The sequence below is a fragment of the Notothenia rossii genome (genome assembly GCF_949606895.1).
Source record: "Notothenia rossii genome assembly, chromosome: 1".
Lineage (NCBI taxonomy): Eukaryota > Metazoa > Chordata > Actinopteri > Perciformes > Nototheniidae > Notothenia > Notothenia rossii.
The window spans coordinates 91,805,643-91,876,708 of NC_136912.1; the positions used below are offsets into that span (position 1 = coordinate 91,805,643).

General features: G+C 41.0%; 5 protein-coding genes across 6 annotated transcripts in view; 4 read left to right on the plus strand and 1 right to left on the minus strand.

Moving 5' to 3' along the window:
- Positions 1-3,368: 3,368 nt before the first annotated feature.
- On the plus strand, positions 3,369-30,719 carry LOC307039284 (ceramide synthase 2-like). Its single transcript, XM_079681173.1, has 11 exons — positions 3,369-3,438; positions 4,745-4,921; positions 9,363-9,480; positions 13,523-13,641; positions 18,006-18,063; positions 18,251-18,301; positions 22,456-22,548; positions 23,807-23,935; positions 27,030-27,136; positions 28,566-28,722; positions 29,700-30,719. The coding sequence occupies exons 2-11, from the start codon at positions 4,746-4,748 to the stop codon at positions 29,889-29,891; spliced, it is 1,200 nt and encodes a 399-aa protein (XP_079537299.1). The 5' UTR covers positions 3,369-3,438; position 4,745; the 3' UTR covers positions 29,892-30,719.
- A 5,706-nt stretch (positions 30,720-36,425) lies between these two features.
- LOC307035494 (kelch-like protein 23) lies at positions 36,426-40,849 on the minus strand. Of its 2 annotated transcripts, XR_013807121.1 has the most exons (4): positions 39,807-40,849; positions 38,768-39,176; positions 36,995-37,776; positions 36,426-36,957 (listed from the first exon to the last, which is right to left on the minus strand). XR_013807121.1 is itself a non-coding variant. In XM_079674868.1 (3 exons), exons 1-3 carry the CDS (start codon positions 40,783-40,785, stop codon positions 37,473-37,475), a joined length of 1,692 nt encoding a protein of 563 aa, XP_079530994.1. In that variant the 5' UTR covers positions 40,786-40,849; the 3' UTR covers positions 36,426-37,472. The 2 variants fall into 2 exon arrangements, 1 of the variants encoding a protein (XP_079530994.1); XM_079674868.1 differs by having other exon boundaries at positions 36,426-37,776.
- A 716-nt stretch (positions 40,850-41,565) lies between these two features.
- lsm7 (LSM7 homolog, U6 small nuclear RNA and mRNA degradation associated) lies at positions 41,566-43,386 on the plus strand. Its single transcript, XM_079674885.1, has 4 exons — positions 41,566-41,646; positions 41,872-41,962; positions 42,634-42,705; positions 42,896-43,386. Exons 1-4 carry the CDS (start codon positions 41,641-41,643, stop codon positions 43,036-43,038), a joined length of 312 nt encoding a protein of 103 aa, XP_079531011.1. The 5' UTR covers positions 41,566-41,640; the 3' UTR covers positions 43,039-43,386.
- Positions 43,387-44,499: 1,113 nt separating this feature from the next.
- Positions 44,500-59,223, plus strand: LOC307039315 (protein NLRC3-like). The gene is made up of 12 exons (XM_079681230.1): positions 44,500-45,073; positions 45,498-45,635; positions 46,007-46,114; positions 46,486-46,593; positions 51,170-51,405; positions 51,594-53,409; positions 54,199-54,369; positions 55,981-56,148; positions 56,542-56,715; positions 57,109-58,276; positions 58,444-58,471; positions 58,571-59,223. The coding sequence occupies exons 2-10, from the start codon at positions 45,508-45,510 to the stop codon at positions 57,314-57,316; spliced, it is 3,117 nt and encodes a 1,038-aa protein (XP_079537356.1). The 5' UTR covers positions 44,500-45,073; positions 45,498-45,507; the 3' UTR covers positions 57,317-58,276; positions 58,444-58,471; positions 58,571-59,223.
- Positions 59,224-63,059: 3,836 nt separating this feature from the next.
- The window catches only part of tmprss9 (transmembrane serine protease 9), a 24,275-nt gene continuing 16,268 nt past the window's right edge, over positions 63,060-71,066 (plus strand). Inside the window, exons 1-5 of the mRNA XM_079684965.1 lie at positions 63,060-63,418; positions 64,190-64,469; positions 66,123-66,313; positions 68,985-69,112; positions 69,195-69,262. Coding sequence (XP_079541091.1) covers positions 66,205-66,313; positions 68,985-69,112; positions 69,195-69,262 — 305 coding nt within the window. The 5' untranslated portion in view covers positions 63,060-63,418; positions 64,190-64,469; positions 66,123-66,204. The remainder of the gene's footprint in view (positions 63,419-64,189; positions 64,470-66,122; positions 66,314-68,984; positions 69,113-69,194; positions 69,263-71,066) is intronic.

Genomic DNA, 71,066 nt, shown 5'->3' on the forward strand with positions numbered 1-71,066 from the left:
TATCCACAAAGTGTCCACAAAGTGTCCACAAAATATCCACAAGGTGTCCACAAAGTGTCCACACAGTGTCCACAAAGTGTCCACAAAGTGTCCACAAAGTGTCCACACAAGTGGCAAAGCAACTATAAACAGGTGATTGTTACATCACGTCTTCTTCTCTCCATGGTGGCTGCTTCATCTGTCACATTACTTACATCTGAACACATGTTTCAAACTAAAAGAAACTCTTAGGACAGAGAAAGTTACAAGAGCACAAGTAGCCAGGCATTGTGACCAAATGTATAGCATTGTAAACCCATGAGCATTAAGGAGTGATTTACTGTATAGGGTTGACCGGCAGAGCACACGGAAATTTAAATCTAGCGTCCACAAAGTGATTTCATATCCATTTTTATTTGTTCTATAAGGATTTTACACATTGTTTTAATGTATCTTTGGGGAACCATCGTACTTCTTTTTTGGCTACGTTTTGTTTCCACGTCATATATGTGTGCAGCATGCATCTAAAATATCCACTTAGGGACCATAAAGAATCTTAACTTACATCTATGGCTACAGTAAATACCTGCATAAAATCTCCTTCAGGCTTTGCCCTACACGCTCTATATAAAGTGCATAAAGGAACATATTTGGAATAACACCTCCTACTCAAGGTGTGTATTACCGAAAACAAGTAAAAGATTATGTGACACAGGGAAATATGTCTTTATTATTACATACACCCTCTGATGATGGTGTGAACTCTGCGTGGCACCAGCAGGTCAGGACTACAGAGGTAACTTCATCTCTCAGTGAGAATTCTGGCACATTTCCAAAGTATTATATCACAAACATGGATGCTGATCACATGAATGTCGATGTACATACAGGTTGAAATCACATCATTATCCATGTCCAAAGTACATTTTATTGTAAGATAATGAAAAGAGGAGTGTGTAAATCTACTTAAACAACAGTGGGTGGGAATTGTCTTTTCTCTGTAAGCACTGTTAAAGTATGATTGGTATGAAGAGTGACGTCATGTGAGCACGGCTTTGAAATCTTATCAGCTTTCTTAACGTGACCGTGGATTGATGAATGACATTTGGAGATGGTTTGTTTTTCCTGAATCCAGACAGTACAGCAAAATTCCTCGAATGTTTAATATTTGTGGATGGAAACTAAGGTAATGCTATTTTCAAAAACCCAAAAAGACACCGGAGACCACTTTGGATATTGTTACTATGCAATGAAAAGTACTTGAAGTGGTTACCTGTTATAAATACCTTGGTATCTGGCTTGATGATTGTCTCTCTTTTAAACTTCAGGTCAATAATCTGCTTAGAAAGCTGAGGGTGAAGCTAGGTTTCTTTTTCAGAAACAAGTCCTGTTTCTCGCTTGAGGCCAGGAAAAGTCTATGTGACCTTTGTACCTGTGCTGGACTATGGTGATCTGACCTACATGAATGCACCTGCCTATTGCCTGATCAAGTTAGATGCCGTCTATCATAGTGCGCTGAGATTTGTTACTAACTGTAAAGCACTAACTCATCACTGTACCCTGTATGCCAGAGTACGTCTGCCTTCACTCACTGTTAGGAGACTCAGTCATTGGTACATGTTCATTTATAAAGCCATGCTGGGTAAACTACCACCTCACATCTGCTCACTGATATCACAGAGAGTGACAAGTAGCTATAGCCTAAGATCCCAGGATGTGTTTTTATTACATGTACCAAGTGCTAGGACTGTTTTAGGCACTAAAGCTTTTATGTGTGCAGCTCCTCTAGCTTGGAACACTCTGCAAAACATATCGAAAATGAGCATTTTGGTTCCCCTGCATCATTTTAAAGCACAGCTTGAGGAATTGATTTGATACCCCTGGTACCTGTCTTTGTGAATACGTTTGTAACTTGTACCCCTGTCATTATGTTGTATTTGTCCTTTTTGTTTTCTGTTACATGTGTAACCAATGTGCGGCAGGTCTCAATGGGATTTATATCTTAATAAATAAAGGCTACAAACAAATAGCAGTTACGATAATAACTGGAAATGAAAAACATGGTAAAAAGTTCATAGTTTTGACAAATACTCAGAGTAATATCCTCATTCTCTGGTAAGTGTATGATGTGCATACCGGTAAAATAAAAAGCTGTCCAACCGAATATTTAATTTCACACGTTATGAACTTTTCTCTATTTCTGCTAAACCTGTTATGATTGAGTGATCTCCAATTCTCTTGTTACCTTCCTTCCTTTCCTTACTTCCTTTCCACTATAATAAAGAACTGCTTTGAAAAATGGAGTCGTTTAATTATTTGTCAAAAGGTTGATATAAAAGCATTCAAGCAAACAATAGCAGCAAAAAGAGATCATATTTAAGTTGAATATAAAGAGCATAAAATAAGAAGATTAAGATGATTTTGGAATAATAATATATAAATAAAATGAATTCAGTTAAAACATTTAGAAAAATACCTAAGTCAAAAAGTTAAAAGGTAGTATTGATAACAATCGTAAAAATATTATTAATAATAACTTAAATAATAATACTGATCATAATAATAATAAACTTCTACTACTAGAAAAAAATAATGTATTCAAGAGACTAAAGGTAGTATAAATAAATAAAGAAAAATGTGTGTTAATATCACATTGGATTTTGAACAATAATATTTAAATCAAATAAAAAACCTTTGTTTAAAGCTTTTTGGTTTTTGTAGAAAAACTGAGATAATTCCACATTTGTAATATTACCAAGGTTCAAGGTTCTTTATTTTGTCTTACGAACATAGCTACAGTGTAGTTATGCCGATGAAAATCTTGTGTCACAGGCTTCTCCAACAGAGCAACGCAAAACACAGATAAACAGAAAAATATAGTGCAAGCAAATAGTAATACAAAAAGAAAAATAGTTTTAAAAAAGTGAAATAGTGCAATAAGGGTCTATATGCAAGTTATTGAAATAGGATATGTAAATAGATAAATTATTTGTAAGTATAGCAGCCAGAGGAATATTAGGGATGTTGATTCAACAGTTCAGGTGTTATGCCAGTGGGATGAAACTGTCCCTGAGTCTGGTGGTTTTAGTCCGGATGCTGCGGTACCGCCTCCCAGACGGCAGCAGACAGAACAGTTTGTGGCTGGGGTGATGGTGGGGGTCTTTTATAATCCGGAGAGATTTCTTCCTGAGGCGCTGGAGTAAAGGTCACCCCTCTAGTGTCAGAGCTCTGCAGCATGCTGTAACACCACCATGATCCCTGACCCTGACTGCACATCATGTTTTGTCTGCTAATGAAATTATTAGCATACCATGCTTATCTCAATCTCATGCAGGGTGACAGGGAGCTGACTGTGGTGACAGGTTGCGTCAAACTGGCTCCTCCTCCTCTTCCTCCTCCTTCTCCTCTCCCGCTTCTGCTGCTGCTGTGCCTCACTCTCCATCACAGACTCGTGGACAGGTAAGCGCAATGGAGCATTTATTTACTGTTTTGGAGTAAAACAAACAGGTTTACAAATGTTTCTGACATATCTAAAATGCGGATTTGTCTCTTTAACTTGAGGCTGTTCTGCTCGGATGTGAGAGGCTTCCTGCTGCAAGACTTCATGGATTATTATAACTCATAGGCGTGTTTTAGTGTATAACCTGGTGTGTCCTGTAGAGAAGGATTTCTGCAGGTGTTTCTCTGTTTGACTCGATTGTGTGGTTTGTGCATCATGGAAGCTATCATGTTGTACAATCGATCTGCTGGTGTGTTGGTGTCTGTCTGAGTGTTTATGCATTTGTTTCTGTGTATGTGCCAGCGTGTGCACCCGAGCATTTAAGTGTGTGTGTGTGTGTGTGTGTGTGTGTGTGTGTGTGTGTGTGTGTGTGTGTGTGTGTGTGTGTGTGTGTGTGTGTGTGTGTGTGTGTGTGTGTGTGTGTGTGTGTGTGTGTGTGTGTGTTTGAGAGTACTTAAAGTCATTCATGCATTAAGGCTGCAATGTTCAGGTGTTGTGAACTCGACTGTTGTGCAGCCTAGTATGCTGCAATGGGATTCCTTGTTGTTAACTCTAACCCTTCCCGGCCAAACTAATGAATATACATGGCGGTTTAAAGATAAGACAAAATTAGTCGATTAGTTGATTGGCAGCAACTTTTTCGATTTTTCGGTAAAAATCCCAAATATATTCTGCATTAACTTCTTAAATTTTGGGCTGCCCTCAAATCAAGCGAATTCTTAGTTGACTATTCCAGATCTGCAAGAAATTCTCAATATTGTGTATAACTGAGATATGCTCATGGGTTCTTATAAATAAATAATTAGCATTAGCATTTCAAAAAATGGCTTAACCACTAAATCTTGGACGATTATGTGCAACGGTTATTCGACATATCGACCAAGAATGGCAGTCCCACTGATAAGGATTGGAAAAGGGATTAGCTGCTTTTCTTAGACATATATTACTGTAAAGTGCTAATATTTAGGGTGTTTACTGTCTGTCAGATACGAGGAAATAGAAGATAATCTTTTGAGCTTTTGAAATTTTAAATCTATCCCTCACTATTGTATAATAGTCAACAATCAATTAATCAATTAAGAGCAAGACATTGGGAAAACTGCAGATTAACGAGTTGATTTAAATCAACGTAAACAAGAGGCTTTTTTGTTCGCAGTGCTTTTTAAGATCTTAAGGGTCCTGGCTGCTGTTTGGCTTTAATATTTATGAGGCATCAATGTTTAAACAGATCCAGTTCTGCTCACGTGAAACTCCTCCTCTCCTCAGGATGGAGGCCTTTTTTAACGAGTGGCTGTGGAAGGAGGAGTACTGGCTTCCTCCTGGCATGAGCTGGCAGGACACTGAGATGAAGGAGGAGGAGGGACGCTTTCCTCGGCCCAGGGATCTGCTCTTCAGTTTGCCCCTGGCCGTCGCCTTCATCGCCCTCAGATATGTCTTCGAGAGGTGAGACAAAGCTGGGCCGTGAAACTCACAGACACAAGATATACCTTTTCTTTGTTGTCATTATCTTTGACATCTGATGTGCTTAACTCGCAGTACGTTTTCAATGTTTACGGTGGATATGTGTGGGGATGTTAAACGCACGTCATGTCATGTTTTGGCCACTAGGGGTCTCTTAATCCGACATTAAAGGTCACCTATTATGCAAAATCCTCTTCTTCATGTCTCTTCTACATCAACATGTGTCCCCTCTTCTCCATGTCTCCTCTACATCAACTAGTGTCCCCTCTTCTTCATGTCTCTTCTACATCAACATGTGTCCCCTCTTCTCCATGTCTCCTCTACATCAACTAGTGTCCCCTCTTCTTCATGTCTCTTCTACATCAACATGTGTCCCCTCTTCTTCATGTCTCTTCTACATCAACATGTGTCCCCTCTGTGTAAAGAGACTCTGAAAGTTTCAGGAACAAAGATTCTCTCTCTTTTTGATCCATTTCTATAAAAACCTGTCTGAAAATGAGCTGATCAGATTTTGGCCACTTTATGATGTCACAACGATGTTTTGTCTTGTGTAACCATTAGCCAATCAGCAACCAAGGTACTCCCCCCCCCCCCCCCTTATCACCTGAATCTCCTCCTAGAGCACCATTGTGTTCTTTTTACACAATGGTGTCTAAAGTAACAGACAGAGAATCAGCACTTTTGAAACCGGGCTGAAACAGAGGGGATTATGGGTAATGCTGCAATGATCTCTTTGGTGTTTGGAGCCAAACACTTCAGAGACATGTTTGTATATATCTGAGACCTGTAATATATTGATGAGAAACATTATAATAGGGGTCCTTTAACAGAAGGTGGAGTTTGGTCAGCTTCTTCTGGATAGGATTCCTTCATTGGTTATTATTTGGAAAGTTTTTAAGTAGTTCAACTCAAATGACACTAAGAATAACAGTTTCATTTTCTAAAAGTGAGTGAAACTGCACAAAGAGATGCTCTAGAAAGGCTGTTCAGGAGTTTTTTCCTATTATTTAAAGTGGATAAAAAGTATATTTATGAAGCATACCCAAAGGGGATAGGCCATTACAGGACATAAAACCAAACAAACAGATTTCTCTAGTTTTAATAGTGCTGGAAACATTTACACAACATTTTATTGCAGAAATGTTATATATTATGTGTTTAAATGATGAATAATTAATCAAACGAGTAGAAGAAACAGTTAAGCCTGATGGGAAGTCCTCTGAGTCTGTCCCCTTGGTGAAAGCACATGTTTAAACACATTGTGTGTGTCTTATTTCACCCTGGCATTGGATCCTGCTGGTTTTCTGCCTGCTAAGCTGCCTTTGTAGCTCAGCAGAAAGGCTCCTTTACCCTTTATTAGGGCGCCAGTAGATATATCAGACCTGCAGTGGGAGGCAGGCGTCATGAGTGGACAGTTTTATCTGCTGACTGTGTGAAAGTCCTTCCTCCTCCCACAGGGCGTGCTAAATAACATGTGATATATGCGTTAAAGGAAGAGAAAGGGAAAGAACTGTGATGCTGGTGGTGCTTTAGTTGACGTAGATCTAAAGTGGTTCTCAACTGGTGGGTCGCAACCCAAAAGTGGGTCGCGGACCCATTTCGAGTGAGTTGCAGATGTGTGAGTGAAGAAAAAGTCAAACTTTTATTTTGAATGCCCGATTTTCTAATGCTGTGAATCAATACATTGATTCATGTCTCTTCTGGACATTGTAAGTACAGTCATTGGTTGTCATAAATGTTTTAGTATCTTTCTGTATTGTATTGTTTGTATTTTTTGTTGCATGGTGTGAAACAGAGAGCAAGCAGCCGTATTTTTTAACCAGAAGTGAGGCGTGTGGCTGTTAAATGTAATGTAAAGTAAATGCTAGACAGCAAAGGAAACCTGCCTGTACACTTAACTAGTTCTGCCGGTAGTTGAACAAGAACTGAACGATGGAGACACATGATAAATGATCAGTTAGATAACATTAGCACGCTTCCTCTTATCAACCTCTGTATCATCTGGCCTAAAGTTCATTTAACTGCATGAACTTGCTTTGGCCTGAGCGGTGTAAGAGTACCAAAAGTATACCGTAAAGCCTCATTTGTCCCATGCTCAGGCAAACACTGCACACACCCTCACGCAACGTTAGCTATCGAGCAATGTGGATAAATAACTTGCCCAAGGGCTGGGGATAGAAACCACTCGCAACTGGTGGATTGTACTTCCTGAAGACCAGACACCCATGGACTACAAGAACGTTGAGAACCTGCAGATATAGAGTTATGGTGTTTTGAATGTTTTGAATCTATTACATAAAGTGAGGTGTGTGTGTGTGTGTGTGTGTGTGTGTGTGTGTGTGTGTGTGTGTGTGTGTGTGTGTGTGTGTGTGTGTGTGTGTGTGTGTGTGTGTGTGTGTGTGTGTGTGTGTGTGTGTGTGTGTGTGTGTGTGTGTGTGTAAAAAATGTTCACCTCTGTGTAGAGCTTTTCCTTCCCTCTGATCTCCCCTTGCCCACTTCATGATGAGTATCTCTGAGATACAGCTACCCACATGTGATTATGCATTTGTGTAACTAAACTCAGAAAGACACACACACACACACACACACACACACACACACACACACACACACACACACACACACACACACACACACAGTCCCTCAACACAGCAAACAGCTGCGTCCTGGTTTTTTTTGTATCAGGAGCCTTTACACTCACATTGTTCCCGATCTCTTCCTCTCTCTCACACACACACACACACACACACACACACACACACACACACACACACACACACACACACACACACACAAACACACACACACACACACACACACACACATGCAGATCAAGTGTCTCTTGATGCCGTATCAGCTCATGACAAAGGCCTTACAGTCATAATGAGCCTCTTTTCACTCTGTCCTGAACTCACGTTTGGCAGCTGTTCGTGACATGCTTAGCCTGTGCTGAATGATATTTGTTCTTTTCATTAGATGTGTGTATTGCAGTTTTCAAATGGAGTTACGAAGGTCTTATTTGTTTAGAAGTTTTCACCCCAAAAAAACTATTCGAATACAATTTATTTGATTGTTTTCTTAGTCAATTAGATCAGATATACTTTATTCATCCAACATAGTTTTTTTCACGGTTACACACATTACACATATTTACTACAACAACAGGAACATGTAAACATAGGATACTACATTACAAAGTGTGATAGTAGCTTCAGTTTTTCAATTAAAATTAAAATCCAGTGAGGATGTGAGTGAATTAAATTAAAATCATTAGAATATAACTAAAACAAATGCGCACAATCTAACAAATATAGATTAAAGCAGAATATTTCAAACATTTTGTGGATTATGAAATGTTTTAATCCCAGTTTTCTGTTTCCTGTTTTATTTTGAGACGTTTTCTCCCCCTGTCATGTCTGTTCCTACTTCCTGTTATTGTCCAAACCTGTTTTGATTGTGTTGTTAGAGTCACCTGTTCCTCATTAGTCCTGCAACCACCTGCACTTCACCTCCTTATTAGTCCAGCCTCTATTCAAGTCCTTTTCTTGGGAAGTCATGATGGCTAGACTCCGAATAAATCACACGGCTTTGAACAGTACGCTGTATATCATGGGGAAAAGGGACAGTAACAAGTGTGGGAACTGTGCAGTAAAAGAAGATGTAGAACATATCTTGTTACATTGTGACATCTATAAAGCGGAAAGAGAACAATTAAAGGCTAAAGTCTTAGAGGCAGAGAGGGAGTGGAGTGTGGTTGGTGTTTTGGGAACAAAAGGAGAGGGAGTAAAAGCTACCAGAAAGGCACTGTTTAAATTCTTGAGTGAAACTAGGGTAGGAAAAAGAATTTAACATTAGGTCAGGAAAGAACATAGATTTGTTTTGTTTTGTTTTATTTATTTAATGGTTTTATTGATTTATTTTATTTAGATTTTGATTAGAACATAGGTTAATCAGTTGGAATGATGTGATGATGCATACTCATGTACAGTAGGTGGCGGTATGCACCTTTTAAGTTGTTTGCAATCCACCAAAAGCAAGAGAAGAAGAAGAAGAAGTCCTTTTCTTTTTGTTCAGTCCTGTTTGGATAGTTTTAGGCCCCAACAGACAGAGAATCAGCACTTTTGAAACAGGGCTGAAACAGAGGGGATTGTGGGTAATGCTACAATGATCTGTTTGGTGTTTGAAGCCAAAGCCTTCAGAGACATGTTCTGTATATATCTGAGACCTGTAATATATTGATGAAAAACAGTATAATAGGGGACCTTTAAATCATATCCAATAGTATAGTGCTAATAATATAAGTGACGCCTTTTCTTCACAAGGCGCTTTGCAGAAATACACAATTATAATTAACTCCAGTTAGTTGTACTGTAAAGATTGACGGTTTTTTCTGAAGAAACATGTTTTCTCTCCTCTCCTTCAGGTGCTTCGCAGACCCGTTGAGGAAACTCTTCGGTGTGGAGGAACGGGTTCGGATTCGAGTCGTTCCCATCCCGAAGCTGGAAACCTTTTACACACAGAACACCCGGTTACCTTCACAAGTTAGTATTGATGTTCTGGTTTCACTGTATTTTGGAGTGAAAATCCTAGTCAGTAGGGGCTTGGACTGTGAGCCGTAGGGTCGTCGGTTCAAGTCCCCGACCAGACCTAAATATGGAGTGTGGACTGCCACTTGGAGAGGTCCCAGTTCACCTCCTGCCCTGCCGTGGTGCCCTTGAGCAAAGCACCGGACACCCCCATTCCCCCCTCACTCCCATTGCTCACCGGGCGCTGTACAATAGCTGCCCACTGCTCCTAGTACTAGACTCCTGGTACTAGGATGGGTTAAAGGAGAGAACACATGCCACTGTGTGTGCTCTGCTTGTGAGACCATTAAAGAGGGTTTCATCCCTCCCATTCTATTCTATTCTTTGTTTTGCTCTTAGTTGTCAAACAGGCTGTCCTAGCTTAAAAATAACTAATCCCGAATTTTATCTAAAGTTTATTCCAAAAAAAACTTGCATAACACATTTACTCATATCTCCTCTTTTGTGTCTTTCAATTTGCAAAGTAACCTCTTTAATCGTGCATTTGGCACCGAATCACCTCAAACATAGTCCTAAATGATGGAATAAAGTCATAGCATTTTATGATCTTTTAATCCTTTTTTAACCAAATGTATTTACTACACACTGACAGACAACAATGGTTATATTTTAACTTCTTGTCCAAAATGATGTCCCCTGCTGTATGTCTCTGTCGAGAGGATGCATCTCGCTATGAGCCTCACTGTCATTATGCGTCATACTTGTCAACCCTCCCGATTTTCGCGGGAGACTCCCGATTTCATTGCCCTCTCCCGGTTTCCTCCCGGGGTTATATTTCTCCCGCATTTCTCCCGATTTCTGACAAAATCAGATTTACACACGACTGTTTCCACTCGGACTTTAATACAGCTACACCATTGTTTGGTTTCCATGGTAACACGTCTCTTTAGTAGCGCGCGCAATTCAAAGTCTGAGAGGGTGAGGCAGATATTCACAGAAAACAGAACAAGAATCGACAACTGCTCTACTCTCTGCTCACTCCTTTCCTGTAAAATACAGGTCCAGCCCACACATATGCTCCATCAAGGACGGTGCTACAGGCTGCACTTACAACTACAATAAGCATGTTAATGTTAATCTAACAGCTTCAGCGATCCACTAGCATCCCCCCCCCCCCCCCCCCAATTTTGCATTTTGAAATGCTCCCGATTTCTGAGGTCTAAAGGTTGGCAAGTATGTTATGCGTGTGTTTGCTTCTCTACTCGAGGGAATGAATAGCCAGTTGTGGGCTAACGCTGAATGAGGTTCAGTTAACAAAAGAACAGAGATGTACCTCATGCTGAGGGAAGGTAAAATGATTAGTCATGATGCAGTGTGAGAAAATGTGACTTCCTTGTAACGCCTCCATTATCAGTGTGCTGTATGTCCTCACCTCTTATCACTATCCCTCTTTGTTGTTAGGCATCAAAAAACACAACACCATTTCCTAACTGTAGGATTGCAATCGTTCCATTATGCAGAAAAAGTGTCCTTTGGATAATGTGTCTTGATTGATTTGGAAGGGCCATGATGTGTCATACCAGATGGAAAAGCCTCGCCCTGTTCTGTGCTCTTTGTCATGTGTGTTTGCCATGACTTATTTGCACACGGTCTATTTCCCTGCGGTGTGGTCTAGCACCTGTCTGATGTTGTTTTGACATGTAAATACGAGGACATAGGGAATGCAGACAAAGTACATAGTACACTTATTTTGACAGTAAGATGAAGGCGGCTGTGGCTCAGTGGATAGAGTGGTGGACTTTGAATCAGGGGACAGCAAGTTCGAGTCCCACTGTATGTCGTTGTGTCCCTGGGCAAGACACTTCACCCCAAATTGCTCCTGTGGGGATTTCCCACAGTACTGTATGTATGTAAGTCGCTTTGGATAAACGCATCTAACAAATGTCATGTAATGTAATTTGCAAAACACAGTCAAGGGATAATGTTTCACTGAAGAGGCAACCTGAAAAGTGAAGCCAAAGTGGAAGTGCTTTAAACGTGCATTCTCTCTAACATCCAGCAGGGGGCGACAAAAAGAAGTCTGATTTTTATAGAAGTCTATATGAGACAATCCCTTGGGTTCTCACTTGATTTATTACCTCAGGAAACATTTTTCTGATGAGGTTTTGGTCTCAATCTCTAGTTTTGAGTCTTTTCAAAACAGCATGATGTTCATTCTGCAAAGTATGCTTCTTAATTTAGAGTAAAATAGGCGATTAGGCAGCATGTGCTTAATGGTGGGGCAACTTTATGATTTACAGGTCGCTAACACATGTTGTTCTTTGTGTCTTTATTTTTCAGTGTTTAGTTGTATTTGTGTAAATTCTGATTGTAGAAAAAGCAGATGCCAAAAACCAAGATGGTGGAGACCAAAATACAAAATAGCAGGATTCAAAACCATTATCCTTAACTGACATAATGGTTAAAGTGGAGCTAAATATATGGTCTATGGTTGCACATGCATTAAAGTTGGTTTCAATTAACGTCCTTTGATACAACACAGCTGCACTACAACCCTGAGCTGCAGAAAGAGATAGCAGGGTGTAATCTTGTTAAAGGCTTGTGAGTGTAGAAGTTATGATTGGATTCATCCCATGTATCACTGTGGGATCCCTCCTTTTTGACAGGTACAATATGCAGATGTATGATATCCATCTTCCTGTAATAAAATAGTAACACGGCTGTCAGCGTGGAGCTCAGGCTGGTCATATTTCACATGTGAAATATATCATACGAGAAAAGAGAACAGCAGTCAGCATTTAAAATGTCTGCCGTTGTGCAACATTAAAGTCTAACAGTGTATATGTGCATCCAAACTGTGTAAGTATCAGAGATGGCAAAAGTACACACATCCTTTACTCAAGTAGAAGTACAGATACGCGTGTTTAAAAATACTCTGGTAAACTTAGAAGTACTGACTAAACTTCTTTACTCAACTCAAAGTAAAGGCTTTGAAATGTACTTCAGTAAAAAGTACCCATAACTAGCAGCTGTTTTAAAGAGTACCTGACTTCCCTTTATATTAATAGAACAATAATGTCATTGTTAGATAATGAATGTTTCCATGCTGAACAACGGCAACATGACAACGTTTTCATTGGTCCCTCTTCTTTAGAGAAGACCAGGAAATGATGGATACACGGATCGTGTTCAAATCAATAGGCACGCAATGACTCTAAATAATAATGATCACGCCACCAAACACACATTCAAACTAAAGGAACCAGCCTGTTTGGGAAATGTGAGAAGTAGAAAGTACAGGTATTTGTGTTCAACATGTAAGAAGTAGAAAGTACAGGTATTTGTGTTCAACATGTAAGAAGTAGAAAGTACAGGTATTTGTGTTCAACATGTAAGAAGTAGAAAGTACAGGTATTTGTGTTCAACATGTAAGAAGTAGAAAGTACAGGTATTTGTGTTCAATATGTAAGAAGTAGAAAGTACAGGTATTTGTGTTCAACATGTAAGAAGTAGAAAGTACAGGTATTTGTGTTCAACATGTAAGAAGTAGAAAGTACAGGTATTTGTGTTCAACATGTAAGAAGTAGAAAGTACAGGTATTTGTGTTCAACATGTGAGAAGTAGAAAGTACAGGTATTTGTGTTCAACATGTAAGAAGTAGAAAGTACAGGTATTAGTGTTCAACATGTGAGAAGTAGAAAGTACAGGTATTTGTATTCAACATGTAAGAAGTAGAAAGTACAGGTATTTGTGTTCAACATGTAAGAAGTAGAAAGTACAGGTATTTGTGTTCAACATGTAAGAAGTAGAAAGTACAGGTATTTGTGTTCAACATGTAAGAAGTAGAAAGTACAGGTATTTGTGTTCAACATGTAAGAAGTAGAAAGTACAGGTATTTGTGTTCAACATGTAAGAAGTAAAAAGTCGTCAGAAAACTAAGTAGTAGAGTAAAGTACTGATACCAGACAAATGTACTTAAGTACAGTAACAAAGTATTTGTACTCCACTACTTCCCACCTCTGGTAAGTGTGTATGTGTGTGTCCTGTCTGTGTGCAGAGTGACGTGTTGAGCCTGGGGAAGCAGAGTGGTCTCTCTCAGAGGAAGATCCAGACCTGGTTCAGACACCGGAGGAACCAGGACCGACCCAGCAGGACCAAGAAGTTCTGGGAGGCCACGTAAGTTTGTTTTTTCCTTAAACACACATATGTGCAAGATATGTAGACAGTCTCATATTCTGAATGACTTATTTCAAATATAATGACCTCTACCGTTACAGAAAAAATGACTGCCATGTTTCAAGTCTGAGCTGAAGATTTATGTTTTTCCAAATGAGAATTACATCTGTAAAAATTCAGCGTTTGATTGAAACTTTCATATTCATGTATATATACCAGAGGTGGGAGTACAGATCACAACAAAGTCTCAAGTTGTAGCCCTCTAGTCCCTGCTAAAGTCGAAAAAGGTACATAATTCAAGTCATTCGAAATTCTGAACATGTGCCCCAATTTGAAAATGCCTCAAAGTTAAAACCGTCACTTTATTAAATCCGTATTGATTTGATTTTCCATGGAAACTGCCCCTTTGGATTTTCTATGTCCTCATAGGTTTCCATGTTTGCACGCATGTCACTTCAAATCATCCAAACATGTTTAGAAAACAAAACGTGTCTTTCTCAATATGAAATATAGAAAATCATATGTTACATTATCTTTTCAATTCAGCCGTCCCATGTCTTAATGAAGCCTCTAGGAGTGAGTAATCATTATTAGTCAAGTAGGTCCAAATATTTATATATTTGAAAAAAGCTTAAAAAAGCAGCAAATGCCTCTGTAACATTTCTACAACTTGTCCCTGATTTTAAGGTCACCTATTGTTCAAAACCCACTTCTTCACGTCTCTTCTACATCAACATGTGTCCCCTCTTCTCCATGTCTCTTCTACATCAACATGTGTCCCCTCTTCTTCATGTCTCTTCTACATCCACATGTGTCCCCTCTTCTCCATGTCTCTTCTTCATCAACATGTGTCCCCTCTTCTTCATGTCTCTTCTACATCAACATGTTTCCCCTCTTATTCATGTCTCTTCTACATCAGCATGTGTCCCCTCTTCTCCATGTCTCTTCTACATCAACATGTGTCCCCTCTTCTTCATGTCTCTTCTACATCAACATGTGTCCCCTCTTATTCATGTCTCTTCTACATCAACATGTGTCCCCTCTTCTCCATGTCTCTTCTACATCAACATGTGTCCCCTCTTATTCATGTCTCTTCTACATCAACATGTGTCCCCTCTTCTTCATGTCTCTTCTACATCCACATGTGTCCCCTCTTCTTCATGTCTCTTCTACATCCACATGTGTCCCCTCTTCTCCATGTCTCTTCTTCATCAACATGTGTCCCCTCTTCTTCATGTCTCTTCTACATCAACATGTTTCCCCTCTTATTCATGTCTCTTCTACATCAGCATGTGTCCCCTCTTCTCCATGTCTCTTCTACATCAACATGTGTCCCCTCTTCTTCATGTCTCTTCTACATCAACATGTGTCCCCTCTTATTCATGTCTCTTCTACATCAACATGTGTCCCCTCTTCTCCATGTCTCTTCTACATCAACATGTGTCCCCTCTTATTCATGTCTCTTCTACATCAACATGTGTCCCCTCTTCTTCATGTCTCTTCTACATCAACATGTGTCCCCTCTTCTTCATGTCTCTTCTACATCAACATGTGTCCCCTCTTCTTCGTGTCTCTTCTACATCAACATGTGTCCCCTCTTCTTCGTGTCTCTTCTACATCAACATGTGTCCCCTCTTCTTCGTGTCTCTTCTACATCAACATGTGTCCCCTCTTCTCCATGTCTCTTCTACATCAACATGTGTCCCCTCTTCTTCATGTCTCTTCTACATCAACATGTGTCCCCTCTTCTTCATGTCTCTTCTACATCAACATGTGTCCCCTCTTCTTCATGTCTCTTCTACATCAACATGTGTCCCCTCTTCTTCATGTCTCTTCTACATCAACATGTGTCCCCTCTTCTCCATGTCTCTTCTACATCAACATGTGTCCCCTCTTATTCATGTCTCTTCTACATCAACATGTGTCCCCTCTTCTTCATGTCTCTTCTACATCAACATGTGTCCCCTCTTCTTCATGTCTCTTCTACATCAACATGTGTCCCCTCTTCTTCATGTCTCTTCTACATCAACATGTGTCCCCTCTTCTTCATGTCTCTTCTACATCAACATGTGTCCCCTCTTCTTCAATGCTCTTCTACATCAACATGTGTCCCCTCTTCTCCATGTCTCTTCTACATCAACATGTGTCCCCTCTTCTTCATGTCTCTTCTACATCAACATGTGTCCCCTCTTCTTCATGTCTCCTCTACATCAACATGTGTCCCCTCTTCTTCAATGCTCTTCTACATCAACATGTGTCCCCTCTTCTTCATGTCTCTTCTACATCAACATGTGTCCCCTCTTCTTCATGTCTCTTCTACATCAACATGTGTCTCCTCTTCTTCATGTCTCTTCTACATCAACATGTGTCTCCTCTTCTTCATGTCTCTTCCAAATAAACATGTGTCCCCACTTCTTCATGTCTCTTCTACATCAACATGTGTCCCCTCTTCTTCATGTCTTTTCTACATCAACATGTGTCCCCACTTCTTCATGTCTCTTCTACATCCACATGTGTCCCCTCTTCTTCATGTCTCTTCTACATCAACATGTGTCCCCTCTTCTTCATGTCTTTTCTACATCAACATGTGTCCCCACTTCTTCATGTCTCTTCTACATCCACATGTGTCCCCTCTTCTTCATGTCTCTTCTACATCAACATGTGTTCCCTCTTCTTCATGTCTCTTCTACATCAACATGTGTCCCCACTTCTTCATGTCTCTTCTACATCCACATGTGTCCCCTCTTCTTCATGTCTTTTCTACATCAACATGTGTCCCCACTTCTTCATGTCTCTTCTACATCCACATGTGTCCCCTCTTCTTCATGTCTCTTCTACATCAACATGTGTTCCCTCTTCTTCATGTCTCTTCTACATCAACATGTGTCCCCACTTCTTCATGTCTCTTCTACATCAACATGTGTCCCCACTTCTTCATGTCTCTTCTACATCAACATGTGTCCCCTCTTCTTCATGTCTCTTCTACATCAACATGTGTCCCCTCTTCTTCATGTCTCTTCTACATCAACATGTGTCCCCTCTTCTTCATGTCTCTTCTACATCAACATGTGTCCCCTCTTCTTCATGTCTCTTCTACATCAACATGTGTTCCCTCTTCTTCATGTCTCTTCTACATCAACATGTGTCCCCTCTTCTTCATGTCTCTTCTACATCAACATGTGTCCCCTCTTCTTCATGTCTTTTCTACATCAACATGTGTCCCCACTTCTTCATGTCTCTTCTACATCCACATGTGTCCCCTCTTCTTCATGTCTCTTCTACATCCACATGTGTCCCCTCTTCTTCATGTCTCTTCTACATCAACATGTGTCCCCTCTTCTTCATGTCTCTTCTACATCAACATGTGTCCCCTCTTCTTCATGTCTCTTCTACATCAACATGTGTTCCCTCTTCTTCATGTCTCTTCTACATCAACATGTGTCCCCTCTTCTTCATGTCTCTTCTACATCAACATGTGTCCCCTCTTCTCCATGTCTCTTCTACATCAACATGTGTCCCCTCATCTCCATGTCTCTTCTACATCCACATGTGTCCCCTCTTCTTCATGTCTCTTCTACATCAACATGTGTCCCCTCTTCTTCATGTCTCTTCTACATCAACATGTGTCCCCTCTTCTTCATGTCTCTTCTACATCAACATGTGTTCCCTCTTCTTCATGTCTCTTCTACATCAACATGTGTCCCCTCTTCTTCATGTCTCTTCTACATCAACATGTGTCCCCTCTTCTTCAATGCTCTTCTACATCAACATGTGTCCCCTCTTCTCCATGTCTCTTCTACATCAACATGTGTCCCCTCATCTCCATGTCTCCTCTACATCAGCATGTGTCCCCTCTGTGGAAAGAGACTCTGAAAGTTTCAGGAACAAAGATTCTCTCTCTTTTTGATCCATTTCTATAAAAACCTGTCTGAAAATGAGCTGATAAGATTTTGGCCACTTTATGATGTCATAACAATTTTTTGTCTTGTGTAGCCATTAGCCAATCAGCAACAAAGGTAACCCCCCCCCCCCCCCCCCACCTTATCACCTGAATGTCCTCCTAAAGCACCATTGTGTTCTTTTTAACCAAATGTCTCTCAGAGGGGCGTGGGGAGGGGCTCCTTATTTTCATCTAAAGTAACAGACAGAGAATCAGCACTTTGGAAACAGGGCTGAAACAGGGGGGATTATGGGTAATGCTGCAATGATCTGTTTGGTGTTTGGAGCCAAACACTTCAGAGACATGTTTGTATATATCTGAGATCTATAATATACTGATAATAGTATTATAGGGGACCTTTAACTAATTCACTAATCTTATTTATACCACAGCCTCTAACATATGATGGTGTTTGTTTGTACAGCTGGCGTTTTGTCTTCTACCTCGCATCCTTCACTGGGGGGCTCGCCTCTTTAATTAATGTAAGTCTGCTTTCAAAGATCACCCTGATCACAGTCATTGACACGAAGTGAAGCAACAACAAGGTGTTGGATTTATTCTTTAAAGTGAGGAATAAAATAAACAAGCATTCATTTATACTCATTCCATAATCCCTCATGGTGTCAAAGTCACGTTCTGTATGACGCTGACGATGTTTCGATGTTACAGACTTCCTGGTTCTGGGATCCCAGCGAGTGTTGGAGAGATTATCCCAAACAGGTGAGCAGAGAATAATGTGATCTTTTTTTTTTTTTAAAGGATTTGATGGTGTTGATAAAACTGTCAACAATCAAGCCTCATAGATTAGGTGACATATTGGTATCTCTTCATATTTGAGTTTATCTATTGATTAAGTCAACATGCCAATCGTTGGTTGTTTCAGATTCTCAATGTGATTATTTGTTTCTATTTTAAATTGTATGTGACCATTGGTTTGACAAAATAGCTTGTCATTTTGTTATTCTATTTAAAAACTAAAGAAAATGTGAAAAATAGTCACTTTTTCAGAATAATAATTTGCTTTTAAAAACACAACACACTTTTAACATATACAAATAATAATAATAATAGATTCAATTTGTATAGTGCCTTTCAAGGGACCCAAGGCCGCTTTACAGGGTAAACAAACAAACAAACAAACAAGAAGGGCCAATAATAAAGTACAAATTAAATAAATATCAGTAGGAGTGGAAGCAGGGGGACTGTGATGGGTTAGGGGTCAAAGGCCACGGTGAATATATGTGTATCTAAAGTTGAAACCACTGCAACAACTATTTAAGGTACAACAAGGTGCATTTATCTAATATATTACACTAAAAAGAAAGTTCAATATTTGTTTAAACAATATGTAAAATATATCTGTGCCGTTACCATACTGTATATAGGACATATCACAGAAGGAAGCCATTTTTCTATAGAAATACTAATTTTACTTTTGATACTATCGGTTAATGTTTTCTGAATATACTTCCGTACTTTTTATTTTATTTGGGATTTTGACATTATTTTATTGGTAGCTTAAGTAAGGGATGTGAATACTTCTTCTACCTGTAGTCGTATCATATTTATTTTTAAATATTTGTATTGAAGACACATAGAAAAGACATTTGGTACAAGTTACACATGTTCAACAGTTCAAAGCCACTAGTGTTCAGCTGAGTGCCACAGTGACGCGTCCCAAAACCCGGAAGTAAGTTATGTTACCACTTCCGGTTCCTTCGACAAAAAAGCAATGCAATTTCTCCATAGGAGTTTGGAAAACAGCTGGAAATAAGGTCTGTGGTTGAAACACATTGAAGAGACGGATCACGTTTTGTTCTACGACATCAGTTATAGTATTAAAGTTGAAAAGCGGGCAATGATTACAAGTTGATCCATTCCAGGATTTGAATCAGTAGTATGCGGGCCACCGGATCTATCCACTGGGCTACCTATCCTTTAAAATGTTGAACTTCTTTTTTAATACTAATAATCGTCTTTTTGTTCACAACTTCTCCACATTTCGAAGTGTTTCCCGAGCCAGAACGACCTATCTTTCTTTCTGGCTTGCTCTATAATGATACAATTCAAATGCAATACCAACAACAACAGCAACAACGCAAACTACGACAACAACCCACGCATTGCGCATTGTTTAGAGCGGTTATAAAGTGTTGAAGAATAGAATAGAGACGAGGCAGTGCATTGAATCGCGTGATTGGACCGCGAACCAGTCAAGTGATTCATTCAGGAAATGAAGCAGTTGCTGCTTCGGACGTCACATGGTTATGGCTAGAAAGGATCCGTCTAGTGTAAATATGACGTCACGTTCTCGTTGTAACTTTCGTTATAATCGGAGCGTCTCGGAAACACATCTATAGCAGTAACATGATGCAACATACACATTAATGCAGCAGCAATATTAATAGAGAAACCTCAGACTTAATAGTGAAACACTGCAAGGGAACATTTTATTGCACCAGGAGCTATCTTGGGACTTTTACTGCGACAACGTTGACTTGCCTGTGAATAAAAAATAAACCATAGTGTTGGTGATCTACAGTTTTGTCATTCTTCTTTGAACACCAACAAGATCGCTAACACCCTATTTCAACAATCACACTCCCTGTCATTGACATAATTAATAGATAGTTACATAGCCGTGGGAACATGTTTCAAATGGGGGGTGCTGTGGGGATGACACCAGGGCTGGTTCTGACCAATGTGCTATAGGCAAGATTTTAGCTGGCAATGAAAAACCTCTACAAAATACCAATACACTACAAAAAGAGAAACATATTGACATGGTGGACAGCTTATATAACAAGACTTCAAATTTATTTAGTATTATAACATGTTTTAATTGGAGGGGTGGACTTCACATCCTCTAGGGGGGTCCGGGGGTGCCCCCCCCGGGAAGATTTTTTTAACATTTTAAAGTCAAATGCTTCAATCTGGTGCACTTTGAGCGCCCAATTACTAGACTGATCTAGAGGGTACAACAGATCGGTTTGCATTTTATTAATCCAATTATGTGAACATTTCCAATAACCTACCATAGCCAATAACAAATAAATGTAACTTATTTTATTTGTATTGTTCATTCATATCTTATTTTACCAGTTAACATTTATTTATTTAGGCATATTTTTAAATCTCTCCAGTTTTAAACGATATTTTTGGTTTACTGTCCTATAGTATACATTGGAATGATTTCAAACCTGTTTTGATTTATCCTAATAATTATAAAGGTGTGCCTTGGAAATATTTGTTTACATAAATTGTGATCAAAACGTTTGAGACTCACTGAGATAGACTCACTGAGATAACGTATCCCCGCGGTATCCCCTCTCTCTTTCTCTCTCACTTTGGCTGTGAGTTGCGGGCGCCTGCTAAGCCAACATCCCTCACTTTCATCACTACAGCGCCCATCGTACAGGGCAAATGGAAAATGTAACCGGGTTGAAAAAAGGGTGTTATCTTTACTTAATTATGAATGTTGTTACATCAAGGCTGAAAATTCGGTTTTTTTGGTATTATATCTTGTGGAAGTGCAGATCCCCTGTCCTCCACCAGGGGGTGCTGCAGCACCCTCAGCACCCCTACTTCCCACGGCCCTGGATAGTTTAGCTTCTCACCATCATTTGCTGTGGCCAACTGATGTTAACGATCGTAACTGAAAGGCTGCCTGTCAAACGTAAACATTCAGCCACGTGACATTCAGCCAAACTCTCGCGAGAGTTTTACACTAGACGGATCCTTTCTAGCCATAACCACGTCACATGTCACGTGATTTGAAGCAAGCTTTGAAGCAGTGCTTCTATGGAATAGGAAGTCCGGGGTTTGAAGCACGCATCAAAGCTTCAGTGTCAAACTGCCATCACTAGCAACCCTGCTGTAGTTCGTTTGTAGCATAACGTTAGCATTATGCTTTTGGCAAATAGATTTATGATTCAAAAATTATAAAAGTATGGTAGACATGTGGAGATTATCCGGCTGAACAAAACGGGATCCGTCTCTTAAATGTGTTTCAACCACAGACCTTATTTCCAGCTATTTTCAAAAATCCTATGGAGAAATTGGATTGCTTTTTTCTCGAAGGAACCGGAAGAAGTTCCTTCTTCCGGGTTTTAGGACGCGTCACTGTGGCACTCTATTGGCAAGCCATACATAGATAATCTTCTCTTGAAGGCGTACAATATTTAAACCGCAATTATAACCAAAACAGACCATGTAGCCAAAATGTAAGAGAGTGGACGTATCATAATAGAGATTTTAATCGGAGTGAAAAACGATTTTCCCTCATAAGTTGTTACTCTTCATCCACTCACTTTGAAACTCTTTTTTTGAAAAGCTAATATCTCCAGAGGCGTGATGTTAGTTTAACCTGCGGGGTCACGGCCTCCAACAGAAAACACTTTTAAAATGCGACGCTGCATCTCTGTGTATATCTGCGGTTTGAGAGATTACAGCCTGCAGGTTACACTGTTCAAGTATTCCCTCTTTGTGGTCTTGTGATGGAGAGAGAGGATGTGTTTGTAAAGGGTTAACCCCCCCCCACCCCCCCCACCCCCCCCACCCCCCCCCCCCCCAAACTACCTACTATTGTGTTGCTGCAGGCAGTGGGATGCATGAGGTGATCTAAAAACACTTTCTCTTTTAAAACACAGGTTTGTTTGTATACCGTATGTTAGTGAGGGAAATGTGAGAAAGCTGTTATGTAACTCTCTCGTTTCCTGCAAAAAATGGCAAGAGATTTAGAAAATGTATGCCTGTAGAAGATTTCTAAATACTGTCTGAGTGTGTACTTCTAAGCCGACACAAATAAGCATGCTGATGGAAATGTTTCTGCAGCATTCACACACATGTGTTTCTCTCTTCCTCTCATTCTGTAGCCTGTGGCCGACGCTCATTACTGGTATTACATGTTGGAAATGAGCTTCTATCTGTCACTGCTTCTGTGCGTCTCTGTGGACGTCAAGAGAAAAGTGAGTGACACACACCTAAAGTTTTTGTGATCAAATTTGTATTTAGAACAACATGGTATAATAAACGTACATACCATGTAAAGCAGGGGTGTCAAACTCAAGGCCCGGGGGCCAAATCCGGCCCGTGACTTCATTTTCTGTGGCCCCACAAGAGCTTGCAAAGAATATAATATGTTTATTATACGGTTACATACCGCTTTACAGAAGCACGTTGCCCATAAACTACATGTCCCACAATGCATCTCAAATGTGACTTTTTTTTTTATGAGAATTTGACTTTTTTTCTTCAAAATATGCCTTTTTTTTTTTAAACGCCCAAATTTCACGCTTTCATTTCTTTGTTTTGACTTTTTTTCCAGAATTTGGCTTTTCTTTTGAAATCATTTTGTGACATTCTCACCGAAGACACTTGCAATTATTTGCCCTAGACTTCTGCTTTCAGACGTAGTTAATTATGAAGTTATTACCCTATCCCATAATAATCCAATGCAGAGGCAATAATGTAATATAATACATTATTTTATATATATTAAATATTTATATAGTCTTAAAATTACAACCGGCCCTTTGAGTGCAACCATAATTCCAATGTGGCCCGCGATGAAATTGAGTTTGACCCCCCTGATGTAAAGGAACATGATGTATGTAAACACCTGTTTGTCGAATGGCTTCCTCGACATGTCCTCTCATTTTGGGCCTGAGTGTTTTTGCAAGGTGTAATCCCATTGTTGCAGGATTTAGAGATCAGATAATATACTGGATTATCTTCTATTTCATCAACACTTGCTGTACTTTCCTCTGATTTTAAACTTGAGTGTTGCAGGATTTTCAAATGTAAAGACTAGTAACAGATCACCATACTGTAACAGTCGTTGAACTAGAATAAGAAACGGATTAAACCCAGACGTATACAAGAACATTTATGCTCTTAACTCCTCAGTTAGACTTTTCTGCATTGCTAAGACACTCTTTCATTTACAGTAAAGACTTAGTCCAACATTCACACCACACACATCGATGCATTTCAGATGTTTTTCATGGTTTAAGGGAATTGCAGATGCTGCTGCAGCTTTCTTAGGAAATGTCTCTGAATTCAGAGCCAAGATCTAATATCTTTAACAAATCCCTCCAGACAACATGTAAATCTGCCTTTACCAAACACAAGACCACAACTGCTGAATTACTAGTTATGCTGCAATACACTTTGTGGTATGTGTGTGTTCATGTGTGTGTGTCCGTGTGTCCGTGTGTGTTCCAGGACTTTAAGGAGCAGGTCATCCATCACATCGCCACCATTTTCCTCATCGGTTTCTCCTACTGTGCAAACTTTGTGAGGGTGGGCACTCTGGTGATGCTGCTGCACGACTCGTCCGACATCATCCTGGAGGTAAAACACAACACTGTGGGAAGTGATTAGGGAAGGACATATCATGCACATTTTGTTTTTTTTGGAGTTCTATTATTATTATGTATTTATTTCAACAAGGACCATGCATACATGTTAATGTACAAAGACATTAATCTCAGAAAAGAGAAGATATGATTTATGCCAGATTTGAGCTAATAGCTCATTTCCATCTGCAGTCCTCAGGTACACAATCAACAAACACTGAAAACATTGCATAATCTCTATCACACAAACAATTATAACACATGATTTAAGTACAGGTCAATAAAGTAATACATAGTTCCTTTAAAATATAATATTACAATACAGTTCAAATTGACATACTCAGACATAATATGGTTATATCCTTTTATATTCATTTTATCATACTGTCTGCCTGAAAACTATATATTACCGCCTGCATCTTTAAGCCCCTCCCCCTAAAGAAACCCAGTCTGCTCTGATTGGCTTCTGAGAATAGTTGCAACGCTCGTTTTTGCAACTTGTTGGCACATTATTTGCAAAGAAAGTGCCATGGTCAGCAGAAATGTTAAATTTTGCTTTAAAAATTTAAAAAAATAATGTGTGGCAGTTTTTTAGTTTGTAAACAACAACAGTAACTCAGAGTTAGATTCAGATTCTGTTTTAAATATAAAAAACATAAACCAAAACTAATGTAAACACAAATCGTTTTTTAGAAGTGCACATCTAAAAAGTCGTCATATGGTCCTGAGTGTGTAAAATGCATACGTTTCTCAAACACTTCCAAATATCATATACTCATTGTCCTAAGTGTTTTTTTTTGGTTTTTTTAAGCTTTTAAGGCAAGGGTGTCAAACTCAAATACACAGTGGGCCGAAATAAAAAAATGGGTACTAGTCGAGGGCCGGACTGGTTCAATGTTTATTGCAGAACTTATTGAAATGAACTTATTGCACATATTAAACCTGGAACTAACAAAGCTTAAATTATTGCCTATAAAAACAACATTAAACATTAAATAATCAGTTGCATTCATTTCTTATGGCTCTATCTGCAGCTTCTCCAGAGTCATTTCTTATGATTACATTTTTCCACAGGCCAACAACAGCTTCAACAAAACTATTTCCCTCAAAGAACAAACCAAACATGCCCTGTTGTCGTGAGAGAGAAAGTGCAGAAGGAAACATCCATTAAACTCAGTGTGCTGCTGTGTGATGCTAGCTCAGATACTTGGCATCTCATCTTGGGTGCAAGGTCATCAATGTTTGGGCTCAGGCTCTGAGCTGAGGAGACCCTCAGGATGGAGTGAAGGTGTGCGTGCAATATACCGGCGGGCCAGATCTAATAGGAGTTAGAAATTATCCTGCGGGCCGAAGTTAAATCCACCAAGGGCCTGATTTGGCCCCCGGGCCTTCAGTTTGAAACATGTGTTTTAAGGTTATTTGTATAGTTACATTCAAATTCGGTGTAAATTATATTCTTTAGCATCCTTTTGTAATGCTAAATTGATTCTTAAAAATCCTTATTTATTCTTATATATTTCTTTTTGTACCTACTTTGCAACTTATTTGTTTGGATTGTTTATGTTCGCACCACCAGATACCAAAGCAAATGTCTTGTATGTGTAAACGTACCTGGCAATAAAATTGAAATCCAACTTAATTTTCTGCTTCAATATGAAATTTTGTAATTTTATTTAATTTCTCTTGTTTGTCGGTTGGTAGGCTTTCCAGATACCAAAGTGTATGTGCACAAGAAAAAGAGTATTTCAGGATGTGTTCCCTTTTAGTCGGAGAGAAAGGAAGGAAGAAATATAAAACGCATCATTAAGAATATTGTTTACTTATGTGCAACACTTTGAAAAGCCGTTCACAGTAACTTGAATACAGCCTTTGTGTTTTTATGGAGGAGGTTTTCCTTTCCTTACACCCTGACACATTATTAACTGAGCTGCTCTCAGTGAAGCATTATTCTGATAGAGACCCTCAGGAGCTGTGAAAGTGTTACCTGCCGGTCTCAGAAACAATGGCTGCTTTGTCCTTGGGTTTTATGAGGCTGATATCACAGGGTGTAACATTTCACTGATAGTATCTGAGAATAACCACTGTCACTCGGAGCGGGGGAAATATGTGGAGCGGGTCACATGACCTGGGTGTGGTCTGATAGAAGCAGAGATGGCAAAAGTACACACATCCTTTACTCAAGTAGAAGTTCCCCTACTCGTGTTTAAAATACTCTGGTAAAAGTAGAAGTACTGACTAAACTTCTTTACTCAAGTAAAAGTAACAAAGTATGGGCTTTGAAATGTACTTCAGTAAAAAGTACCCATAACTAGCAGCTGTTTTAAAGAGTACCTGACCTCCCTTTATATTAATAGAACAATAATGTCATTGTTAGCTAATGAATGTTTCCATGGTGAACAACGGCAACATGACAACGTTTTCATTGGTCCCTGTTCTTTAGAGAAGACCAGGAAATTATGGATACACGGATCGTGTTCAAATCAATAGGCCCTATGCCAGATGCTGTGCCAAACAGCATCTGGCATAGGGCCCCTAAAACAGCATCTGGCATAGGGCCCCCAAACAGCATCTTGCACAGGGCCCCCAAACAGCTAGAAATGGCCCTGATAGAATCTGTGAGAGCTTGTGTAGTTTGTAGTGATGGGAATTACGGCTCTTTGAAGGTTCCTTTCCGAGAGCCGTTCAAAAGAGAATTTATTTTTGTAAGGGGGCGGGGTTACTAGGTTTATCTGCAAAATAATCACCAGGATAATGATTGACTGTATTGCCACAAATCTACTTTTACTCACAGAAAAATTTATAACTTGCTACATCTCCCAGCCAGCCAAACTACTTCTCAATCAGCATGCGTTATCCAATCATCTACGGCAAATGTGCATTCAGGAAAGTAAGTTCCTGTAAAGGCGAGTGGATTTATAGCAGGCAGTGAACCAACGATAAAAAGAACGGCTCTCACCAAGTACGACTCGGTTCCCTTCGTTCGTACCTATGGTTCGTACCAAAGAGCCGTTCAAAAGAATGGGATCGTTCCTGAACGTAACATCACTAGTAGTTTGGGAAACTAACCGACATGTTGTTACTTCCTACAGTCTGGCAAGATGTTCCACTACGCGGGCTGGTCGTGGCTGTGCGACCCCATGTTCATCGTCTTCGCTCTGGTCTTCATGCTCACCAGGCTGGTGGTGTTTCCCTGCAGGTACATCATCTTGGTGGTTTAAAAAATATTACATTTTCAGATATTTGCCCTGTCCAGTTTCCCCCCCTGATGTTGAAATTACTTTGCATTCTGGAGATACCAAGTTTTTTTTTTTAAGTGGTCATTGGGATGGAAAGTCTGGCATCTACTGTAAGAGTACAAATGGTAATCATTATGCTTAATTGGTGTTACAATAGTGAGGGTTTCTTAAAAAAAATCTAATAGGCCCCTGCCCCCAATGAGTTTAAAAGATCTCTTTCCTGCTGATGTTCAGGTGTATATCAGTATGTAGTGTCTCTACTGTGACATGTCTCCATGCTTTAATGTTCAAAAAGCTCTTTATTTCTCTCATACTGCCTGTGCTACAGCACCTCTTTTCACCCTCTGTCTGAAACCAGGGCCCAGTCTGCTCTGATTGGCTATCTGGCTGGCTCTGTTGTGATTGGTCAACCGCTTAGAGATGTCCCGCCCCTTAGCCTATCACGTACAATGTGTTGGAGCGCAAGCCAATAGAGCGGTACAGGGATGATGTTTTTACCCGGAAATAAGCTGCGCATGGGTTCCCTCGACAAAAAAGCAATGGGATTTTGGAAAATTGCTTGAAATAAGATCTGTGGAAAACGAACCTGTTTGATAAATGCATGTTTTGTTCAGTCGGTTATCTCCACATGTCTAGCCTACTTTTATCATTTTCGAATCATAAATCTAATCTCCAGAAGCAAAATGCTAACGTTATGCTATAAAGGAACTACAGCCGAGTACAGCAGGGTCGCACGACTTCAACGTCACGCAAACTTAAGATCCATATTCAAACACACAGATTCTAAATTGTCCAAGTTGAAGCGTTTGTTTGAACAGTCTGCAGGAGGCAGGTACTTGCTTAAAAAGCAGAACAGGGCAAGCAAACTTAGAGGAGTGTTTACGTGTTCGGTGTAATGACGTATAACGTCCTCGACAACTTCTCTAGTCCTATTCAGCCACTTGGTAATAACCATCGTTTTTCAGACACGTAAACTCTTCAGAAATCCCCAGTGGGGTCACTGCTGATGGATTTAATGTCGTAGAACAAAACGTGACCCGTCTCTTCAATGTGTCTCAACCACAGACCTTATTTCCAGCTATTTTCCCAAACCCTATGGAGAAATCCCGTTGACTGAGACGAGGGAACAGGAAGTGGTAAAATGCTAACTCACTTCCGGGTTTTAGGACTCGTCACTGCACCACTCTATGGACGACGAGTGTTACATAGTACACAGGGATTTGAGCCTTTGCAGACCATTTACATGCACTAAATCCTATAGAACACACTACAGGAAAGGGAAAATGCCAAAAGCAGGATAGGATCCCTTTAAGAACCCCCGGGCTGAATGCTATAAACGAGTTGTTTCGAGGTCAATACCAACACTGACTGTTTCCTCTTGTGTTCCAGATTGATCCACGCCACCTTGGTGCTCTCCATGGACTTCTTCCAGCCCTTCTTCGGGTATTACTTCTTCAACGCTCTGCTGTTGGTGCTGCAGGCTCTGCACGTGTTCTGGGCGTACCTCATCCTGCGCATGATCTGGAAGTTTGCCTTCATGGGCAAGGTGAGAGGAGTGCAAATAACTGTCATAGCTAACATACTTACTTATAAAGTATATTAATGTTATTAATGTTATTTACACTAATCATCTAGCAGTTTCTCAAAAATGCATTACTATAACAGTAGACAGGTGGATTATCTTCAGCTTCCTTCAAACTAAAACAAACATGGCCACTACTCAGATATCATGGTAGACAGATAACTCAACGTGACTTTCATTTCTTAATTTATTGTATGTACGGCTTGATATTCTTCCTTTTTATTGGATTGTTTTCTTCTTTTGATTGATAATTGCGTGTTTTGTTTTTTTAAATTAGCAATGTTAGCTTATTTCTCCTTTTATGTTATTCAGGGTTCTTACGGTCATTAAAAACCTGGAAAAGTCATGGAAATTCAAAATGCAAATTCCAGGCCCTGGAAAAGTTATGGAAAAAAATATTTTTCCCAAAGTTTTGGAAAAGTCATGGAAATGTAACTAAAGTTGCATCAAATATAATTTATATTTTATCTAATCGCCGAAATAGTAATAATGATAATAAATACTGTATGGTGTAGTAATGAAACTTAAAATGGCATTTAACTGACGAGGTGTTTTGCTGGTGAGAGATTTGAGTTGCGTTAGCGTGTAGAAGCTAGTAAGCCTATTTGATTTGTTTTAGATAGGAACAACATGTTTCATATGCAGACCTTAATTTCATGTTCCATGTTAAAATAAACAATTTTCAGTGGTACAGCTGAAAGAATAACTTTTTTGGTCATGGAAAATTAGGTAAAGGTCATTGAAAATTGTTGGTGAAAAAGTGTATGAGACCTGGTTATTGTTTTTCTACTTAGAACTACTAGATGGGTGGTCAGCACATGGCTTCTTGACCTTAATTATCTGGACTCTATGCACATAAACCAATACATTAAAAACTAAAAGCAAAGGTTGAATGATTAGAATCCATTTGGCACTCAACAATTTCAATCTTTTCTTCACAGGTGGAGCGTGATGAGCGGAGCGACGAGGAGAGCGAGGCGGACGACGATGAAGAGGACGAGCAGGAGGAAGAGAGCAGCTGGGACCAAAGGAAAGGAACGATGAACTCAAAACTGGCGTCGCTCGCTGACAACTGCGTCCTGAACAACCTGACCAACCAGAGGAGCATCAGCCGGCTGCCCAAAGCCAGATAGTGGAGGAAAGTATAAATGATTTCCCTGAAAGTCTACTGGAGATATCATCATTTCTGACATATTGTAGATACACTTGGCGTGTGTACGTCCAACATGGTCCACCGATGATTTCAGATCTGCATCCTGCTTGTTTAAAAGGGTTTTAAATAGGACGAAGAAGAACTATGATTGTAAATCTCAGAATGAGGTTAGCAGGAAACACCATCTTTACACACTGTATACTAGAAAGATATATTTGACAAAACGAGGACACCTTTCCTTTACAGAAAATTTAAAAAACGTCGCCAATTTATGCTTTTTCTTATCAGAATCAGTCCTAATAGAGAGCCACAGTGACGCGTCCTAAAACCCGGAAGTAAACTCCTTCCGGTTCCTTCGACAAAAACCAATGCAATTTCTCCGTAGGATTTTGGAAAATAGCTCGAAATAAGGTTTGTGGTTGAGACACATTGAAGAGACGGATCACGTTTTGTTCAGCCGGATAATATCCACATGTGACGGGGGAGGCGTGTGGTGCAGGTTCAAACCCCACTGCAGTCAGCATGTCGTCGTGTCCCTGAGACGCTTCACCCCAAATTGCTCCTGTGGGGATTGTCCACAGTACAGAGTATGTAAGTTGCTTTGGATAAAGGCTTCTAACAAGTAACATGTAATGTACCGTCTACTTTTATAATGTTCTAATCATAAATCTATCCATCATAAATCTATCAATTAGATTTATGATTCAAAAAGTAGTGTACATAATAATAATAATAATAATAATAATAATAATAATAATAATAATAATAATAATAATAATAATGGATTACATTTTTTTATTAGAGCGCTTTTTACAGGTGCTCAAAGTGCTTTACAAATACACATTACACATATTAGACATGTAAGAGTCATTACTGTGGACATTATTACCCACAGGAGCAAATGCGGGTAAAGTGTCTTGCCCAAGGACACAACGGCCTGACGCAGTGGCGGCCGAGGTGGGATATTATGTGGATATTATCATGTGGATATTATCCTGCTGAACAGAATGTGATCCGTCTCTTCAATTTGTTTCAACCACAGACCTTATTTCCAGCTATTTTCCAAAATCCTACGGAGAACTTGCATTGGTTTTTGTCGAAGGAACCGGAAGTGGTAACATGCTAACTTACTTCCGGGTTTTAGGACGTGTCACAGTGGCACTCTATACAGGGATTCTGATAAAAAGAAAGCATACATGTTATTGTATTATATTACTTTTTTGTCAATGCGAAAGGATACAAGTTATTAGACTTATCTTTCTTTATCAAGGAAAAGTAGTTTTTTTCCACACAAAATCAAACTGGTTTAACCTAATATGTTTTATTAAGAGCGGAATTGAATAATAATTCGCTCCCACAGCTTTGTGTCGATGTAGACGATATGTTTGATTTTATAAAGACTATTAAGAATATTGACTGTAGTAAATATGTTGATAAGCCATTTTATGTCTATTTTCTATGAACCACTTGCGCAACAGGTAACTCATATGTTGTTACGTAAAGAAGATTAGCTAAACGCTCTTGCAATAGTTGCTTAACGATGATAAAGATATTCTTCTGTTATAGGATTTTATTTTGTCAGTTAAAGGGGCCCTATTGTGCTTTTTGAACATTAAAGCATGGAGACATGTCCCAGTAGAGACACTACAAACTGATATGAACCTAAAAAAGGTAGAATTAACATTGGCAAATAAATCTACAAGAGATTGTACAGTGCAATCAGAGAGATACAGTATGTCCACGTTTTTGAGCAAGTCCACGAATCCAGTCTTTGTCAAGTCTGTCACCACCTTCGCGCAGCTGCTGGCGCCACTTCGTCCGGTCCTCCGCCAGCCTCTCCCAGTTGTCCGTCGCAATGTCCAGGGCCTTCATGTCACGTTGACATCCTTGAAGCGCAGCAGTGGCCCCCCTTAAGACGATTTCTTAGAAGAGATTTGGCGCCCCCTAGTGCACAAAGAACGTATCACTCCCCGTGTCTTAAAATAAATGATGCCTTTAGCAGCATGATTGTTAAACAAAAGTTGTGTTAAGGTTTGCTCTGCTGGACTTTAGTTTGTTGTGCCTTGGCTGCTGTTTTTTACACTTTTTTGTGACAAGTTCTGTGTGTTAGTAGGATTCTCTGAGCTGCTTTTTACACAATAAATAGTTTAAATGTTTTGCTTTAAATGTTAGTGAGGCTGGTAGTGAATCGAAAGTAAGCCATGACATGTATGCAATCAGATGGGCATTAGTGAAAAGTTTCTACAAAGGTCAAATGCTTTATAAAATGTAAAGATGCAATGTTTTTTATAAAAGCTGAAGGCATATTTGGATACGACTGCAATGGGATTTGACTACTTAACTAGAAAATAGAGGTCATTTAAAGTCCACATGTATTTAAACACAGTGAAATATACATATACTAACAGCACAGAGAAATAATCATCATTCATTACCTTAAACAGCTGTTAAGGTAATGAATGATCAGGCACAGGTTGTATAACCCACACTAGATTTTATTAAAATTAAAAATAGATATTATATTAAAACCAGGGGAAATGTTATGCTTCCATGACGGTAACACTTGACTGTTCTCTTATCAGTGCACATTGATGCTTTGTTGATTGTATGGCCCGTTGTATTAAAAGACTTCTATTAAGTAAATCAGCACTTCTGTTTTCATTTCATTGCAATATATTCTTTATAAAATTGCTTTTTAAAAATGTTATATTTCACCCAAATCATGACCTCTTTTAAAACATTTCCGGCAAATGTTCTTAAAGACACTTTTAAAATCTCTTACATTTTCGTTGTTTTAGCAAATGTACATATCTACGCCGGGATCCTGAGTCCTGATCTGAGTCCTGGACTTCGAGTCGTGGCTGAACCTGTCACTGTGGTCCTCTGACTCTCATCACACTACTTCCCTGATGGCTCCCACAGGATTGTTGACATCCTCGTGGATTCATCTTCTTATTATAGACACATGCATTTCCAAACATTTGGTCTACCTATGTTGCAAATGTATTATCTTTTTTATTTACACACAGCATCGATTGCACATCTGTCCGTCCTGGGAGAGGGATCCCTCCTCTGTTGCTCTCCCTGAGGTTTCTCCCATGTTCCCCTTTAAACTGTGGGTTTTCTCTGGAAGTGTTTCCTTGTACGATGTGAGGGTCTAAGGACAGAGGGTGTCATATTGTCATACTGATATTCTGTACAAACTTTGAAGTCCACTGAGACAAATGTAACATTTGTGATATTGGGCTATATAAATAAACATTGATTGATTGATTGAATTAGATCCCAATATACTATATGCTATTAATAAGCTCTGAAGGCACTTTTAAATTCAGTTTTAAGTTTTATTCAAGGGTTTTTCAAATGTTTTAATGAGCATTTAGGCTGGGACTTATCGTAAGCATGACCATACTTCATTCAGATATCTTATATTTTACCAATTAATTTGCCAAGTGCAATTAAGATATTTCATAGAGTTGTCCATAGTGTGCTGCTGTGAAGACTTATTTTCGTAAGGCAACCAGGAAGTGAGCATCGCAAAAGGCTCCCTCAACAAAAAGTTATGGATTTTTCCATTGGATTTTGGAATATTGTAGATAATAAGATCTGTGCCAAACAAAGGTTAATGATACTTTTATATTTTTGTTCAGCAGGATAATCTCCACATGTTAAGCACAAAGACAATCTCCGCAAGTGAAAAGGTATCGTAATCTATAAAGTATCTGAATCACAGGATTTTTCATCACCACTGCTAAACTGAAGGTGGCTAATGGTTGGCGTGATTTCAGTTTTCCCGTTTAGCCATTTTTTAGCAACTGCTAGTTTTTAAGACTCATAGAAGCTTCAGACATTCACCAGTGGGGTGTTTAGTCTATTTACTGACATATTTTATGTTGTAGAACAAAGAGTGGAAATATTTTCAGCTTCTGTTGACCATAGACCTTATTACAGGTGTCAAACCAAAAGCACGTTGAAAAAAACGTTGACTTCAAGATAAGGGGACCAGCAGAGGTTAAATGCTGACTCATTCCCGGGTTTTAGGACTCATTCCTGCAGCTCTCATTTGCAGTTCAGTCAGACAACTCACGTGTTTCTTAATATGTTTATTCAACACATTCTCGGCCTATGTTGACGTTATGTCAGGGTCCCTGTTTTTGATAGTCTGCCGTGGTTCCATCCCATTTCAAAGTGTTGTTTGACGCTCGGCGTAACCCTCGGCGCACACTCAAACATCCAAATCACAGAGCTTGAGGACTATCACGGGGTTTGAGCAAAGCGGAGAGAATACTTACTTCCGGGTGTAAAATTCTCTTAAAGTCCATGTAATGTCCAAAATAAATGTTATTCTGTGTTAATAAATCGCTTCATCACTTTCCACTGCTTCATTTGACATATCAACATCAATGATTCTTTCCATAAATACCCCCCAAATAACATGAAATGTGTGCCACTTTCCCGTGTTATTCCGCTCCGGTAGCGAAAAGCTTGCCAGCCATTAACCCAGCTGTGTGACGTCACACGTGGCAAACACCAGCCTCGTCTGGATTGTTTGTTTTGTATCCTTCCGCTATTTTCGCTCAACATATGTGTAACCGGACCTCGCTAAACTTTTTTTATCTAACAATTCATGATGGGGAAGCGATGTGTAGTTGTGAGCTGTGAATGTTTCCTGATTGCTATAAACATTGATCATGGGTGCTGGAAGATTGTGCACAAAACTCGGGTCAGAATTAAGTTACTACAGGTGTTATGCCAGCTTGAGCTAAATGTCACCAGAGTACAGTGAACTTGCCTAGTGACTGAAATATATAAAAGTTGAAGTGAAATAAGTAAGGCCAAAAATGAATTACGTCTGAATATCTTTATTATTTTTACCTTTTTACCGCAACCCGACCCGACCCCGCATATATATAAGCAGTGACAACGTGCAATTATTAACACACGCAGTTGCATATTTGGCTCAAAAAGCCTGGGATGTTGTTTATTTTCTCCATCTAGGTTGACACCAAAAGCCTCCCAGACGTTGGATTTCGCTCTTGAAGAAGAGTTATTGAAAATGGTGTATTCTCCGCTAGAGAGCTTCACCTCAGCCATTCAGAATGTGGTGCGCTCAGCAGCAGATAGATGCGCTGCAGAGGTTATGATTATGCTCGGTCCCGCGGAGGAGAGGTCTGAGGATTTAAACATTAAACTAAATTATTATTGTTTAAATATATTTATTATGCAACACCCGCAACCGGACCCGCATCATCTTTGTTTTACCCAGAAGCGAACCCGGAAAAAAGCGTTTGAAAAAATACCACCCGCAAATCACCTTTTTTGCGGGTCACCCGCGGATACCCGACCCGATGCAGGACTCTGCTATCTGGTCAGTAGGTTGCAAACTGTCTATTTGTTCCATCACCTGCCAGATCTCTCTGCAGCATACACATTAATCTGCAGTGGGCATGCTTTCACAGCATTGACATGTACACCAGAATATTGTACATAACATTAAAAAAAATATATATATCTGCCGGACGTGTGAGGAACAGATGACAAATTAAGATCGACATTTAGTGCAGGTCAAATTAAATAAAACAGAATTTACCATTCAGTATTGCCGACTCGAGTCTCGCCGGCTGCGGAATCCGCTTCTCTTTCACAAGTTTCTGCCTCGTTGTTCGATTGCCGGGCAGGAGGCTCGTACTGATAAGGCAAGATGCCTTGAAGTGAAAGGCTAGCTGGTTCACTCTCTACTTCTGTAACTGAATCCAGATAACCCACCGAATCTGAGCTTGAATGATCGCTCTCGCTGTCGCTGTCTGAAGTTGTCGCGTTGCTTGCCATTTGGACTGATTTGATCAAATGGCAATGTTTGCCACGTGTGACGTCACCGCTCGTTCGGGAGTGATCGGGGGCGTACTCGGCAAACTTCGGAACCAACATCGGTTTTTAACGTATATGTCATTTAATTATGACCAAACTTTAAACATTTTTATTTATTTTTATTCTGGTGATATCTAAACTACATGTTAAAAAACACCTGTGTTAGATGCATTACATGGCCTTTAAGCAACTACTATGAGCTGCTCCGACCCTCGGTCTTGACGGACTCCGAAAGTCCGACATTATACAATCAAACAAATAAATAAACACAAGGATAATTATGTGTTATTGTTGAGTAAATAACAGTGTGTGGTTTAGAAAATAATACAAAATTAGAAGGAAAAAACGATGAAAAAAATACAGATTTCAGTTTTCTGAGCCCCTACTCTCCCCATAACTGACGGCAACAAAAGTCCGACATTATTCAATTAACATAAAGAAGTAAATACAATAAGTGTGGCTTGATATTGAGTATGAAAAAGGTTGATAAACGCTGTGAGAATGGATCTGCGGAGAGCATTTTGCCGCGATCTAAACTCCTCTATTACCAACGTTCAGGGAGCTCTATGCAAGTCAATGGGACTCCCTGATAGTTGAAACTCAACGCTGAAGCCCCCCCCCCCCCCCCCCCCCCTTGTGTTGGAAAGTGGCGACAGGGACCCTGACATAATGTCAACATAGGCCGAGTTGGGAGTGAAAATGTGTTGGTTTATTAGAAGCAGCATATAGTTTGAGTTTGGCATCTAAGCTCGGGCCTCATCACTCCACAGATTTACAAAGAACATTGAGTGATGATTAGATAACTATCCCCCGAGCCTACAGGTGGAAGCTGGGGTGGTGGTGGGGCAGGCGAGCAGCAGCAACATGAAACACAGCAGCAGGAACATGAACATGAACGCAGCAGTAGCAAGTAGTGAATACAGCAGCAGCAGCATAGCGAGGCAGAGGCAGGAAGACCCGGCAGCTTAAATAGAGCGGCATGTTTAGGAGAATGTGTTTGGTTGGTTGTAAGAGGGACGAGGTGCGTCACGTGTTAATGTATGACTGGTGCTCGAGTTGACTGCCTGAACTAGCTCGCAGGCTTTGCCCCATTTTTGATCACATTTCTAGAAATTGTACAGCCCTTAAAGGTCACCTATTATGCAAAATCCTCTTCTTCATGTCTCTTCTACATCAACCTGTGTCCCCTCTTCTTCATGTCTCTTCTACATCAACATGTGTCCCCTCTGTGGAAAGAGATTCTGAAAGTTTCAGGAACAAAGATTCTCTCTCTTTTTGTCCTGATCCATTTCTATAAAAACCTGTCTGAAAATGAGCTGATCAGATTTCGGCCACTTTATTATGTCATATGTTTTTTTTGGCATGTGTAACCATTCGCCAATCAGCAACCAAGGTAACCCCCCCCCCCCCACCTTATCACATGAATCTCCTCCTAGAGCACCATTGAGTTCTTTGTAACCAAATCTCTCTCAGAGGTGCGTAGGGAGGGGCTCCTTATTTTTCATCTAAATTAACAGACAGAGAATCAGCACTTTTGAAACAGGGCTGAAACAGAGGGGATTATGGGTAATGCTGCAATGATCTGTTTGGTGTTTGGAGCCAAACACTTCAGAGACATGTTTTGTTTATATAATGTATTGATGAAAAACAGTATAATAGGGGACCTTTAAATGTTCTTGCACCATGGTGTCCATCACGTGACCATCCTCATGGTGACGCAGCCTCTGAGGGGCACCGGGCAGGGGATGGCGTCCTCCACCTCGAGGCAGGTGTCTATGTACGGGTCCATCAGCACCATGTTGGGGAATGCTTTGTTGCTCTTCCTCTCGCTCAGCAGGTAAATCTGCCCGCTGACGGTGGTGCAGCCGCAGAAGAACTTCCTGTCCAGACACTCTTCACCCTGCACCGTCCACTCGTCCGTCTCCACGTCAAAACGCAGCGTCTGACCTCCAAACAGGTAGAGGGCCCCGTTGAGCTCTGTGGCGACCAGGTCATATCTGTCAGAGGGTTCAAATAAAGAAAAGTAAGGCTGAAAGGAGAAGCTATTTGGAAACAAAATACATATTAAGAAATACTGGTCTGTGTCAGGAAAGAGGGTTTCAATAGATTAAGACAAATTACATTTTTTAAATATTTTTTAAATGCCCCTTTAAAGGTGGGGTAGGTCATTTTGGATAAACCGGCTCGAGATCGCTTGAATTTGAAAATACACATCCGGAAAAAATCTGCCACTTCCTTACAGAGCCCCTCCTCCAACACACACGAACGCACACATGACCAATGAGGGCACGAGATAAGTTTGTGCACAGATGGAAGGCTGACAGGCAGGTAGGCCATCCAGTTACTTTAGCCGGGCCGGCTCAGATGATTGGTCGTGCTTTCCACAGCGCCACGGCTTCAACAGATGATATTTTTGTATGGATTTTTTGTCAAAGCACTTCAGATATTCATTGCTATCGGGATGTTAAGAGCATTCCATGGAATATAGCAAAAAGTGTGTATCGAGCCGGTTTCTCAAACTTACCTACCCCACCTTTAAACTTAGGAGGATTTTTCTCATTGGTTTGTGTTAATGTAAAATATGTGTTTTGGTGCAGTAAAAATGTTGAACTAGTGTGTAACATAACAAAAATGTATATAATATATGAGTTTTGTTGGTTCCCCTATCCAGATCTGCATGAAACTATTGCAAGATTTAGTTCTTTCATTAAACCATTTGGTTAATTATTATATATTTTCAATACTTTTAAGATTTAAAACGCATTGTGAGAAAAATAAGATTTATAAAATCCTACTTCCCATGTGTGAGCATTTGTGAGACTTTTAAGATAAGATAAAACAAACTTTTTGAAGGAAACAATTAAAGGGGAATTCAGGTGTCAGAGCAGCAACAGCAAGAAAAGCGAAAGACAAGGATAACGGAAACAAAAATGTGTGTAACAGTATGAGAAATCAGAAATCTAAACTAAAGAGAAACATTTCACCCACCGTGGAAATGGAGAGTATGAGACCACGTCCCACTGGTCCTCCTTCACCCTGTACCTCTGAACCCCCGCGTACACCTCCCCGTTCTCATCCAGTCCGCACGCTACGTAGATGCAGGAGCCCAGAGCCACAGAGGCGGCCCTCTCCACGGCTCTCACCATCGGGCTGACCTCCTCCCACTCCTCTGACCCCAGAACCAGCCTCTCCACGTCCCCCAGGAGCCCCTCGTCCATGCTGCCCCCCAGCACGTACAGCACAGAGTCCAGACCCGCGGAGCAGTGGCTGTGCCGGGCCGTCTGCAGGACGGGACCCTCCACCCAGACCTGGTTCCCACAGTCAAACATCCGGACCCAGTCCACGCAGAACCACAGGACGTCCCTGAAGTGTCCGCCTGTCACCACCACATTGTCTCCTACATTGTGAGAGAATCAGAACAAAATGAAGAAGTGTTGTATTAGGAAAATGATGTTTAATGTCCAATAAGTACGATTTTGTATAGGTCATTACTTATTTTGATGATGTATCATCCAAATGTCAGAATCAGAATCAGAAACAGGTTTATTACGAGGTAGGTTGACACGTACGAGGAATTATACATAAAGTAAAACAACAATTAAAAACACAGATAGAGAACTAGAAAAATATTTAAAATAATACAAAATAGCCTATAGTAAAAATAAAATTGAATAAAATATGGAATAAATACAATTGAATACAAATATGGAATATATAACGAGATAGCATGTTTTCTGTTGAATCAATAGCCTATATCAAATAATCACATGCTCTACTCTGTTGATCAGTAAGTGCTAATGTAAATTAGTAGTAGACACATTAATGCCATTTAGAGATAATCAGCATATATCCTCACAATGCTTTACATGGAACTGAGCCAACAGCACAGGGCATTTCGTGTAAGAACAAAGAAAGAACATGGAAATAAATACATGTACACATAGCATATAAGAGAAATACACATTCAGCCCCTCATCCATCATCAGTTTCACAGGGACCCTCATCTTCATCACTATCATTCACATACCTACTGCAGCTACTGAGTACTGTGTGAGGTTCTTCCTCTGCAGGGGGGGACAGCTCTGCCACCGGCCGCTGAGCGGGTGGAACTGATAGAGCGGCTGCTGTTCCGTATCGTGGGGTCCTCCCAGAACAAAGAGGGTCTCTCTGGCCCTGGTCCTCGTCATCGACCTGCCCATGGACCAGGACTCTGGGAAATGTTCATTCAGCATGCAGATGAGCTTGGCTCTGGGGTCGTTGCTCGTCATTTTCACTAAAAGTTGAGTAATGAACGGTAAAGAGAGCGACTCCGGCCTCACTAACTGAATCAGCTCCAGGAAATGTTCCTCTCTTTTGGGGTCAAACGACACCCAGCGTAGGGTGGCCTCCAGGGCTGCATCATCTGTATGGATGGCAAGGTCATCGCAAGCAATAAGGTCTGCTACGGACTCCTTAGACAGGGACAGGAAGTCCTCTTCTGAGGTGATAGCAGAGAAGTGTGTGAGCGCCACATTGCGAGCAGCGCTGTGGAGCTGAGTGCAGCCCAGGCTCCAGGCGTAGCTCATCATCCCCAGACAGTTACTGAGGTGCAGCTCGCGCTCCAGGAACTTGCAGCACAGCAGCCTGGCTCGCTCCAATTGTAAAAAGTCTGCCGTCTCAAGGATCCCCAGAACATTCTCCCTGTCCAAAACTAGTTTGGAAGTCTTGCTGTAGTCCATTAAAACCCTGAAATGCTTCACACTCACACATTTAATCTCTATTCTCCTTTTGCTGCTTTCTAGGCCGCCGCCAAAAAACAGAGCCCTGAAGTAAGGACTCTGGAGGGCGAGTCTTTGACGGTTCACATAGAAACTCTCTCCTTCTACCTGCAGAACTGCATCAGGGATCACTTCAGGTGTAGAGTTAGTCACATGTAGAGCAGATTCCTCCTTAAGTTTGTCTATCTGTTCAGAGAGTGTGAATTTAAAGCTCTGAGGTTTCCGCTCAGGCTCGGCTCTGCCGGCCATGTCAGAGCCACACCGAGGGTCTTCTGCACAGAGCCTCGTCTAATTTACAACACATACCAACTGTTGGTATTAATAGATCTCCCCCTGACTGACTGCTGACAAAATGCAACCAGGAAAAGGAGGTCAGTTTGAAAAACACATGCTAGAAATGGTCAAATCTAGAGTATTCCAATTCATTCAATATTGTCTTTATATTGTGTATTATTTAGATACTCTAGTGATATACGTCTTTTGTTTACCTTCTATCCATATATCCATCTAGCTATCTATCTATCTAATTTAGATAGCTTAATGCAAATTCATTGATTAATGCATTCCAATAATTTGCCCCTTGTTTACAAAATATTAAGAAACTGATGTCAGCTGAGCTGCTCATCGCTTTGATTGGTTAAGAAATGTTGAATTTTAAACAATACAAAGAAATGCTAAATAAAACAATTACAAAAAAAAGAAAATACAAATAAAAAAATACAAAACATCATAAAAAATATATTTTTTAAATCAACAGAAACCTCCGAGCTACGGTCTTAGTGGGGCTGCTGGGCTGGCTAGCCTTACAATGTTGGAAAAAATAATTTTCAAAAAAAAAAAAAATGAATACATAATAATTATATTTTTCTTTAAAAATAATAACATTACAAAGTTAAATCAACCAAAAGGAGTAGGGGGACGACGGAATAAGGAAGAAACGTATCTGCTAAGATTAAGAAATATGATACATTGGATCAGGGAGACTTTTATATTTTTGGCGGGGGTACATGATTCTGGTCCACCCTCCAGTACAGCAGGTGGCGATAATGCACCTTTACAGCTGGGTGCCGTCCGCAATAAAAACCGTAGAAGAAGAAGAGAAACATGGCGGTGAGTTCGTGTTTTGTTAGCTTTCATTCAAACTTAACTTCACCTTTCTGTTTTTACATATTATAATGAGAATATTAAGACAGTAATTGGTTATGATGAACATGACCTGTAATGTGGATGACATACTCGACAGTTGGGGGGCGTTTTTGTCGCATTTGCTAACTTGGCTAACCGAGTAAAGCTAACATGTGACTTAAAAACACATTATATCTGTTTCTTTTGCAGGATAAAGAAAAGAAGAAGAAGGAGAGCATCTTCGACTTGTCAAAATACATCGACAAGCCGATCCGTGTTAAGTTCCAAGGAGGACGAGAGGGTAAGAGCATTAATACTGGTGATGAAGAGCTAATGCTAACAGAATCAGCCGGTGCAAACATTAGCTTCATGATTGTGATTTGTTTCTCTCTTAAACAGAGGTGTAAAGTAACTAAGTGCATTAACTCAAGTATTTTAATTATACTTTTGAGATACTTGTACTTTACTTGAGTATTTTCATTGTATGCTACTTTGTACTTCTACTCCACTTCAATTCTGAGGTAAATGGTGTACTTTGACTCCACTACATGTATTTGTATTAGTTACTTCACAGATGTGGATGAATGATGTGAAATATAATCAAGTGTTAAATCAGACTTTAGTTCCACCTGGAGTAAATTCACACGCTACCCTGCAGTATACAAAGTCATTCAAACTAGCTGCACCTTTACCAGCTTTGAGAACACTTTAATGATCAATCATTATAAAACACATCATATATATTATTCTGAAATGGACCAATCTGCACAATGACTACTTTTAAGTACATTTTGATGCCGATACTTTTGTACTTTTAGTTGAGTAACATTTTGAATGCAGGACTTTTACTTTTAACAGAGTATTCCTACACTCTGGTAATTATATGTTTACTCAAGTACTTCTACTCCTCTGCTCCTCAAGTCTTTTAATTGATCCTGACTGATGTGAACTTTACTCTGTGTTTCCTCTCAGCCAGCGGTGTTCTGAAAGGATTCGATCCTCTGTTGAACCTGGTGCTTGACGGCACAATCGAGTACATGCGTGGTAAGTTACAAACTGTGCAGGAAATGTATACTTTTTATTCTTTTCAGTTACTTTTATTTTGAATGCATACTGTGTCAATTGGTAATCACATGTTAGCTGTCTTAAATAGGGTACACTTTCCAAAACTAACGTGTGTACTTAAGTCATTCCTTACATCTGAAGTTAAATGATAATGTGTGTGTACATGCAGATCCAGACGACCAGCTGAAGCTGACAGAAGACACCCGGCAGCTGGGGCTGGTGGTCTGCAGAGGAACCTCCGTCGTGCTCATCTGTCCTCAGGACGGCATGGAGTCCATTCCCAACCCCTTCGTACAGCAGCAGGACGGCTAACACATGCACACACTTCACATTACAGACACACTTCACATTACACACACACAACCACGCACACACTTGAACATCTGGTGGGGTTTTTGTTTGAATTGTTTCTAAACATAACTGTAATAATGCGTCCGATAAAGTAATTTTCTGTTGAGAATCATTTTAAGTAGATCAGCGAATGGGCAGTTGAAAGCACTTCACTGTTGGTCCGCTCCGTGGTGTGCACGTTTTTGTGGAGATTTGAGTTGTTAAGAGCCCACACTTTTGGGAAAACCATTTTCTTTTCATTCACAATAAGAACCTTTTTACTATTCTTTGTTGTTTTTTGATAAAATAAAATGAAAAATGTTTGTTCAAGATGTTGTTCCCTGTTGTTCTTGTACACATTGGTTGTGAAAAAAACTCTGATGTAGGAATCCAATTCCGTGATTTAAAAAAAAATGTGATCCAGAGAGCCATGAAAGTTGTAGCAAAAGCTGGTTTTAGTCGACTACAACACAAAACCTTTCAGTCAACTTTTAGTCATTCAGAACCGCGCTGCTAGGATCGTCATGAGGGTGCGCAAATATGATCACATCACCCCCATCCTTAAAGCACTACACTGGCTCCCCGTGGAACTGAGGATCGAATTCAAGGTCTCCGTCCTCACCCACCAGTGTATCCATGGAACTGGCCCTCCCTACCTCAAGGAACTCCTCACCCCCCATACCTCCTTGCGGACCACCCGCTCCAGCAACTCCAACCTCCTCAGACCCCCCAGGACCAAGCTCCGCACCATGGGAGACCGGGCCTTCTGCTCGGCTGCCCACAGTCTGTGGAACGCTCTCCCCGACCACATGAGAGCACCACAGACCGTGGAGACTTTTAAAAAAGGCCTCAAAACCCATCTGTTCAATAGAGCCTTTCCCTAGACCTTTTATTTATTACAACCATTTTATTTTTATTGTTTGTTTTTATTGCTTTTTATTCATTCCAGCGTGTTGTGTACTGTTTTAATACTGTTCATGTTCACTGCTTGTAGCCCTTTGGGGTTTAATCTGCGCGCAAGGGTCATTTTAAGCGCGTGTAAAAGCACATTTTCCGCTCGTGAGTAGCTTGTTTTGCGCGCTAGAATATTGACCCAAATCTGACTCCATAGCTTCTCTCCTGTTTCTCTGACCCTATTTAAAACACTTTTCCTCCTTCCACCTTGCTAGAGGTGAAATCTCTATTTCAGCCCTGATTGTGGCACATCTTGTAAATTAGTTAAAGTGGACCTATCATGCTATATTTGAATAATATATTGAAGGGCCATACCTATATAAAACATGTCTGTGAAGTTTCTTTTTCAAAATATCAAACGGATCATGCATTTCAGCCATGTCTCATTTTGCTCTATTTTGCTCTCCTCCAGCTCTGTCTTTGCATGAGCTGCAGCTGACCATGCCCCCCCTGCAAAGGAGGGGGGCGAGGCACGAGCGTCATGTTACCATGCTGTTGCCATGCCACGCAACCTCTCATTCCCCTGATAGGTGGAGAGTTGCCCATATAGGCGGAGCTCCTCGTTCCTGACGTCAGAGAATTTTCAAATCTGGATCAGTCCGTATCAGATCTGTTGCAGCCCCGTTTTTAGAGATTTGGGTATGAAGGAAAAGAGAGAGGGTTGTGTTTTCTGACACTTGGTGAGTTCCCTGACACACCGGGGACACATTCATGTATAAAAGACGTACAAAAGTGCATTTTGCATGATAGGTCACCTTTAAATGTAGCTTTGTGTTTTTATTTAAGTCGCTGTTCGTTGTTTGTTATATAAAGCAGATTGAATTATATCCTATGGACGCTGATGTGTGGATGTTGTGTCCTTTTGATAACTTTGTGGAGCTTGTTTTTAGCTGCATGTCTTTTTCTATCTCAATGAACAAAGTGATGTATGTGAACTACTCCAGCTGATAAGGCTGGTTATGAATCAGAGGAGGAGCTGCAGACAGGTGAAGGTGTGAAAGTCCAAGTATGAAGTCAAACTGCCAGGCGCCATTTTACAGCTCGACAGGAGGAGAACAACAGGGTGAGTGTTAACACCAGGATCTGCTTTTTAATAAAACATTCATTATTTACTCTTTCAAACTGGATGTCAGAAAATAACTTAGTTAAAAATCAGCGTCGTAGAGTCCAATGAGACTTCTGCAAGTGTTGTCAACTTTTATTATTTCCTGTTTTCTGATTAGTCAGAGGTACATAACATGTGACAGCCCAGCGCAGTCAAAATGGAGAGCGGCCCGTCTGAAGCCTGACTGATTTCATGTATTTTAACCAAGTTTATTATTAAGATGGTTAGATGTGTGTGTGTGTGTGTGTGTGTGTGTGTGTGTGTGTGTGTGTGTGTGTGTGTGTGTGTGTGTGTGTGTGTGTGTGTGTGTGTGTGTGTGTGTGTGTGTGTGTGTGTGTGTGTGTGTGTGTGTGTGTGTGTGTGTGTGTGTGTTCTCTCTCAGACTGGAGAAGATGAGTGGTGTAAAAGAAGAGGAAGAGGACAAATCTTCAGTCTCCAGCGGTCTGTCTCTGAAGAGTGACCGGTCTATGCCCAGGCTTCCTCCAGTCTTCAGTAATGAACCTGGACCCTCGGACACAAAGTAAGAGTTTCTCCTGTAAACTGACCTGAAGAGGATCCAGTTTGTTGGTATCTGATAATCTAAACTGTTTAATGAAACCCAGTAGAGTACATTAACAAAGTTGAATTGATCTCTTGCTTCTTGTCATCATCAGCAATAGTAAATAATCTACTAGTGAAATCATCCTCACACTCTACATGTTGGACTTTGTGTTAGATTAAGCAAATAAAATACAAATATGTAAAACGTTTCACACTCGAATGAATTTTCACAACAGAAACCCACAATTACGACTCAACAACTCAAAAAAAATGTCATAAGGTGAACAGTCATAGATCAAAAGCTGCTCCTTAAATGAACTAATGATGTTTAAACATGTGTTGTTTCCACAGACAGAGAGCAGAGTCTCTGTTCTCCAGCTGTATGTCTCTGAAGAGTGACTGGTCTAAAGAGTGGCTTCCTCCGTTCTTCAGTAATGAACCTGGACCCTCAGACACAAAGTAAGAGTTTCTCCTGTAAACTGACCTGAAGAGGATCCAGTTTGTTGGTATCTGATAATCTAAACTGTTTAATGAAACCCAGTAGAGTACATTAACAAAGTTGAATTGATCTCTTGCTTCTTGTCATCATCAGCAATAGTAAATAATCTACTAGTGAAATCATCCTCACACTCTACATGTTGGACTTTGTGTTAGATTAAGCAAATAAAATACAAATATGTAAAACGTTTCACACTCTAATATATTTTCACAACAGAAACCCACAATCACGACTCAACAACTCTAAAGATCTTTGATAAGGTGAACAGTCATAGATCAAAAGCTGCTCCTTAAATGAACTAATGATGTTTAAACATGTGTTGTTTCCACAGACAGAGAGCAGAGTCTCCGGGCTCCAGCTGTATGTCTCTGAAGAGTGACTGGTCTAAAGAGTGGCTTCCTCCATTCTTCAGTAATGAACCTGGACCCTCAGACACAAAGTAAGAGTTTCTCCTGTAAACTGACCTGAAGAGGATCCAGTTTTGATGTAATCTAATATATTAAACTGTTCTTTAATGATATCATGTGAGCAGTTTGTAAAGGGAAAACGCAGCAGAGTTAGCTAGCATTATCTAAGGATATTTCAATATAGAATTATATTATCATTGTATCTGTGTATAAAATGGTTTTAAATAGCAACAATGTTGATAAATACTGATCTAAAAACGATATACGTATATTGTCCGAAACATTATTTAACTACTTGGGCATGTCTATGATATGTCTTAAGATGTTTATTAATAATAGTGATAACCTGGTGAGCTGGTTGTGTTTAGCATTAGCAGATAAGACAGAGTTTTGTGAAATCACTTGTAGAGTCAATACAAAGACCCAGATCCGTGCCTGGCAACACGAAGGAAGTGAAGATGTTGAATTCATATCACCTGCGTATTCGTGCAGAGTGACACATTTCAACTTGAGTGTAAAGTTTGTGACGCTCTGTTACAAAAAGCTGTCAGTGTTGGGATTGTGCTCCTGTGGTCTCTGACGGTCTGAGGGGAATCAGAGAGGAGAACAGAGCTTGACAGCAGCTCATATTAAACTAGAGAATACAATTCCTGAAGAAATTGCTAGTGGGAATGCTTTATGCTGAAAATCTGACGCTAAACTGCTATGCTGAAATGTAATGTGTAAGAAGAAAGAGAATAATTTAGATTGAAATTATACATGAACACAGGGGGCTTGAATGTGTGATGAGAGAAGAAAAGAAAGTAAAAAGGCTTGGAAAAGCAGCAGAATATTTGAACTGCAAACTTTTGAACTAACTTGATGGTGAGTGATCTGTCGCCATGGCAACGGCATTTGATGACACCCCATAATATGCTTAGATGCGTTGATGGCTGCATCGTTACCAAACCTTTGAAGTTTTGGGCCGTTTGGAGCATTTTCACTGAAGTTATGAGAAAACCGTGTTTCATGGCGAGCATTGTGTTGCCATGGCAACGGCATTTGAAGAAACCCCATAATTGAAGTAGAGCTGTTAAGGGCTGGACCGGTGATATACAAGCGAAGTTTGGGGGACGATCGGACCGTGTCCATTGGACTTACAGCGACATCGTGCTTCATGGCGAGTGATCTGTCGCCATGGCAACGGCATTTGATGACACTCCATAATACGGTTAGATGCGTTGATGGCTGCATCGTTACGAAACCTGTGAAGTTTTGGGCCGTTTGAAGCATTTTCACTGAAGTTATGAGAACCATGTTTCATGGCGAGCATTGTGTTGCCAGGGCAACGGCATTTGAAGAAATCTCAAAACTGTCTCGTAGTCTTCACGGCTGGACTGTTAGCACACATGTGAATTTGTAGCACTTTTTGAACATTTTCATAGGAGTTAAAGGGACATCGTGTTTTATGGCGAGGGATGGTGAGATGCCATGGAAACGGCATATGGTGAGTTTTCAGATTTGGCGTAGAGCTGTTGAGGCATGGACCGGTGATATACAAGTGAAGATTGGGGGACGATTGGACCGTGTCCATTGAATTTACAGTGACATCGTGTTTCATGGCGAGTGGTCTGTCGTCATGGCAACGGGATTTGATGACACCCCATACTATGGTTAGATGCGTTGATGGCTGCATCGTTACCTAACTGTGAAGTTTTGGGCCGTTTGGAACATTGCCTGTGTGTGTGAGCGGCTGTGTGCCCTCTAAATTAATGGGCTGTTCACAGTGGACAACTCAGTTACTGTGACAAACTGCAGCTGAAGTTGTGCTGGTTTCAGTTTTAACGATGTTTGAGCAGAACGTACCCTACTGACAGAAATCAGCTAACTAAGTGTGTGTGTGTGTGTGTGTGTGTGTGTGTGTGTGTGTGTGTGTGTGTGTGTGTGTGTGTGTGTGTGTGTGTGTGTGTGTGTGTGTGTGTGTGTGTGTGTGTGTGTGTGTGTGTGTGTGTGTGTGTGTGTGTGTGTGTGTGTGTGTGTGTGTGTGTGTGTGTGTGTGTGTGTGTGTGTGTGTGTGTGTGTGTGTGTGTGTGTGTGTGTGTGTGTGTGTGTGTGTGTGTGTGTGTGTGTGTGTGTGTGTGTGTGTGGTCAAAGGTTTGCATTGTTCTGAATGAGAGATAAACCTCTTACATGTGAACGTTTTGTGGAAGAACCGTAACAGATATCTTTGAAATTTCAAAACGTGAAGCATGTCAAGGAAGTTGAGCATCTGAAGTGTAATTGTTGTGTACTTTCGGGTTAATAATGTGGCCTTTTTGGCAGTTTAACTAAAGGTGTGCGGCTGCTGCTGTGAGGAAATATCAGCCTGAAATTACAATGGGCTTTAATGGAGACATGTTGAACGTTTTTGTCACTTCATGCCCTCAAGAGGCATTTTGTTTAATTATTTTTGCTCAATTATTTGCATTTTTCAAGCTAAGAGATGTTTTCCTACGTTTGTCATGAAAAATGATGTCTCAGGAATGTAGGGTTTGGGACTTATGGGAGTTTTAAAAAAAAAATGAAGGCAAATTTCAAGATTTCCTACACTCTAGCTGTGACATCACGCACTCTGCCTTAACGAGCTGCGCAATGTTAAAGTTAAAATGTTACAAATGCAGAGGCGCGGGAAGGTATTTTGAGTGGGGGTGCTGAGGTGCTGGACTCCAGTGAACAGTATTACGGGCACAATAGAGCACGCACAAAAAAACTCCCCACACGCAAACACACAGTAAACCCGCGACTGTTACAATGAAGGCTCGATAATCAGCTCACGGCATATAGGCAGGGGTAAAGTGCTATTTTTTACGAGTGGGGAGCGGACCTCACCTCCTCTAGGGGGGTCCAGGGGGATGCTCCCCCGGGAAGATTTTTTTTAAATATTGAAGTTAAAAGCATCAATCTGGTGCACTTTGAGAGCAACATTAAGAGATCTATGGATACATCTCTCAACACCCAGATGAAACACAACTGTAAGCAGATGTTCTTTTTCTTTATGGATATTTTACAAATCACTCCCCTTTCAAACTGTATTCTTGTTTTACTGCCATATAGTATTTCATAACTGTTTTTCCTTTATTCTCTTATTTTTTTTATAACTATAATGATCATGTGAGGGTGTGCCGCGGAAATAATCTTTTGAATAATTTTTGACCAAACCGTTGGAGACCCACTGAGATAACTTAGACTAAAGTTAACTCTCTAAACACTCAGAGAGTCCTTTAGCTCACCTGAGCCTCTCAGTCTGAGAGGAGAGCTCTCCTCCAGCTTGTTGTGGAACAAACAGCTCCGTGTGTCCGTTAGCTAGCTAACCAGATGCTAACAACACGGTCCCTGCTGCTGGCACCGGTCCCTCTCTCTCCCCCTCTCTCACACACACTAAATGCGCTATTTCCGCACACACACAGAGCCGCGAGCTTGAATGACACAAGCACACTTTTATTTCCATGCAACTCTCTGATTGGTCTGGTGTCTTGCATCTGTTGCATTCACTGAACACGGGAAATTACAGTCCTGCCGTCCTTTCTAGTGTCTTGATGAGGTTCACGTAAAGCACGGTTAATGTATTATATTAATGAGGTAGAATTGTCCGGGGCTACAGAAAAAACATTCGGGGCAGGCCAAAATATTATTTTACCAACAATGTGGAATTTATTGGCTACATATTACACAGATTATGCACAGCGGGAGCAGCAATAACCGTCAAATAATAATTCAGACAGGGGAGCTCCGCACCCCCAGCCTGCCGCTAGGGGGTGCTGCAGCGCCCTCAGCACCCCCCTTCCCGCGCCCATGTACAAATGTGATGTATTATGGGATGTATCTCTGGAATTATGAAAGTTATGAATGATAAAAGTCATAGCCTGCGATTCCTGACCAAGCTGAACGTTTTGATGTTTGAACTGAGTTTCTGCGATGTTGAATGTGGGAGGAGAAGAGGGCCTAAAATAAGTCGGCGGAATAATAAACTTTTTGTCCGTAGCATAACATTTAGTAGGAATGCTGTATCAGCATTCCTACTAAATCAGGGTTATTCATGTTCCAGTATAAACCAGAGACTGTCTGTGGTGCTAACAATATAGTGACTGCTGTAGCCTACTTATGACTTCATGAAGTTACTCTGAGTGCTGATGGAGCAGCTAATGTTAGCCTAGCTTTAATCAAACCCATCTCTTCAGAAAAAAAGGAAAACAAAAGTTATGCTCGTTGTGTTGGAGACAGACCTGACAAAGCATTAACTCAGGCTTTTTACAAATCAGTTTCATTCTGTTGTTATTTAGGCATCCTTTCCATTAGTTTATTTCTATTAATTCACATCAGATTCTATGCAAGTTGGGTTTATAAAGCACCAGGTTAATACAGCTGTGTGTAGATTCAGGGAACATGTGCTCCTCTGGGTCATGAATCCAGACAGGAGGCTCTCTGGTTTTATGATCATGTGAATTGTAAGCTATCTACCTGATCACAAGGGTATATATTATATAGACCTTTTTTTAAATATCAAACTAGAATGTGCCCCCTTGTTGTACCTTTGGTGAGAATCAGCCCCTCTGAAGTAAAGTGCTGTAAAGGATGTGTTCCTCTCCACAGAGGGAAGAGGAAGAGTGGTGTTCCTGTGGAGGAGCAGCTGTCCAGCTGTGCTCTGTGTCAGGACGTCCTGAAGGATCCAGTCTCTACCAGCTGTGGACACTGGTTCTGCAGACAGTGCATCACCTCATACTGGGAGCAGAGACCTCCATCAGGAGACCCCTCCTGTCCCCAGTGTGGGAAAAGATCCAGAACCAGAGCTGGCCTGCAGACAGCCAGTCAGACCAGCTCTGTACGAGGTAAGAGGCCGAACTCATGCAGCGTCTTATTCCTCTTCCTGGTTCATTTGTTTTTTATCAGGTATTCTGTTGAAGAACAAAGACATTAAAATGTTTATAAAACATTTAAACTCAGTCTGTTTTTATTAGTTTTATTGTTAGATTCTCAAAAGCATTTTCTGATTCTCTCCTGTTTCCTTCTCTTCCAGCAGAACGTGGTCTGCAGGAGGTTCTAGATGAACATAGGCTCAGTCTGAGGAGGAGATGTGAACGTGTGACTGAAGGAACTGATCAAAGTGAAACCCTCCTCAACAGCATCTTCACTGAGCTCTACATCACACAAGGCCAGAGTGAAGAGGTTAATACCCAACATGAGGTGAGGCAGCTGGAGGCAGCTTCCAAGAAGAAGCCCCTCCATGACACTCCAATCAAGTGCCAGGACATCTTTAAAGCCTCACCTGACCAACAGACTCTCATCAGAGCGGTCCTGACCAACGGAGTCGCTGGAGTTGGAAAAACCTTCTCAGTGCAGAAGTTCACTCTGGACTGGGCCGAGGGTTTGGAAAACCAAGATGTCAGTCTGGTGGTCCCGCTCTCCTTCAGGGAGCTGAACCTGATCAAAGGTGAGCAGTACAGTCTTCTCAGGCTGCTCCATGTTTTCCATCCAACCTTACAGAAGGTCACAGCAGAGCAGCTGGCTGTCTGCAAAGTGCTGCTCATCTTTGACGGCCTGGATGAAAGCAGACTTTCTCTGGACTTCAGAAACAATGAGGTTGTGTCTGATGTCTCTCAGCAGTCCTCAGTCAACGTGCTGCTGACAAACCTCATCAGGGGGAAGCTGCTTCCCTCGGCTCTCGTCTGGATAACTTCCAGACCTGCAGCGGCCAATCAGATCCCTCCTGAGTGTGTGGACAGGGTGACAGAAGTACGAGGCTTCACTGACGCCCAGAAGGAGGAGTACTTCAGTAGGAGATCGAGTGATGAAGAACTGTCCAGCAGAATCATCTCTCACATCAAGAGCTCCAGGAGCCTCCACATCATGTGTGTGATCCCAGTCTTCTGCTGGATCACTGCTGCAGTTCTGGACCACATGTTGACTACAGACCAGAGAGGAGAGCTGCCCCAGACCCTCACTGACATGTACTCACACTTCCTGCTGGTCCAGACCAAGAGGAAGAAGCAGAAGTATGAAGAGGGACATGAGACGAGTCCACAGCAGCTGACGGAGGCTGACAGGGAGCTTCTTCTGAAGCTGGGGAGGCTGGCGTTTGAACATCTGGAGAAAGGAGACTTCATGTTCTACCAAGAAGACCTGGAGCGCTGTGGTCTTGATGTCACCGAGGCCTCGGTGCACTCAGGAGTTTGTACAGAGATCTTCAAAAGAGAGAGTGTGATCTTCCAGAAAACAGTCTACTGCTTTGTTCATCTGAGCATTCAGGAGTTTCTGGCTGCAGTCTACATGTTGCACTGTTACTCCAACAGGAACACAGAGGTACTGAAGGACTTCCTGCAGGAAGGTCAGGATTACCCATCCCTGGATGTCTTCCTGAAGGGAGCCATGGCGAAATCCCTCAGAAGTGAAAATGGCCATCTGGACCTGTTTGTCCGCTTCCTCCACGGCCTCTCTCTGGAGTCTAACCAGAGACTGTTAGGAGGCCTGCTGGGTCGCACAGACAACCGTCCAGAAACCATCCAGAGACTCTTCAAAGGTCGCACAGACATCCAGAGAGCCATCAGCAACCTGAAGGAGATGAACAGTGGTGAAATCTCTCCTGACAGGATGATCAACATCTTCCACTGTCTGACAGAGATGAAGGACCTCTCAGTACATCAGGAGATCACAGAGTTCCTGAAGTCAGAGAACAGATCAGAGAAGAGACTCTCTGAGATCCACTGCTCTGCTCTGGCCTACATGCTGCAGATGTCAGAGGAGGTTCTGGATGAGTTGGACCTGAAGAAGTACAACACATCAGAGGAGGGACGACGGAGACTGATTCCAGCTGTGAGGAACTGCAGGAAAGCCAAGTAAGTCCAGATGTGATTAACTTTATAAACTAATGTGGATCAGAAGTTTAATTATTCAAATAAACTCTATAACATTTCTGCTGTTTAAATACTGAGAGCAAAATAAACCAACACTGTTCTTCTATTTATTTATAATAATAGTTAAACTGAAGCGTTCCTCTCTTCATATTGAGTGATGGAGGCGACATGTCAAACACATGAAGGACTCTAGAGGTTTCTCAGCATGTGATCACACCACACAGCAGGACTTACAGTTATCAGTTATAATTACTTTCTAGTTTCTTTATCCTTAAGCACACACGTTTTTATCACAATGTATTACAGTTTAAAATAAGATCTAAATCATATCCCCACCAATACCAGAGTTATGTCTTAATACTCATACAGTGAGAACATCTGATGGTATTCAGGTTAAAGTATTGAAACTTTATTGGTTTGTTAACTGTGTTTGTGTGCACAGTACATGTTCAGATGCTCAGAGAAGCCAAAGCATCCATCATTCACATCTAAATATTAATTAACATTTAAATATGTACATCTCTAATATTGTCAAGTGATTTATTTAATTTCTGTTTCTATGGTAACAGTCAGTGACAGCAGGAGCTCAGACATGTGATCAGATCACACTGACAACACATTACACTCTATTATCATATATTATTATATATAAAATGGACTAACAGCAAATCTCAATCAGAACATAATTATGTCAAATATTTTTTTCATCAAATGCTTGAGGTCATTATGTTTCCTTTTTTAACACATGTTGTAATATATGTGTTATTATAGATTTACACTCTGTGGACTCTCAGAGACTCACTGTGAAGTCGTGGCCTCAGCTCTGAAGTCTGACCCCTCCCATCTGAGAGATCTGGACCTGGGTGGCAACAATCTGCAGGATTCAGGAGTGGAGCTGAGTTCTGGACTGAAGAGTCCAAACTGCAGACTGAAGGCTCTCAGGTCAGTTCACTGACTGAACTTCATCTCTTTGTATTTATCATTTTCTGAATTTGAAAAAAATACATTAAAGTTTTTTTCCCACTTTTGCTAATGACTAATGATCAGAGTAACACAGAGAAGGTGAATGTGTGAGGGAGAGTGTTTGAGCTTCCTCAGACTCACTCTGTGCTCCATGAGCCAGTGCTGTCAGTACTGATGAGCTGTGAGGGAGATGAAGGAGTTGTAAAGGCTCAGATACACCGGCCAGTCACCTGAGAAGTCACCGACGCCGACTCCGACTGTTGCGTCGCCGGACTCTCCTGCGTATTTGCCGACTTCGCGCACTGGAACACACCGCAAATCCGAGCCGAGCACGTATGAACTGCGTATGCGTGAGTGGCAATAACTCTACTTACCAGCAGGCGGCGGTAGTGTGTATTCATCATTCAAAAGAGGCAACAACCGGAACAACCAGAAGACAGAGAACAAGAACAGACTGTGATATAAACAAACAACAAATAGCGTTTTTCTTTCCATTTTCACTCTTGTCCATTGAAAACATGAACGAACAGGAGCTCTATAAACCGATGAGGTGAAATAGCCGTCCGTGTGTGTTCCATCTTCCATTTAAAATCATTTGTTTACCTCCCTCACTTCCGTTAACGCTTCTCATGCACTGATTAGCTAGCTGAACAGCCAATCAGTGTTATCCCTTTGTCCGACTTCCGGTGGTGTTCCCGACGCCGATTCAACATGTTGAATCGGCAAGAAAAGGCGTCAGGTCGGCAGAAAAGACCCGACGGTGCGGCGCACACCACTCTGAATAGGGCGTGCCCACGCTCATGTTCGGCCCGACTCCCATTTACTGCCGATTCCGGGCCGGTGTATCTGGGCCTTTAAACATCTGATCAAAGTTAAAGTTCCAGATTATCAGTGGATTGTTTCTACATCATCTCTGATATTAAAGTTCTCCTATCATGCAAAAGTCACTTTCTGATGTCTTTTCTACATCGGCATTACTAAAATGTGGGCGGGCTTTACACCAACGGGCCAATCAGAAACGTTGCTGTCAGAAACAATGAAACGTGTTCTGGAAGTAATATGGTCTGTGTTTACATTAGCATGGCTAACACTCAGAGCTAACCTGTACTGGAGAGAGCATGATTGAAGAAGCAGGAAATAAACAGGAACTGACCTTGTGGTAAACCTGAGAGAGAAAAAGAGTTTGAGCTCCATACTGTTTCAGAAATAATCCTTGATGTGGTTTGGAACATGATATGGAGTTTAATCACAGCAGAATTTAGCTGAGTTTCTGCTGGTAGAATTCTGATCAGGCATTAGCTCCACCTCCTTTCTTTTTTTTTAAAGCTAACGAACCTGCTCTTCTCTAACAGCTGGAACAGAGGGATATAAGGGATTTCTAAAATGCATGATCTGTTTGGTATTTTGAGCAAAACACATCAGACATGTTTTTATATATTTGTGTATATCTGAGACCCATCATATATGCCTGAAAATAGCATGATAGGAGATCTTTAAAACCCTGTTTAACTCTGAACAGATTATTAAATCTGGAGTTATTTCAAACAGGAACTTTGTTTTCTAAAGTTACATCATGTTTTCTTTGTTCAGACTGAGGGACTGCAGTTTGTCAGAGATCAGCTGTTCTGCTCTGGTCTCAGCTCTGAAGTCCAACATCCATCTGAAGGATCTGGACCTGAGTCAGAACGCTCTGAAGGATTCAGGAGTGGAGCTGAGAGATCTTCTGGAGAATCCAGACTGCAGACTGGAGACTCTCAGGTCAGTTCACTGACTCTCTGTTACTGCTGGAGATCTCATGTTTCATTAGTTATTCAACCTGATTCTTCTACATCATTAACTTACATCAATTAAGTTGTAAATGTTCTTTTATTCATAATTTCATTTGTAGGTTCTAAAGTAAGAACTGCAGAGATAAATGTTGACTGATTCTTAAAGGAACTGTAATAGATGTTAGTTGTTAAAAGTAAATCTATGTTTTTAATATTTAGTAAACGATAACGTCTGAATAAAGTTCATCTGAAGTAATATTAGTTTTACAGGATAAAGTTGACTTTCTGAAGAAGACATGTTTTTGTTCCCATTCATTTCAATGTTGAGTAACACATCTGATGATAAACTGATTTGTATCCTCATCATGTTTTCTTTATTCAGACTGTGGAACTGCAGTTTGTCAGAGATCAGCTGTTCTGCTCTGGCCTCAGCTCTGAAGTCCAACCCCTCTCATCTGAGAGAGCTGGACCTGAGTAACAACGCTCTGAAGGGTTCAGGAGTGGAGCTGCTGAGAGATCTTCTGGAGAGTCCAGACTGCAGACTGGAGACTCTCGAGTCAGTTCACTGACTCTCTGTTACTGCTGGAGATCTCATGTTTCATTAGTTATTCAACCTGAGTCTTCTACATCATTAACTTACATCTATAAAGTTGTAAATGTTCTTTTATTCATAATTTCATTTGTAGGTACTATAGTAAGAAAAGCAGAGATAAATGTTGACTGATTCTTAAAGGAACTGTAATAGATGTTAGTTGTTCAAATTAAATCTTTGTTTTTAATATTTAGTAAACGATAACATCTGAATAAAGTTCATCTGAAGTAATATTAGTTTTACAGGATAAAGTTGACTTTCTGAAGAAGACATGTTTTTGTTCCCATTCATTTCAAAGTTGAGTAACACATCTGATGATAAACAGATTTGTATCCTCAGCATGTTTTCTTTATTCAGACTGGAGAGCTGCAGGTTGTCAGAGATCAGCTGTTCTGCTCTGGCCTCAGTTCTGAAGTCCAACATCCATCTGAGAGATCTGGACCTGAGTGGGAACAATCTGCAGGATTCAGAGAAGCTGCTGAGAGTTCTTCTGAAGAGTCCAGACTGCAGACTGGAGACTCTCAGGTCAGTAAGGGGTCTCTGCTGGTTCAGCAGTATTGTATGAACCATAGGGAGGTGTTTCTCTCACTGGGGAAACAGATCAGTGATGTTACCCACTGACTGCAGGCTCTTTCATTCTTCCATCAACTATAGAAGGCCAGCTGAAATGCAAAGCCACACTTTAGTATCAACTCTCTAACAGACATATGGGGTTTTACAGAAGAGTGGGAAAGGTAGTCTGTTCTTATGGGAGGTTTTTAGTTTCTAGCCCAGGGGTGTCCAAACTGCGGCCCGGGGGCCAAATGCAGCCCTCAGCTAATTCTGAAAGTATAATGAAATATGGCCCACAAATGAAACTTCTGCTTGTCTTGTATTGTACTTCTTAAATATATATGTAAACATGTATTACACATTAGTCTTCATCATAATCCCACCTTTAAAATAAATTCAGTGAATTAAAGCTGAAAATGTTTTCTAACAAATCTAACTTGATAAAAAAAAAGCCCAATAACTTATTTTTATAACAAGCGTGAAATAAACCCTTCATATTTCCTGTGATTATAATCAATCTGAAGCTCCTGCTTTAAGGAATGAGCTGCTCACAGAATAAAGTGAACCCTCTGGAGAGCTGAGAGCTGTTTGTTTCTTAAAGCATCCTCAAGTAACAAGCATCCTTTCCTTCATTTGATTGAGTTTCCTGACTTATAACTGAACTCATGAGGCAACACACCTCTAGAGAGCGGCCCAGACCTTTATATATTTTTCTGTATGCCGCCCTCTGTGAAAAAGGTTTGGACCCCCCTGTTCTAGACCAATGAGTGGTTACTTCCTGTCGTGCAGCTGAGAGCTGTGGCAGTCGTAGTGTTTGCAGAGAAGATATGATGGGATGTAAAGCATGAGATCAGGACTCTGAAGCTGACTCAAAGAACAAACACTTATTTTAAACTGGATCTCAAACTGTTGGATTGTCTTCATCTCTACAGGATCCATTATCAGACGTTCAGAGCCACGATCCAGAAGACCTGTGAGTACTGACACCATATCCGCCATTCATCAAGATATGAAACTCTTTAATGGAGCGTGGCCTCAGAGGAAAACAACACTCTTCTTTCTCTCTTCATCATTCTGGCTGTTTCTCTTTGTCTTATCATCATCATTATTCTCTCTCTCTCTCTCTCCTTCTCCTCTCAGGTGACAGGAAGTGAAGACACAGAGAAAGGTGAGAGGTCGTACCGTGTGAAGTTTATTTCTTGAGGTTTCAACATGTTTTTCTGGTGTTCCAGAGAAATCTGTAAGCTCAGGTTTTCTTTGTTCTCAGTTTCTTCATCACGGGGCGAGTTTGAGACGTACAGAGGAGCGTGGAGGCATTTTGGAAAATAAAGAAGACGACTGCAGCTGATGAGAGACTTCCTGTTGGCTCTCCTCAATATCAAATGAACAAAAACAATCAATTGTACTTGATGTACTTGTACTAACCCACCACCTCCCACCCATCCCAGCACCAAAGAGGAGACTCCATCGACCCCAGATACCCCAACTCACTCTTCTTCAGGTTAGCTTCTAGCCCCGCCTTTACCTGCCCCAACACCTCACTTTGAACGATGCAGTCATCCGGATATCTGCATACTGAGAGTGGGACGCAGGACCCGGTCAATGAGCTGCTGGAAGGGGGTCCACTGGACTGGAGGGGCGCTTGGATCTGGTGATGCCTTGCTCTTCCTGAAAGGGGAGGACACCTATCTGCCATAGTTTCTCCACCTGACGACTGAGTTCGGCATCGGGGGTTCCAGTTGGGGTGAAGAGACTCTGGGGGGCATCCGATGGCTCCTGAATAGGGGGGGGCCCTTGGAGTGTCCAACCTAATGATAATAATAAGAATAATAAGAATGCATTTTATTTGTAAAGCACCTTTCATTGCTAAAAGTAATCTCAAAGTGCTACAAGGGGCATCATATACTTCTTTTTTTTTTTTTAAAGAAACACAAGTTTAATAAAAGGCTTTAAAAAAAGAAATGTTTTTAAGCCCTTCTTAATTGAGTCAGTGGTCTGTGGAGTCCTCAGTTTGTCTGGGAGGGAATTCACAGGTGAACAGAAAGCCCCCCCATGGTGCGGAGTTTGGTGCTGGGGGGGGGGAAGCAGATGGTTGGTTGTAGAATGCAGGTTGCTTGTGGAGGTTTGTGAGGAGAGTAGATCCTTGAGGTATGAAGGAGCGTTCCCGTGGATGCACTGATGGGTGAGGAGTGAGATCTAGCTGGAGGGCTATTGGTGCCCCCTGTGGACCCAAAGACACTCTTTTGGTTGGGGTAATGAGGTGAAAGTTATCTGCACCTATTAGTAGGAGAGGCTGCACTTTGGGAAAAGAGGGAAGGGGAAGGCCTTGTAGGCGGAGATAGTGTTTCTTGAGTTCATCCACAGGATAACTCTAGTCCACAAGTGAAAGTCAGTCGGAGGTGAATGTGTCTTTGAGGAGGAATGTTTTCTTGGGATTGAAAGAGGGTTGTATCTCAAAGGTCACTGAGGCTCCATTTCAGAATAATATATATGATATGTTTTATAATGATTGATCATGAAAGTGTTCTCAAAGCTGGTAAAGGTAAACATCTCTCCATCCCCTTATATAGCTATTTTCGGTAGGCCCCCAGATGAGATCAACATTACAAACACTCAAACCAATGTCATTGCCTTTACCTCCTTGATTGCTCGTAGGAAAATCCTTCTTTTGTGGAAATGTCCTTTACCTCCCTCTTTTAAAATGTGGCTGAGTGATACTATGTCTCTTCTAAAGTTGGAAAAAATGAAGTTTACTCTCCGGGGTTCCTCAGATAAGTTTTACGCTCATTGGAGGCCACTGATCAGCTATGTAGACCGTCTTCCCCCTGATATGGTGTCGCTGTAGGGATTCTCCCTTTATCTGTCTATAATTCCGATATGATTACTCCCCTGTCCGCCACACATGCAGCCCGTGTGACATCCCTGGATATGTGTTAGTATGTGTACATGTATGTATGTAAGCAGTTATATGTATGTGCATGTATATTATTGTATCTATCATTTTGTATGTAATTGATGTACTGTTGCCTCAGTGCTCCGGGAGAGGGATGGTTGGTATGGGGCGGGGTTAAGGGAAAATGAGTAAGGGTTATTTTGGGGGGGGGAATGAAAATGCCTTAATTGCTGTAATGCACTGCTACTCTTTTTTTCCATGTGAATAAAAATATTTTGAAAAAAATAATAATTGTGAATTTACTCCAGGTGTAACTAAAGTCTGATTTAACATGTGATTATATTTCACATCATTCATCCACATCTGTAAAGTAACTAAAGGGAAATACATGTAGTGGAGTCAAAGTATACCTTTACCTCTGAATTGTAGTATCAGCATCAGTTTGCCTACAGGCCAAACCGCTCCACAGAAGACGCCATCAACTCAGCCCTCCACACCTCTCTGACACATCTGGAATTACCAGGCAGTTATGTGAGGATGCTATTTGTGGATTTCAGCTCCGCATTAAACACCGTCATGCCCCACCAACTGGTCAGCAAACTGAATATTCTTGGCTTTGGCTCTTCACTTTGCTCGTGGGTCCTGGACTTCCTGACTGACAGACCACAGCAAGTCAGAGTTGGTAAGCACCTATCATCCCCCCTTATACTAAACACAGGAACCCCACAAGGTTGTGTGCTTAGTCCCATGCTCTTCACACTCTTTACCAACGACTGCACCCCCATCCACACCTCCAACTCCATAGTCAAATTTGCAGACGACACCACAGTAGTCGGACTTATTACAGACAATAATGAGACAGCCTGGCTCGAGGTGGAACATCTGACGGACTGGTGTAACGAGCACAACCTTGTCCTTAACACCTCCAAAACTAAGGAGCTCATTATTGATTTCAGGAGGACAAAAAAGGAACTCCATCTCCCCCTCCACATCCATGAGGAAGCAGTGGAGAGCGTGGAATACCTACGGTTCCTTGGAGTGAACATCTCCAATAAATTAACATGGACCTCAAACACCTCAAACCTGGTGAAAAAGGCACAACAAAGACTGTTTTTCCTGAGGAAACTGAGACAGGCCAGGCTTCCACAAAAACTGCTGGTAAACTTCTATCGGTCGACCATTGAAAGCACCCTGACCAGCTGCATAACTGTGTGGTACACCAGCTGCACAGCCGCAGAGCGGAAGGACTTGCAACGGGTGGTGAAGGCTGCTCAGCGCATCGTCGGGACTGAGCTGCCCAACCTTGACAACATCTACAGGAGTCGACTGCAGAAGAAAGCCAGCAGTATCATCAGAGACATCACACACCCCGGCCACTCACTGTTCGAACCGCTGCCGTCCGGCAGACGGTTCAGGTCAATAAAGTCACGCACCAACAGACTGAAGAACAGCTTCTTTCCCAGAGCTGTGGCCTCCATCACTCCCATCCCTGTCCAACCACAAAACTCACTTTGAACTTTGAACATGCACACACACAAACACACTACCTCCCATCAAAGACTGCAGCCAAAAATGCCATATGTTATCTATTTATTTGTATATCTATTAAGTATCAAACTGATATTTTTTAGTAACTATTTATATTTAAACATTGTAGCTTTTCTTTATTAAATAATCTTTAAAAATGTATTTGTAACATTCTGATAAAGTGCATTTAAGTGATGACCCTGATTATTGCTACTATCTCTGCTTTTATGGATGTATTCTTGTTTATGTACTGCAGTGAGAGATGCCAGCTGAATTTCGTTGCACTGATGTGTGATCACTGATGACAATAAAGATATTATATTCTATTCTATTCTAGTGGAGTAGAAGTAGTACACATTTGCATAAAAAGAAAACTAAGCTTCATCTCCAAGCCCAATGGCCTTGGAAGAGTTGCTAAGGAAAAGGAAAGACATCTGGAGACTTTGGAGAGACAGCTAACGGACAAACTCAAGGAACTGAAAGACCCTCCCTAACAGACCGTATGCTGTTTAGCCTTACCTTGAATGATTCAGTGCAGTGTTCTGTGCAGATTTTCTGATTGCTTTTTCAACTCAAGGAGCTAAAAGACTGATTGAAAGTTGATTTGATTTGCATAATTTCTGATTGCTGATTCAATGTGAAGGAAAATTCACATTTGAGTTTATACAGTATATGTGTGCATATAATGCACCCTTTGGCCTAACCTGGGAGAGCTTATGTTTACTGCCAACCTAAGGACCTGAAACATGTTAATAAAGAATGTATTGAAAAGTTATATGGCGGATTGTTGTTGTTGTATACTGGCTCAGCCAGAACCGCAGTGTCCTAAACCCGGAAGTAAACTCCTTCCGGTTCCTTCGACAAAAACAAAATAATTTCTCCATAGGATTTAGGAAAATAGCTGGAAATAAGGTCTGTGGTTGAGACACATTTAAGAGACGGATCATGTTTTGTTCAGCCGGATAATCTCCACATGTCTACCCTAATTATATAATGTTCTAAATCTAATCAATAGATTTATGATCGATAGATTTATGATTCAAAAATTATAAGAGATGTGGATATTATCCGGCTGAACAAAACGTGATCCGTCTCTTGAATGTGTCTCAACCATAGACCTTATTTCAAGCTATTTTCCTAAATCCTATGGAGAAATTGCATCGAAGAACCGGAAGTAGTTTACTTCCGGGTTTTAGAACGCGTCACTGCGGTTCTCTATTCCGACTATTCTCTGTTCCGTTATTTATAGCATAAAGAACATCTGATTTAATGTGAGGTAGGGAAATAATCATTTGAGGATAAGTATGTGTATATAAATATGTAATTTACAACAGCTGTAACATGCTTGATAAGCTTGAAATGCACCTTAAAAGTGCTTGAATTTGACTTTGGAAAAGGTGTAAGAATCCTGAATCTCGCAAAAATGTCACCTAATTTGTGGAGATAAATATTAAAACAATTCACCTTGAGTTGGCTGCTGAAAATGTACACATGCGGCCCTTTAATAATCACACTAACCAGTAGATCACGTCATACACTTCATAGCACTGGCCAAATATTGCAGACCAGTCCAGGGACTTCTTTAAGATGTAATGGTATTCTGTGGACAAACCACCTGATTGGCTGCAGCTCGTCCACTTTTTCAGAAGAACAGAAGTGTTTGCTTGCGACTTTAAAGTGTTTCAATGGATAAAGGTGTGTGTGTGAAAGAAATCCACTGAAGCCTTTGCACACTGATGGAGAGATGTGTAGTTATAACTACTGTCACCCTTGTTGGTTTTTACAGGAGGGGACTCACGAGGGATTATATGATAGCTGCTGCTTTGCTCTCTATTTTTATATCATCATAGTATTGGGAATTTAAAAAGAAACTGCAGTAAGGGACGAAGTATGACATATATTACCTAATAATTATTTAATATATTTTTTATTATTTTATTTTATTACTACATGTTCTCTTAGTGCTCCATACCATGGGATCATGGAGGGACGAAAATATATTTTTTAATTAAATTAAAATAATAATATGCTTTGGAAAATGACCAATAAAAGAAGCTAAATCTCTAGGTAGCCTATGTTTTCATATAAATATATAGTGGAATAAATATATACATAGACAATTGTACTTAAGTATAGTACTTGAGTAAATGTATTTAATGAATGGCCAGCAAGCCTTTATCTTCCCTCACTTCCTCTCACTTTTACTTAAGTGCAGAAGTGTAATACATTCGCAGTAATGGCAGATTAGAGGGACTGTGATCCACGTAAAAGGACCCGGATGTGGTGCCAGGTGTTGTGCAGAATTCCAGCAGGCTTCGCCCCTCCTCTATGACCACTCTCACTGTAGATATGGATCACAGGCAGGCTGCAGACACTCAGGACATGTTGCATGCTCCTTAACTTTCCTACATCGTTTTACAGTGTTGCGTAAAAAAGGAGTAACCCATGTTTGTTGTTAACCTGGAGATTATGGCAGAGCTTGTGAGGTGACAGGAGTCAGGAGAAAATGCCTGAGCACACCGGGGTGTAACCGAAGGGGATCAGGCCCGAGGATGGGAGGAGGGTCGGCCGGGGATTTGTGAAGCCGAGCCGACCTGCTAAAGTAAACTGCGGACGGGGATCCACCTGCGGCACGCCCCCGGGCAGCTGGAACAAATAGCGGACCTCTGTCCTCCATCCAGGTCATCTGCTCCTGTGTCACACAACACTGTGGGAGACCGTGGATGTGTCCGGAGAGAAGAAAGAGGTGAGTGAGTTTACCTGCGGACATAAAGCCTTTATTGTTTAATGCTCCACGCTGGGATGCACCTGGAGCGACATCCGTGCGTAATTCACTGGTGCGGGGAATATTCTCCATGAGTCGAGTGATTCCCTTAGTATTCTTTTATCTGTGGACTTTAAGGGGAAGGTAACTTTTGTTGTTTTAGTGTGGCGTTTGTCCATATCTAATGGACAGGCAGCAACATGGCTTCCGTGGTCTCTTTTACGCACAACCTCAGCCTGCTCCACCGAACACAATCACTGCTAAATGTTTTTGTGTATTTATTCCTCATGACTTTATAATCATTATCCCGGTATTTTGTCAAATGTGCATGATCTGAGATAAGCAACGTCTGACCAGCAAGCTACATTTCAATTTTTTTGGTTGTATGAATACTGGGACTGTATTTCTTACACTTTGGAAACATCCTAAGCATCATTGTAGAATTCTAAATATATTTCAGTATTTATTGACTTTGTGAGAAGATGAACCAACTATGTTATTTAAGTAGTGTTGTTTGTTTTAATGCAGTACAGTGGAACACAATACATAAGTCATAGTGTAATGCATTAAAAATCACAAATTGTCCTTTATATCATATGCATTCTGTATACTGTTGTACATCCACACCATTCCTCTAGTCTAAAATGCCTAATTTTACGGCATTTCCAGTCTCCAATAGTATCACTGTGTTTCTGCAGTGGGAAATAATACATAATTCATACTGTGATTTACAGTCACAATTACAAAATTGTCTGATTTAGCACAGTCTGCTCTGATTGGTTAGCCGGCCAGCTCTGTTGCTATTGGCCCACAAGGATGTAACTTTGGTTTGAGAAGTGGGGGACACACAAAACAGGGGGTCCTTGCATTTTTTACAACTATATTAAATAGATGGAAATATTTGTTTACATAGATGACCAAACCGTTTGAGACCCACTGAGATAACTTAGACTAAAGTTTACAATCTAATCCCTCAGTGAGCCCTTTACCTCACCTAAACTGACGTTATCTCTCTCAGTCCGACAGGAGAGAACTCTCCCTCTCCTTATTGTTGAAACAGCTTCTAATCTCTGTTAGCTCTAGCACCAGAGTCTACAACAACAACCGTAACTGGTGTGCTCGCTCTCTCTCTCTCTCTCTCTCTCTCTCTCTCTCTCTCTCTCTCTCTCTCTCTCTCTCTCTCTCTCTCTCCCTCTCTCTCTCTTTCTTTCTTGCTCTCTCTCTCTCTCTTTCTTGCTCTCTCTTGCTCGCACACTCACACAAAATACGCTCGTGCCATACAAACGGGATTTTGAAAAGTGGGGGGACATGCCCCTATCCCCAGTGGAAATTACACCCATGGGTCCACAGCTTAGAGATGCCCCGCCCCTTAGCCTATCACGTACAATGTGTTGGTGCGCTAACCAATGGAAGCACGAGTGTTACATTGTGACGTCACTTTGTTCCAGAAGTAAAAAAAGGAGTCCAATGGAGGGGTTTCTAGCAGGGGGAGGCACTAAAACCTATATTACACACTTACAGAAAAGGAAAACCCCAAAAGCAGAATAGGCCCTCTTTAAGTAAAGGGTGTGTACTTCTTCTAACTCCCATATTGTAATATACATGTGTGTGTTTGTATTGTGTGTGTTCTACCAGGACTGGATCGTTTTGTGTGTCCGGCGTTATGAGGCAGGGTTCAGTGGTCAGAGAGTTGTGAGGTTGGTGTTGTGATTCCAACATGGAGGCGAAGAAGGATGCTTCCTCCAGCCCTGCTTGCTACAGGAGCACCGTCATCGCCTTCCTCCTCTTCTTCCTCCTCATCGGGGTGTTTGTAGGCCTGTTCATTGGTGAGTCGTTTGATGGATCCTCTCGTGATCATAACCAGAGGTGGACAAAGTATTCAGATTTACACTAAACCTGTCTATTCGGCACAAAATGTCTCAATGTGTAGGTTTGCTTTTTTCAACGAGGAAACCATTTTTTATAGCCGAATACAAAATGGCTATTTTCAGTGATTCTCTTTTGCTTTGAGAATCACTGAATTAGACTTTTCTATGATAAGCTATTTCTAAACTTCAGAATTGTGTTTATTACCAAGTAAGTTTACGCATAAGAATAATTTGCTTTGGTGTAAATGGTGCATACAAAGACAGAAAGAAGAGTACAGCTACAGTACAGTCAAATAGAAAAATACTATATTCAAAGGAGAGAGCTGTGCAGATTTAAAAAGAGGTCGTTTGGAGTAGGAATGTGCAACATAAGAGTCATAATATCTTACTTAACTTTATTTAAAAAAAATGTAAACTTTATTTTCATTTTTCTTAAACAACACTACAGTGTCAAAGACAAAAAAAACAGGTGTGCAGGTTGTCCATTTTATTTAAGAACAGATAAAACACAGACAATACAGGTAGATAAATACAGCTGTAAAACATGAATAAAATGGCACATTAGCCCGTCAATATGCAAAATTAAAGAAACTATTAAAAATCATTAAACATTACATTACATTCCAAAGCGACTTACATACTCAATACTGTGGGCAATCCCCACAGGAGCAATTTGGGGTGAAGTGTCTCAGGGACACAACGACATGCTCACTGCAGTGGGGTTTGAACCTGTGACCCCCTGATCCAAACACCAACACACAACCCACACAACCCACCAACCCACCAACACACCACCAACCAACACACAACCCCCCAACACAACCCACCAACACACAACCCACCGCCCACCAACACACAGCCCACCAACACAACCCACCAACACACAACCCACCGCCCACCAACACACAGCCCACCAACACAACCCACCAACACACAACCCACCAACACACAACCCACCGCCCACCAACACACAGCCCACCAACACACAACCCACCAACACAACCCACCGCCCACCAACACACGACCCACCAACACAACCCCCCAACACACGACCCCCCAACACACAACCCACCAACACACAACCCACCAACCACCAACACACAACCCACCAACACACAACCCACCAACCACCAAAACACAACCAACCAACACACAACCCCCCAACACACAACCCCCCAACACACAACCCACCAACAAAACCCACCACCCACCAACACACAACCTACCAACACACAACCCACCACCCACCAACACACAACCAACCAACACACAACCCCCCAACACACAACCCCCCAACACACAACCCACCAACAAAACCCACCACCCACCAACACACAACCCACCAACACACAGCCCACCAACACAACCCACCAACACACAACCCACCAACACACAACCCACCGCCCACCAACACACAGCCCACCAACACACAACCCACCAACACAACCCACCGCCCACCAACACAACCCCCCAACACACGACCCCCCAACACACAACCCACCAACACACAACCCACCAACCACCAACACACAACCCACCAACACACAACCCACCAACACACAACCCACCAACACACAACCCACCAACACACAACACACAACCCACCAACACACAACCCACCAACACACAACCCCCCAACACACAACCCCCCAACACAAAACCCACCAACACACAACCCACCAACACAACCCACCAACACACAACCCACCAACACACGACCCACCAACACAACCCACCAACACACAACCCACCAACACACAACCCACCAACACACGACCCACCAACACACGTCCCACCAACACACAACCCACCAACACACAACCCACCAATACACAACCCCCCAACACAACCCACCAACACAACCCACCAACACAACCCACCAACACACGACCCACCAACACACGACCCCCCAACACACAACTCACCACCCACCAACACACGACCCACCAACACACAACCCACCAACACACAACCCACCAACACACAACCCACCAACACACAACCCACCAACACACGACCCACCAACACACAACCCACCAACACACAACCCACCACCCACCAACACACAACCCACCAACACACAACCCCCCAACACACAACCCACCAACACACAACCCCCCAACACACAACCCACCAACACACAACCCACCAACACAACCCACCAACAAACAACCCACCAACACACGACCCACCAACACACGACCCACCAACACACGTCCTACCAACACACAACCCCCCAACACAACCCCTCAACGCAACCCCCCAACGCAACCCACCAACGCAACCCACCAACACACGACCCACCAACACACGACCCACCAACACACGTCCTACCAACACACAACCCACCAACACACAACCCCCCAACACACAACCCACCACCCACCAACACACAACCCACCAACACACAACCCACCAACACACGCCTCCATTAAAAACTAGCAAACGACCAACGACTTCAATTTGGGGATGTACGAACACTCCCATCTACCAATCATTTCTTGTTCTCTGTCCTTTAAGATAAACTTGAATACTTGAATATACATAGGGTTGAAATCACAGCACAAAAAACTACACAAAACATAACATCTTACTTATGATGTGAAGGATTGATTGTTTCCTCTTGCAGGCTACATGGTGCAGGAGCAGCATTACTTCATGGAGACGGTGGAGCTGAAGGGTCTGAAGTACAACCAGTCTCTTCAGCACGAGAACTCTGCGTTCTCCATCATTCTGACCTCAGTCTTAAAGTCAAAGGTCAGTGCAACCTGTCACCGCGTCTAGAGCCCACGCGTGCATTTAAAACTGTTGTTAATCGTACTTTTTGACTTTCTTCCAGGTTAGAAAGGTCTTCACTGCCTCGTCCATATCAAATCACTACGTTGATTGGAGTATTGTTGCCTATGGGTGAGTGAGAGCTGAACTATGGTAGAAAACATTAAAGTGGAAATCGTTTTTTGATTTAATGATGTATTAATAGTTGTAGATTAAAGACATAATCTACATTTTTTCATTCTGGTTCCAGCTCCCCCTTTTAAGCTCAAGACATAAACATACGTACGACACACGTATCCTACTACTTGATAAAACACCAAAAAAAAAGAAAAATAATTATTCTTACCTGTACCTCGTCCTAAAAGAAGCAGTTATCAAACACATTACAAGAAATTGGTTAAAAGTTAATAACTTAATAAACTCGAAATGGAAAGGTTTTGTAAAATGTATGGAAATAGATAGAAAATAAATAACCATGAAATTAGAATGAATGATGTATCCATTATTAGATTAGATTCAACTTTATAGTAAATGTATTGGAATAAGAAAACGTACTTAGCATCAGATCAGAAGTTAGCAAAAAGAAGCAGTGCATTGTAGTATAGATATAATGTACGAATATAAATATGACAGATATGAAAACTAAAAACTAGATGCAGTATGAACTATCGATGGGTATAAAAACACTTTTAACGGTATTTTGAAAACACAAGGTAGGTAGTAGTAAAAATGTATACGGTGTAAAAACGTCATACTTTGAATTATTGTTCATCAGTTTAGTTTTCTTCATCTCTTTTTCTTTTCTGATGTATTTTAGTTTTTGCTGTGTTTCATTTCGTAACGTAATGTATGCCCATATCATGTGTTAAAAGGCAAATTGTTTTCTGATTAAACAAACGACTACGTCTGTGTCTCTGCAGCAGAGATGGCAAAAGTACTCACATCCTTTACTCAAGTAGAAGTACAGATACTTGTGTTTAACAATACTCTGGTAAAAGTAGAAGTACTGACTAAACTTCTTTACTCAAGTCAAAGTAAAGAGGCTTTGAAATGTACTTCAGTAAAAAGTACCCATAACTAGCAGCTGTTTTAAAGAGTACCTGACCTCCCTTTATATTAATAGAACAATAATGTCATTGTTAGCTAATGAATGTTTCCATGCTGAACAACGGCAACATGACAACGTTTTCATTGGTCCCTCTTCTTTAGAGAAGACCAGGAAATGATGGATACACGGATCGTGTTCAAATCAATAGGCACGCAATGACTCTAAATAATAATGATCACGCCACCAAACACACATTCAAACTAAAGGAACCAGCCTGTTTGGAAAATGAGAGAAGTAGAAAGTACAGGTATTTGTGTTCAACTTGTAAGAAGTAGAAAGTACAGGTATTTGTGTTCAACATGTAAGAAGTAGAAAGTACAGGTAGTTGTGTTCAAATTGTAAGAAGTAGAAAGTACAGGTATTTGTGTTCAACATGTGAGAAGTAGAAAGTACAGGTATTTGTGTTCAACATGTAAGAAGTAGAAAGTACAGGTATTTGTGTTCAACATGTAAGAAGTAGAAAGTACAGGTATTTGTGTTCAACATGTAAGAAGTAGAAAGTACAGGTATTTGTGTTCAACATGTAAGAAGTAGAAAGTACAGGTATTTGTGTTCAACATGTAAGAAGTAGAAAGTACAGGTATTTGTGTTCTAAATGTAAGAAGTAGAAAGTACAGGTATTTGTGTTCAACATGTAAGAAGTAGAAAGTACAGGGAGTTGTGTTCTAAATGTAAGAAGTAGAAAGTACAGGTATTTGGGTTCAACTTGTAAGAAGTAGAAAGTACAGGTATTTGTGTTCAACATGTGAGAAGTAGAAAGTACAGGTATTTGTGTTCAACATGTAAGAAGTAGAAAGTACAGGTATTTGTGTTCAACATGTAAGAAGT

Excerpts from the sequence above, each read along its gene's own strand:
- LOC307039284 (XM_079681173.1), top strand. The coding sequence starts at position 4,746 with ATGGAGGCCTTTTTTAACGAGTGGCTGTGGAAGGAGGAGTACTGGCTT. Across the intron at positions 18,302-22,455 it reads GGAGAGATTATCCCAAACAG|CCTGTGGCCGACGCTCATTA; the intron begins GTGAGCAGAGAA and ends CTCATTCTGTAG. Across the intron at positions 22,549-23,806 it reads CTGTGGACGTCAAGAGAAAA|GACTTTAAGGAGCAGGTCAT; the intron begins GTGAGTGACACA and ends TGTGTGTTCCAG.
- LOC307035494 (XM_079674868.1), bottom strand. The coding sequence starts at position 40,785 with ATGGCCGGCAGAGCCGAGCCTGAGCGGAAACCTCAGAGCTTTAAATTC. Across the intron at positions 39,177-39,806 it reads GTACTCAGTAGCTGCAGTAG|GAGACAATGTGGTGGTGACA; the intron begins GTATGTGAATGA and ends CTCACAATGTAG. Across the intron at positions 37,777-38,767 it reads TCATACTCTCCATTTCCACG|ATATGACCTGGTCGCCACAG; the intron begins GTGGGTGAAATG and ends ACCCTCTGACAG.
- lsm7 (XM_079674885.1), top strand. Across the intron at positions 41,963-42,633 it reads GTTCCAAGGAGGACGAGAGG|CCAGCGGTGTTCTGAAAGGA; the intron begins GTAAGAGCATTA and ends GTTTCCTCTCAG. Across the intron at positions 42,706-42,895 it reads CACAATCGAGTACATGCGTG|ATCCAGACGACCAGCTGAAG; the intron begins GTAAGTTACAAA and ends GTGTACATGCAG.
- LOC307039315 (XM_079681230.1), top strand. The coding sequence starts at position 45,508 with ATGAGTGGTGTAAAAGAAGAGGAAGAGGACAAATCTTCAGTCTCCAGC. Across the intron at positions 53,410-54,198 it reads AGGAACTGCAGGAAAGCCAA|ATTTACACTCTGTGGACTCT; the intron begins GTAAGTCCAGAT and ends GTGTTATTATAG. Across the intron at positions 54,370-55,980 it reads TGCAGACTGAAGGCTCTCAG|ACTGAGGGACTGCAGTTTGT; the intron begins GTCAGTTCACTG and ends TTCTTTGTTCAG.